The 72,089-nt window shown below is 34.6% G+C and overlaps 3 protein-coding genes across 3 annotated transcripts in view; all 3 read left to right on the forward strand.

The window, feature by feature from the left end:
* The window catches only part of LOC127904376 (uncharacterized), a 1,538-nt gene extending 613 nt beyond the window's left edge, over positions 1–925 (forward strand). Inside the window, exons 2-3 of the mRNA XM_052447641.1 lie at positions 263–452; positions 576–925. Coding sequence (XP_052303601.1) covers positions 263–452; positions 576–925 — 540 coding nt within the window. The remainder of the gene's footprint in view (positions 1–262; positions 453–575) is intronic.
* A 1,440-nt stretch (positions 926–2,365) lies between these two features.
* LOC127904377 (uncharacterized mitochondrial protein AtMg00810-like) lies at positions 2,366–3,388 on the forward strand. The gene is made up of 2 exons (XM_052447657.1): positions 2,366–3,099; positions 3,199–3,388. Exons 1-2 carry the CDS (start codon positions 2,366–2,368, stop codon positions 3,386–3,388), a joined length of 924 nt encoding a protein of 307 aa, XP_052303617.1.
* Positions 3,389–13,438: 10,050 nt separating this feature from the next.
* LOC18095536 (phenolic glucoside malonyltransferase 1) lies at positions 13,439–15,041 on the forward strand. The gene has a single exon (XM_006370143.3). The coding sequence runs from the start codon at positions 13,498–13,500 to the stop codon at positions 14,935–14,937; it is 1,440 nt and encodes a 479-aa protein (XP_006370205.1). The 5' UTR covers positions 13,439–13,497; the 3' UTR covers positions 14,938–15,041.
* The last annotated feature ends 57,048 nt before the right edge of the window (positions 15,042–72,089 follow it).

The following is a 72,089-nucleotide window of genomic DNA, read 5'->3' on the forward strand; positions in this document are numbered from 1 at the left end:
AATCCAATAACTGGCAACAGAACAACAATAACAACTTCACTAGAGGGAAAGAGAAGAAAGAACATTTTCCTGCTTGCAAATTCTGTCAGAAAATAAATCATCTTGAAGCTTGGTGTTGGCTCAAGAATGCACAATGCCGAAACTGCAAGCAATTTGGTCACATTCAAGATTCTACAAAAATAAAGCAGAAATAATAAAACAAGCTCAAGTAGTTGATTGTTCAGAAGTCAAGGAAGATCTTTTATTCATGGCTACAATACAGGAGATGTGTAACACAGCAAAGGCAAACGACTCATCATGGCTCATTGATAGTGGCTGCACTAACCACATGACAGCAGATTTGAGCTTATTCAGAGACTTGGATAAAAGCTATCTATCTAGAGTCAGAATTGGCAATGGAGACTATGTGAAGGTTGAAGGAAAAGGAGCAATTGAAGTAGAAACATTGTCAGGTACAAAAACTCTTAAAAATGTTCTTTATGTACCTAAGATCAATCAGAATCTAGTTAGTGTGGGATAATTAATTGAATCTGGTTACTCAATATTCTTTAATGATGGAGTATGTGATATTAAAGATAAAAATAGAGTGCTACTACTTTCTGCAAAAATGATGAACAGAAGTTTTAATGTTGATTGGAGAGAAGTATGTTTGAGTGCTAACACTTATGAGAACAATGAATCTGTTCTTTGGCACAAACGGTTGGGGCACTTCAATTATGCAACTTTAAAGAGAATGGGTGATCTGCAGATGACTCATGGTTTACCAAATATACAAGAACAAAAGAGTATTTGGCACAAACGATTGGGGCACTTCAATGAATCTGTTCTTTGGCACAAACGGTTGGGGCACTTCAATTATGCAACTTTAAAGAGAATGGGTGACCTGCAGATGACTCACGGTTTACCAGATATACAGGAACAATAGAGTATTTGTGAAGCCTGTCAGTTAGGAAAACAAACCAGAGTTGTTTTTCCTGACAATGCATATAGAGCACTGTCAAAACTCCAGCTTGTACACACAGATGTGTGTGGGCCGATGCATAATGAATAATTGAATGGTTCAAAGTATTTTCTTCTATTTGTTGATGATTATAGTAGGTACTGCTGGGTTTACTTTCTGAAATCAAAAACTGATGTGTTTGCTAAGTTTGTTAAGTTCAAAGCAGTAGTTGAACTAGAAACAGGAAACAGATTGAAGATATTGAGATCTGACAATGAAGGAGAGTATACCTCTCGACAATTTGAGGCATACTTGGCAAAAGAAGGGATCAAACACCAACTAACAGTTCCCTACACTCCACAACAGAATGGAGTCAGTGAGAGGAGAAACCGAACATTGATGGAAATGGCAAGATGTTTGCTATATGAGAACAAAATACCATTAAAATTCTGGGCAGAGGCAGTAAACACAGCATCTTACCTTCTAAATCATATGACCACAAGAGTGTTAGGAGATAAAACTCCTTATGAAATCTGGTATGGCTTTAAACCCAATGTTGATCATTTAAAAGTTTTTGGCAGCCCTTGCTATGTCTTGCAACCTAAAGTTAAGAGAAGAAAACTTGATCAAAAGGCTGATATGGGAATTCTTATAGGCTATAGCACAAAATCTAAGGCTTATAAAATCTATGATCTGAAATCTAATAAAGTTGTGATTGCTAGAGATGTAAAAGTTTCAGAGAATGGTACATGGAACTGGGAAGCTACATCAATTAAAGGGACAAAACAGGAGTATCAAATTGAACTGGATGCTACAGAGGATGATGATATTGTCAATGACAAACCAGTAAGGGGGACAAGGTCCTTAGCTGACATTTACAGCAGGTGCAATGTTGCTGAAGCAGAACCAATAGATTTTGAAGAAGCTATCAACTCACAAGTATGGATAGCTGCAATGAAGGAGGAGCTCACGATGATAGAAAAGAATGAAACATGGATGTTGGTTGACAGGCTCGTTCACAAGAAGGTAATTGGTGTGAAATGGATTTTCAAAACCAAACTGAATGCAGATGGGAGTATCAACAAGCACAAAGCAAGACTTGTAGTGAAGGGTTATTCACAAGAGCCAAGTATTGACTTCACTGAGACATTTGCTCCAGTATCTAGGCTTGATACAATAAAGCTCTTGCTTGCTCTAGCAGCACAAAATGGTTGGCATATTTTCCAGTTAGATGTTAAGTCTGCATTTCTGAATGGTGTTCTAAATGAAGAAATATATGTTGAACAACCTGATGGCTTTGAAAAGGAGATCACATCAAAAAAAGTATATTTGCTAAAGAAGGCTTTGTATGGACTTAAATAGGCTCCTAGAGCCTGGTACAGCAGATTAGATGGTTATCTTTTGAGTTTAAGCTTTGAAAGAAGCATGAATGAAGTAACTTTGTATGTGGAAAATGTTGACAAACATACTCTGATCGTATCAGTGTATGTAGATGATTTATTGATTGCAGGAGACAAGGAGCAGCTGGTAGAGGAGTTTAAAACCAACATGAAGGATAAGTTTGAGATGAATGAACTTGGCTTGCTGTCATACTTCTTAGGCATGGAAGTAACTCAGTCGGAGCAAGGTTGTTTCCTATGTCAAAAGAGGTTTACAATGAAGCTACAAAACAAATTTGTAATGGAAAATTGTAAACCAGTCAGTACACCTACGGTACTAAGACAAAAGCTAATGAAGGAGGATGGAGCTCCTAAAACTGATGGAAAAGCCTACAGAAGTTTAGTTGGTAGCTTGTTGTATTTAACTGCTACACGTCCAGACATTGTTTTTACTGTCAATTACCTCTCTAGGTTCATGCAAAGTCCAAGTCAAATCCATTTTGTTGCAGCCAAGAGAGTTCTGAGATATCTGAAAGGGACCTTAGAGTTTGGCATGCATTTTGTGAAATCAAGTTCTGTTAAACTTGTTGGTTTTTCTGATAGTGATTGGGCTGGAAGTGATGAAGAAATGATGAGCACCTCAGGTTATTGCTTTGCTATTGGAGGAAGCATTTTCTGTTGGAACTCAAAGAAGCAATCAGTGGTTGCACATTCCACTGCAGAGGCAGAATACATAGCAGCATATATGGCAGCAAAGCAATTGATATGGCTAAGGAAAATGTTGAATGATCCAGACTTTGATCAATGAAGTCCCACAGAATTGTTCTATGACAATACATCAACAATAGCTATTTCAAATAATTCTGTTTTTCATGATAGGACCAAGCATATGAAGATCAAGTTCCATGCTATCAGGCAATTCCAGCAAGAAGGGGAACTAGAGATGATATACTGCACTTCAAAAGAGCAATTAGCAGACCTGTTCACCAAGCCTTTAGCTAAAGATAGATTTGAAGATCTAAGGGAGATGATAGGAATGTGTAGCTTTGGAACCAAGGAGGAGTGTTGAAGTTAGGCACCAAAGCTGAAATTAATGTCTCAGCCATATGTTATCTTTCATTAATGTTTATCTATTAGTAACATCATTATCTTAATGTTGTTTAGTCAGTTTTTACTTCTTTAGATATGAAACCTATTTAGGATAAGTTACATAGCTCTATAAATGAAGGAGTTTATGTTAGTTATGTTTCTTAATTGTGTTGTGATTGATTTCATCTATAAATAAAAGCTAAGGGATGGCAGTAACCTACATGAAAAACATTCTGCTCTTTGTTCTTTGTTGCAAGTTCTTTATTCTTTGTTTTTCTGGTTATCATCAACATTCAGTTCTTTATATACCGATTATCAACATAGGTGTGTTGTCAGTTAATGCTTTTCAAATATCTTTTCAAGTATGTCAATAAAATACCAGATAGGTGTAGAATGGATGTTGAAAAAGAGAAAAACGATGAGATTAAGGCCTATCTTAATTGTCATTTTATCTACCCATACGAAGCTGTCTGCCGGCTCTTAGAATTTGCTATTCATTCAAGAAATCCTCCAGTTGAACATCCGCAGGTTTATTACACAGATTTTCCAAACAAATTTGTTTGGGATTCCAAGTAGAAGTAGTGGACCGCAAGAGCAAAAGGGTTTAATCATGGTTGTCCAACATATGTTCATCCTGCAGCAAGTGAGTTATATTTTCTTAGATTGCTTTTGAACCATGTCAAGGGGGCATTAAGTTTTGATGACCTTAAAAATGTTTTTGGAATTATGCATCCTACATTCCAGCTTGCTTGCAAGTCTTTGGGTCTTTTAGGAGACGATAAAGAATGGGCAAATGCTTTATGCGAAGCTATTGCAACAGCAACATCTCCACAAATTAGACAAGTTTTTGTTAGTTTGGTTCTTTTCTACGAAGTTGGTGACCCAAATGGTTTTTTTCTTCAGTTCTGTAGATCCATGCATGATGATATTGTATGTTGTTCAAGATCATCTTTAAACATGCCAAATCTTCTAATGTCTGATGATGAACTTAGAAACTATGTGCTTTATAAGCTTGAATTGCTTTTTAATGCAACATCAACATCTCTTGAGAAGCATAAGCTTCCAATGCCTGATGAAAGATTGCTTATAGAAATAAGAAACAGATTATTAAGGAAGGAACTTAATTATGATGTTATCGATCTTAGATCACAACATTCAACAACTTTCCCATTGCTTAACCAGTGCCAAAGAAATGTCTATGAACATGTTGTTACAACTATCATAGAAAGAAAACAAGCTCTAATATTTGTTCATGGACATGAAATAACAGGAAAAACTTTTTTATAGCATACTATAATAAACAAAATACGGTCTGCAGGTTTAATTGTCTTTGCAGTTGCTTTACCTGGAATAGCATCATTATTATTGCTAGGTGGTCGAACAACGCCCTCACTCTTCAAGATTCCGCTCACTGTTTTTGAAACCTCATCATACGAGATAAAAAAGAATATGGACCTTTCACGTCTTCTTGAAATGACATCTCTTATTATTTGGGATGAAGCTCCAATAAATAACCGATGTTGCTTTGAGGTATTAGATCGTTCATTGCATGATGAACTTGCATGCAACGGTCCACACAATCAAAATCAACCATTTGGTGGCAAATCAATTTTATTAGGTGGGGATTTTAGGCAAATCTTGCCAGTTATTCCAAGAGGGACAAGAGAAGAAATCATCCATGCTTATTTCAGCAGCTCACCACTATGGCATAAATTTAAACTTTTCACACTCAATGAAAACACGTGACTCCCATCGGATGGGCTAAGTGATACCGAGAAAAAAGAGCTACAGTTGTTTGCCAAATGGATTCTTATGATTGGTAATGAAGAAATATCTGACATCCCATTTGAAGATGACTATGATGCATCCTTGATCAAGATATCAGCAGAACTGCTTCTGGATACAAGTTCCAACCCCATTGCATCCATGGTTTCTGCATTTTACCCTCACATCAGCAAACCATCACCTAAATCCTATCCATTTTCAAAAGAGAGCAATAGTCACACCAAAAAATGCTATAATTTCTGTGATTAATGATTTTATTCTTGACATGTCACCAGAAAGTAAGCATGTTTATCTAAGCAATGACAGTGTCTACACATCATCAAGCAATGCTGAGAATGTTGATTTATTATACCCAGTTGAATTTATCAATCAGCTTGAATTTAATATTGTTCCTTCACATAAACTTTCCTTGAAAATAAGAACGACAATCATGTTATTATAAAATTTAAATCCATCAGCAGGTTTGTGCAATGGAACGAGGCTTTTAGTTACACAACTGGCCGAGAAAGTCATTAGAGCGCAAATAATAACAGGTTCCAAAATTGGCAACAATATGTTCATTCCAAGAATTGTATTCCAAGTAAATGATGGGAAATGTGCATACACAATCAAGAGGAGATAGTTTCCTATTCACTTATGCTATGCAATGACGATAAATAAAAGCCAAGGGCAATCATTAAAAATTATTAGAGTTTTTTTTAAAGATCAAGTTTTCACCCATGGCCAATTTTATGTAGCCCTTTTAAGAGTTACTTTGAAAAAAGGACTCAAGATAATCATGACAAAGAAAAGCCTATTGACTATGCAAGGAACATTGTTTACAATGATGTTATTAACGTTGTCACAAGAGAGTGATATAATAACATTGGAAATGCAAATCAAAATATATTTCCTAATGAACTCAGTTTAATCACTCTTTTTCAGGTCTATCCTTTAATCTTAATTTATTTTATTTATTTATTATTTGTATTTTAAATTTTGCTTAGCACATTCCATACATGATTATGCTATTTAGTATACCATTATCAATTTTTCATTCTCGGTTTATTGCTTTTCCTTATCATATACATAGTCTTTACCTAACATTTTTTAATATAGGGTCATGGCTGTACCGATTAAGGATATCAAGAAGTACACCTTTTATCCATTGATGAGAGTACGAGTTTGCCGTGTATTGATTGCAAAATTTCAAAAACAAGTCAGCAGTTTTAATTGCCTTTTCATCGACAATCAAGAAACACGATGCAAACTATATTTTTAAAAAATTTAATTTTTTATCTTCCCATTAATATTTTTTTTTTCAAGTGAAATTAACATTTAAACTAAGAAACTGTTTAGGAACACGATGCAAACTATATTTTTAAAAAATTTAATTTTTTTGTTTTTTCTAAAATTTAATATAGTTTATATGTTTTGAATCGTTTTGATGTGCTGATGTCAAAAATAATTTTTAAAAAATAAAAAAACATCATTCGGCATGTATTTCGACACGAAAAATTATTTAAAAAACAACCGTTACTAAACTGTCAAATACCACCTAAATGTTATGTTACTTTATTGTTTGTTTTATATTGACTCATGCTTCCTTTTTTTCACAACGCAAATGCAGTCATCTATTTCAAATTCAATTTTCATTGCACTTTTATCTCTTTTTGCATTAAATTGCCACTATTTTTTAAACGGTGGAGCTATTCAAGGATCATCAAAAGCAAGAAATGTTGCTCATTTCACTGACGCAATAGTTTAAGGTCTCTACTATATATGAAGTTAAGGGTCTTTACACCTATGAAAACATATCAACAAATATAATCATTGATAACGACGGGGTTGTCGAACTTAAGTCTAGCGTCAAAACCAAAGCTATTGATCCTTTCACTCCTGTCGTGTCAAGATATTATTTCAGGTTCATTGAATTTGCACATGTTCTCTCTCTAGAAAAGGGTTCAAGAGTTCTCACAAGTATAACAATGTTACTTTCATATTACATGTAACCTTTACACAACTTTACTTTATTGTTCGTTATCCATGTATATCCATTTAAAACTAACATCTGCATTTACTTTTTTTATTTAGATGTTCTTGGAAGGCTCAAAGCTGTTCAGTTGTTGGAGCAAGTATTGGTTCATGGCCAAACATTAGAGAACAAGAGGGAATTTATTTATACTTGAAAATATAAGGTTCAATAAAACACTTAATACGTTTTTTTCTCGATGTTCTTTTTTAACATATTTTCCCAATCTTATTGAGATGCACATAACTATATAGGGTGATAGCGTGAAGGATTTTGATGATTCTGCTCTTCAAACACTTAATTCGCCAATTATAATGGCTTTTGCAGCGTGTAATAGAGTACCGAGGTTTCAATACATTATATTACCTTAAAACTCCTACTACTTTTTTGTTTGTCATTATTTTTAGAATATATTTTCTTACTTGCACATCTCATTCCAATTCCAAATCTTTCATCTGTCAGCCAGCCTAATTTAAATGGGATAGCTGCTTCTATATGTTACATTAGAAGTGTTGCCTTACCATCATTAGTAGGTTTCTTCCTCATACTTCATTTAAATTTAACTTCTAATAATTGTTTTTTTTTTTGGCTCATTTACTTGCATGTCAATTTTATCTTGACAGCTTCAACCAGCTACTTATTGAGTGTCAAAGAACCATCTCAACCCAATAGCTTAAGCTGTTAGGTGAAGTTCCAATATATGATTTATATTATTCTCTAACACACCTCCTCAAGTGAAAGCCCTTTGGGCTTGAAACTTGCACAGACCCACTACCTTGTGCTTAATTTTTATCAAATAAATGGGGATGGTGAGATTCGAACTCGAGACCACTTGGTCATCAAGGCTCTGATACCATATCAAAAAATCATCTCAACCTAATAGCTTAAGTTGTTAGGTAAGGTCCCAGGATATGATTTATATTATTCTCTAACATTGAGGTGTACCGACTTCCTTCATCCTGCAATGCTGTTTTGAAATTAGAAGACCAGATTCATGAGAATAGAAAGACAATTAGAGAAATCCTTTGTATGGAACCATATGAGCACAAGTTGAATATCTTTCTTGATATTCTTTCTTCTTTAATTTTTTTTAAACTAAACTTCATGCGTCATTTATCATGTATAGAAATTTATTCAATCTACTTTTTATATGAAACATGCACTAAATACATTTTACCTACACTATAACAGAATATGAGATTCACATGTCGTGCATCCATTACTGATTTTGATATCTTTAATGGATGGTGGTACCCAAGTTGTCCTCATTGCAACAAAAAACTTGGCGACCCTGCTAAGAATCCAGTTTGCATAGATCATGATGCAATAACATCTTTTCCTCTGCCATGGTAAATCTTTCAAAAAAATAATAATTCATGATCCATACACACACGTACGGTGGCATGTTTTCAAATGTATTAACTTTCATATATCCTTTTTACAATTTTCATGTATTTTTAAAGATAATGTTTTTCCTAAAAATGTATGTTTCAGTGAAGTTTAATTAATATACATTATTTTTTGGATTGTTGTTACTTTGTTTGCGTAATAAGATAGGTAAATACAAATAATAGAAAGAGAAGAGAAATAATTTAGGGAGCCAAATTGGAGTCAAGTATGAAAAGGGGTCTAAAATGATTAAGGACTAAAAAATAGTGGAATACTATGCAAAAACAAATATGAAAAATAGATAAGAATTTAAATAAAATTGGAAAATTGTAGGAAAGGTATCATGCATGCACATTAAAAAAAAAATAATTAATTAGAAATCAACAAATCAATAAGGAAACAATATAAAATTCCCTAGCAATATTTTTTTCCAGCTTAGTTTTTCCTATTATAAATAGTTTTAACATTTGGTTGAGCTTTAGATGTAGCTAGATGTGCGAGAATGGCTAGAATGAGCCTAATGGAGACGAATGTAAGAACTGGTCTACGAACCTCATAATGGATTCCCTCCTTTTATGTAAAGCCCTTAGTCACATATACCTTTCAATAGATCTGAACCTATTTGTCATGCTGCAATCTTAGAATATGTTGTTTCTTCACATTCGTTCTTAACCGTTTGGTTAGGGGTTTCTTTTATCTGTTTTTTTTATAAAAAAAACAATGAAAATACTACCATGTCTTTGGCGGGTGGGGGGATATGCATGTGTTGAGGGACTTTTTACGATTCAGATATAAAATTATTAATTATTTTTAAAAAAATATTTTTATTATTAAAAAACTTAAATTTAAACTCATGTTCTCTTGGACTTGGCAATCATCCAAGTCCAAGGTACTAAGACTTTGCAGTTGACCAAGTCCAAGGTATAAATATTATTACGCTACCTTGGACTTCGCTGTTTGTCAAGTCTATGTGTAGTGGGTCCAGCATGCGTGCTAGACCCACGATACCCTGGACTTGGTTGCCTACTAAGTCTAGGAGTTCTTTGGACTTGGCCAATAGCCAAGTCCATGTACCGTGAACTTGGAGTCTAAGTGTAGTGAATTCGGCATTCGCACTGGATCTATGCTACCTTAGACTTGACCACTGCCAAGTTCAAGTGTAGTGATTTCAACATATGTGGTGGATCTACACTATCTTGGACTTGATTCGCTCAAAAAACATTGATTTGATTTTAAGATTAAAATCAATTATTATTCTTATTATTACTACTACTCCCACTAGTACTATTACTACTACTACTATTACTACTACCACTAATCAATTTTTATTATTACTACCACCACAACCACCATCACTACTAATCTATTATTATTATTATTATTATTAGTAAAAAAAATAAAAATAAAAAACTATTATTACTATTGAAGAAAAACCATAAATTGTTTTTTAAAAAGATTAAAAAATATAAGAACTTGGACAGACAAGATAAATATTATTATTAATATTATAAATATTTACTGTTGAGTCTAGTGTTGTAGTCAGACCCAACGCTCTTGGGTCTTAGATTTTTTTGATATTATTTATGAAAATAAAAGGTTGACCCGCAGTGCAGTGGGGGCCACCTAATTAGTACATGTCTAGAAGACGTCCGATACTGAACATAAGAGCTTGACCCGAAGATGTTCACCCCCCTCTCTGTGAAGTTACTAATCAACATGAAAGGGGTGTTTAGGAGTGTAATAACGGTTGTTTTTCAAAGTTTTTTTTTCTCGGAAATACGTTAAAATAATATTTCTTATTTTTTACATAAATACATCAAAATAATTGGAAAACACCAAAATAATTAATTTGAAATAAAGAAAAAAAATAAAAATAATGTAATTTTTTTAAAAAAATATTTTTGAAATATAAAACCAAACGAATTCTCAAATATCTTCCTATCATAATTGGATGCTCAAGACAATTTTAGGCATGTTTATATATATCTAGTGAATAATTCACATGACAAAATCACACCACTAACCATGGCCTTGTCGTTCCTCTATGCGGAGTGGGATGGAGAATCTTTTATGGAAGGAGTGACACGGTTGTCGGTGAAAGCATGATTTGTAGACGACAAACTAATGTGTCAATCAATGTGTAATAAAAGTCTAATACAATCGTTGCCAAACTAATGTGTTAATCAATGTGTACTTTCTACTATTCTTAATAATTACATAGACATGGAAAGTGTCACTGGAGACTTCAGGATGAAGCTACGAGTAAAAGAAAAATAAATCCGTTTATGATAATTAGAAATTTTAATTGTTCTTTAGATATTTTAGGTAAAAAAAATTAATTATGTTAAAGAAAAGATTAAGATTATGCTAAAATACTTTAAATAAAATAATTTTTTTCGTGTTTGTTTTTAATAATAAAATATTTAATTGCATGTACATTCTAAGATTTTTATCTAAATTTATATCTGTATATTATTAAAAATAAAATAAAAAATTATCAAAACCTAATGCAGTAATTTAGGATCCATGCCTAACTACATCATCTAATCTTTAATTTTGGAATACGTGTATTGGATCCAAATAAATGATAATTGTTAATACATTCGTAAATAGGCTTACATCAACAGAAAAATCATATAATAAAAAAATTATTATTTATTTTTTGTGTTTTTTTAAAGTAAAAAGCCGTGTATTAATAATTTATATTATCTATTTGCCAATATTCTTAAATAATAATTAAATGATTCATTTATTCGAGGTAGGCTTTACAGATAACAAAAAAATTATTACACGATAAAATTATGGAAAACAAAAGAAAGAAGTCATAATTGTTTTTTACTTCTAGGTTTTTCATGTATTTTTAAAGATAATGTTTTTCCTGAAAAATGTATGTTTCAGTGAAGTTTAATTAATATACATTATTTTTTGGATTGTTGTTACTTTGTTTGCGTAATAAGATAGGTAAATACAAATAATAAAAAGAAAATAAAAATAATTTAGGGAGCCAAATTGGAGTCAAGTATGAAAAGGGGTCTAAAATGATTAAGGACTAAAAAATAGTGGAAGACTATGCAAAAACAAATATGAAATATAGTTAAGAAATTAAACAAAATTGGAAAAATGTAGGAAAGGTATCATGCACATTAAAAAAAAATTAATTAATTAGAAATCAACAAATCAATAAGGAAACAATATAAAATACCTTAGCAATATTTTTTTCCCAGTTTAGTTTTTTCTATTTTTGGAGGATCTAAACAATATATATAGCGGGAAGTTGTAGATAGATATCAAGGGCCATTTGGTTAAAAGCTAAAATTTAAAAAAAAAAACTAATTTACTTAAAACTAATTTTTTAAGTGTTTTGGGATTGTTTTGATGTATTGATATTAAAAATAAATTTTAAAAAAATAATGATAAAAAATATTATTTTAATACATTTCTGAGTAAAAAGAATTTTGAAATACAACTTCTATCATATTATAGAATGTATATATAGGAAATATTATAGGCACTACTCTAGTATTGTAATCTCTATCTTTGTTATTATATATTGCTCTACACATATAATTAGAAAATGATTGACTAACTAAAGGTCAAGTCTCCTCCTTTATCTCATAATGGAAAAAATATAATTTGTATTCATCTCAGTAACTTTAATTAATATTTAATCTAAGTAAAGCATTAACTATGAATATTTATAAACAATACTTTAATGCAATAAAAATATTATAATTATAATAATTTTATAATTTTTTTTAAAGTATTTTTATCATGAAAAAGTATCGAAAGGTAACATAGTGGATATTTTGATGGAGTATAAAAAATAAATAGTTTTGGTATACATTTACTTTTTTTTTTTTGTCTCTCATTGTTGTATCTGTCAATCAACACGACAACCCAACTTTAAGGTTCCATTTGTTTCACGGAAAGTAGTTTTCTGGAAACTACTTTTCAAACTTTCATGTGTTTGTTTATCATTAAGAAAACTGGTCAACGAAAAACACTTTCCAGTTAAAGAAAAATTTAGCTTGGGTTCCAGGAAAGTGTTTTCATTTTATTTTGGGCGGAAAACACTTTCAAAATGTTGTGAAAAATTTAGAAATATCATATTATTTGCTAATTATATAAAATTTGATCCTCAAACTTTTTATTGCTATATATTTTGTTTTGAATCTTTTTTTTTTAATTTTATCCATTAAAATTTGATTTTTATATTAACTTTGGTCCTTATTTTTATGATTGTTATTTACTTTTTTTATTATTTTTTAATTGAAATTTTTTTTCTATCAATTTTGATCCTAATTCTTTTAATTGTTACTTATTTTATTTGAAATAATTTATGAAATTAGAATTATTATTATTTTAATTTCATCATCTTTTAATTTTTTATCTGTTAGATTTTATCTCCATTATTTTGATTGTTATTTATTTTATTTGAGATAATTTATAAAATTATATTATTTTTTTTAATTTCATTCTCATTCAACTTTTTAATTTGTAAGATTTGTTTCTTGTTATTTTAATAAACTTGAAAAAAAAAATATTAATAAATTATTTTCCAGATTATTTTTTATGACATAACTAAACAATGAAAAATATTTTTCAATTTTCATGAGATTACCAAATATCAAATATCATTTCAAGAATTTATTTTTAACCAAAAAAAAATAGTTACATGGATCACCAGATAGAAGTACCAATTAATCAGTCAAAACGAGAAGAAGAACATCATGATAAGGAGCAGGCTCAGCTATTTTCCTTCTGTTTTTTTCCTGGCACAGAAATGGCTCATTTCGATCAATCTGAAAACTATTGGTTGCCGAGTTCTATTAAAGGAGCAAGAGCTGAAACGAAAAAAACATATCCCACCCTCAATCTCTCTCTCTCTCTCTCTAGCTATCTCTATGGCATCACCGAACTCTGTAAAGATACTTGATATCTGCGAAGTGGCTGCCGCTTATGACTCTACCAAGTCAGCCACCGAAACAATACTCTCTCCTACTTTTTTTGAACTGTCAGGTCTCAGATTTCCTCCATCTGACTGCCTCTGCTTCTTCAAACTTACTGATTCAAACCCTACCTTCTTTCACTCTGTAATTTTCCCCAGTCTCAAACAATCACTTTCCCATGCACTCCTCCACTTCCTCCCTATCGTCGGCAGCCTAACATGGCCCCCTGAATCCTCCAGACCCATCTTTGTTTACCATCCTAAAAACGATTCCGTTTCAGTTACCCTTGCCGAGTGTAATGGTGATTTCGATCGCCTTATAGGCAATGGAATCCATGAAGCTGTTGAATCGCATCCTCATGCTCCCCAATTGGTCGCAACTGACACTAGGTCGCCATTATTGGCTTTACAAGTAACATTATTTCCTAACAAAGGCTTTTGCATTGGTATGGAAACGCACCATGCAATATTTGACGGGAAAAGCGCATCTATGTTCCTCAGAGCCTGGGCTTATACATGCAAATATATTGTCGAAAAAGGTGAAGCCCCACGTTTATTGCCAGAAGAAATCACCCCCAGTTTTGAATGGAAAAGTATCCAAGACTCAAAAGGGTTGGAGGAGAAGTACATTAACTTGTGGGCGACCATAGGGAAACGGTTAGAATCAGGTTCAGACTCGAACCCAAAAAGTGTGAAGCCGTTGACGAAACTTGAAGTGCAACCTAACTTGCTTCGAGCAAACTTTCATTTATCTAGTGAAGCCATTAAGAAGCTTAGAGAAAGTGTGTTGCGTTATCACCCGGAAGCAACAGACCCTACAAAACGACTTCATCTCTCCACTTATGTTCTGGCATGCTCTTATGTATTGATCTGTCTTGTCAAAGCAAGAGGAGGAGATGCCGACAGAGAGGTTTATTTTGCGTGGTCAGTGGATTGTAGAAGTCGTTTAGACCCTCCTCTTCCACCAAATCATTTTGGTGACACTGTTGTGGCTCGTCACATAGTTTCTAAAGCCGGAGATTTTATGCAGGAAAATGGATTAGCTATTATAGCCGAGAAGCTTAGCGCTTCCATAAACGGATTGGACAAGGGACTCCTTGAAGGTTCAAGTGAGAGGTTAGAGATGTTGTTAAGTTTGGGACCAGAAGTGCGACTAATTAGTGTTGCTGGAGCGACCGGATTAAAATTTTACAACACGGATTTTGGATGGGGAAATGTCGAGAAGGTGGAGCTCACATCCATAGATAGAACTGGAGCGTTTTCAGTGTTGGATATTGGAAATGGAAATGACCGAAGGACTGAAATTGGCGTGGCTTTGAAGAGGCCTGAAATGGAATCTTTTGCTTCTTTTTTCTGTAATGGCGTAGAAGTTATGCCATTCAAGCAAATTCAATGAAAAGAAAGAAGAGAAGGTTTTCTGTGTGAGATTGGTTTTTGTATTTTCAGTTCAAGCTCCATATCAATTACCTAGTTTGGTGCTAAATAAAGGAGACTATCCTAGATGTCATGTTATGTTCAAGCATTGCTAAATATGATTTCTGTAGAACTTATATTTTTTTTTTTAAAGTGATAATTTAATTTTTATTGAAACAAAATGATTTTCCAGTAAATGTTTTCATTTTGTTATTAATTTTAAAAAACATAATATTTTTCTATGTCATTTATTTAATAAAAACCAAAAACATTATTATAAAAATTGATGTACCCAAAAAAATCAAAATGATTAAATAAAGATAAAAAATATACATCACTAATTAAAATCTTTTTATCTCGTTAATATACTCAATTGTTTTTTTTTTTAAATCTTCACTAAAAGTTTTATTTTTTAAACAACATTCTATCATCATTTCAAAAGAAAATTTCAATTCTCAAAATATAACACCCTAATGATTTTAATGCAAATATAATAAAAAATACAATAATATTAAATTGTTTATGCATTCTTCTTCAAGAACTCTCATTAAATCCCAACCAATAATATTTGCAAATAGTTGGGTTCCACTGTTATCCATTGTTCCCAGGAAAAAAAAGGTTGAATAAAATAACACTAACAAGAGGTTTTCGGCACCTAATACTCGTGTGAAAAGATTAAGTATAAAAAAATAAAGACCTTGTTTCAGATTTAAGGTTTCTGTGTGAGTGTGTCATGTTTTTAGAGAGAAAGAGATTGGAGAGAGAAATCATGTTTGAAAGAGAGAAACAAGGTTTGTGAGGAAAGTGTGCAAATTTATATTTATTAAATACAAAGACAAAAATATATTTCAACTAATTTGACTTGTCCCATTAACCATGAAGGAAAACCATATTTTTTTCAAATCTTAGAATGAAAATGAAAAACAGACTAAAGTATAGAGGTGTTTTGTAATTATCATAATAAAATTGTCAAAAAAATATCATTTTAATATATTTTTAATTGAAAAGTATTTTTACAAAAATATCATGTACCTTGTCGCACGTCCGAAAATCCGCGCTGCATCGGGCTTGGCGACTTTTTCGTCTTCTCGTTTGCTTTGATTACATCGTTGGGAGTCGCCACCTAGTATTTAATTGAGGGCTACTAGGAAACCCGGGTGTACTGGTCTCGTCAGAGATTCACGGGTAAGGGACTGGTTATGGTTAGGGAAGGTATTAGCACCCCTAACGCACCCTACCTGAGGTAAGCTGCTTCGTGGACTTGATGTGTTAAAGAAGTTTTAAAATTCGGTTCATTCATCGAATTTTAGAAAATACAACTTACACTTACATGTAAGTTCATAATTCTTTATCCGTGAGCAAATCAGAATATTAAATTCTTCTTTATTCTCGCAATTTTATCCTAAAAAAAACATTCATAAACAAAATACACACCACACATTCACTTTCAAGCTTCGTGGACTTGATGTGATTTAAAAAATAAAATTTTAGCCCAATTCTAAGACTTTGATAAATCAGTTATTAGTTCCCAAAATATATGTAGATACATGTTCTACATTTTTATGGAAAATACAACATGATTTTTATCTGTCCTTTAGATATTTGTGCATATAAATTAAAATATTAAATTCATTTTTTTTATTCAATAACATACCTAAAAAAAATACAAACACACACACAACTCTTTTTCTATTATTATTTGTTTTTTCTTCTCTTTTCTTTTCTTTTCTTTTCTTTTTTTTTTTACATCCACATTTACACCAAGTACAAATTATAAAAAAAAAAACTCAAAATTACACAAATATTACATTACACAATTTGAAAATTACAAAATAATCCAAAAAATCAGGAAAAACAACTCTGGGATGCATTCTGGGTCTGCCTGAACAGTAGCGGCGCATCTCCCCACGCGCCTCCGCCATTGGCGGCGCGTGGATTCACGCGCCGCTGCTGACAATGACCGGAAATGGGCAGATCTGCCCTGCTTTCTTCTTCCCTTCCCTTCTCTGCTGGCTGTGAGAACCACAGTTACCTGCAAAGGTAAAAACACACATGCAAAGCTTCCGATTCTTTTTCCCTTTTTTTTTTTAGATCTACGCTCTCTTGTCTTCTCCTTTTGGTTTTCTGTTCTTCCCTTCTGCAGGTGGCGGACGGCTCTGAGGTCAGGGTGTCTCTGTGAGCGGCTGGAGGAAGGTGAGCAGCGGCTGGTTTCTGTGGGCGCCGCCGTATGGGGGCTGTCGCTGGAGGGCAAATCTGCGAACGCTGCTGGAGGGAGAAGACGGACCGCTCCGAGTCTGTGGGCGATGCTGCTGCTGACGGCGAAGACCAGGAAGAAGACAGCGGGGGCTGACGTTGTGTTCGGCTTGAGGAAGAGAGCTTGTCCGTGGGTGAGGGGGGAGTGAGCGGCTGCTTAGGTGAGGGGGGAGTGAGCTTGTCCGTGGGTGAGGGGGGACGGCGGCTGTCTTCAACAGGGAAAGGGAGGCTTCGGCTGAGGGGAGAAGACTGGGGTCCGTCTGGTCAGAAGAGGAAGGTCGGCTGAGGGAGAAGAGAAAAAATCAAAAAAGGGGGGGGGGGCTGGCCAGGCGGCGACTGCCTTCTGGTGAGGGAGAGAAAAAGCTAAGCTTTTAGGGTTTGTGTTTTTTTGTGTTGCCTCTCCCCCAAATCTCAAAATGGCCCCCCTTTGGTTTTGAGTTTTGGACCTATATTTATAGGTAAAATGTTGTCCGGACTCAAAATTGGTCCTTCAATTTTTTTTTTTGTAAATTTTGATTTTTCTTGTTTTTTCTTGTATTTTTAAAAACGAGCAATATCAACGTTGACTCAAAGAGAAAAATCAAGGATTTTAAAAACAACGCGTGAAAATTCGAACGCATTCGAAAACTTCTGAAAATTTAAATTTTTTTTTAGACGACGTTGAAAATGCTAAAAACGATGCAAATATATAAAAACATATTTTTTTGGATTTTCGTTGTTTTTCGCTATTTTTGGATTTTTTCAAAACTTTTATCAAATAGGTGGGTCAAAAATTGAGTAGCAACAGATGCCCCCTCTTTACAATGCTTACGAAGCAAAATTCCTCAATGTTTTGCATAGTAAGCTTTGTAAAGAAAAGAAAAAGAAAATGATCTCATTATCTTGGGCAACTGCCCCTTTTAAAGAAAAAGTGGTCTATTTTCACGGGCGACCTGCCCACACATACTCATTATGGTCTATTTTTAGGGGCGACCTGCCCACACACTCACACGGGTCTATTTTCACGGGCGACCTGCCCACACATACTCAAAGTGGTCTATTTTCACGGGCGACCTGCCCACACACTCACACAATGGTCTATTTTCAAGGGCGACCAGCCCACACATACTCAAAGTGGTCTATTTTCACGGGCGACCTGCCCACACACTCACACTGGTCTATTTTCACAGGCGACCTGCCCACACATACTCAAAGTGGTCTATTTTCAAAGGCGACCTACCATTTTGATTGGGTTTACCTGAGATCCCATCTGGCGATCTAACAAGAACAAAAATTGGTGTGTAGCTCGGTCAACCTGAAATCCCATCTAGCGATTCCCTTTAACCAAAGCTAAATTCTGCATGGTTAGGCTAAACTGAGATCCTTTTGCCGATCCCCTTTAACCAGAACCAAAACTCTTGTGTGCGATTAGGATAGACTGAGATTCCTTTCGCCAATCCCCTCTAACCAGAACCGAAACTCTTGTATGGTTAGGATAGACTGAGATTCCTTTCGCTAATCCCCTCTAACCAGAACCAAAATCTATGTGGTTGGGCTGAACTGAGACCCCTTCGCCGATCCCCTTCAACCAGAACCAAAACTCCTGTGTGCGGTTAGGATAGACTGAGATTCCTTTCGCCAATCCCCTCTAACCAGAACCGAAACTCCTGTATGGTTAGGATAGACTGAGATTCCTTTCGTCAATCCCCTCTAACCAGAACCAAAATCTGTGTGGTTGGGCTGAACTGAGACCCCTTCGCCGATCCCCTTCAACCAGAACCAAAATCTGTGTGCGGTTAGGATAGATTGAGATTCCTTTCGCCAATCCCCTCTAACCAGAATCGAAACTCCTGTATGGTTAGGATAGACTGAGATTCCTTTCGCCAATCCCCTCTAACCAGAACCAAAATCTGTGTGGTTAGGCTGAACTGAGACCCCTTCGCCGATCCCCTTCAACCAGAACCAAAACTCCTGTGTGCGGTTAGGATAGACTGAGATTCCTTTCGCCAATCCCCTCTAACCAAAACCAAAACTCCTGTATGGTTAGGATAGACTGAGATCAGAACCAAAATCTGTGTGTGTAGCTCGGTCTACCTGAAATCCCATCTGGCGATTCCCTTTAACCAAAGCTACGTGAGATCCCATCTGGCGACCTCCTTTAACAAAAACCAAAAAATGTAAAAAGTGGTCTCATTGTAATGGGTGACCTACCCAGATGAAAGAATGTTAAAAACGGTCTCATTATGATGGGTGACCTACCCAAGTGGAAAAAATGATGGTCTCATTGTGATGGGTGACCTACCCAAAGAAAGATGGTCTCATTATGATGGGTGACCTACCCAGAGAAAGATGGTCTCATTATGATGGGTGACCTACCCAGATGGAAAAATGTGACTTACCTGGCAAAAAGACTTGGCTGGAGAAGTCTTGACAGGATAAGGTTGACAAACTGCGCTTCCTGATTACAGGGTTGACTTGAAGACCCCTCTTGATGACAGGGTTGATCTCCTCGTTTCTTTGAGATTCCCCTACTAGCAGGGTTCATCTCATTCTCTTCTCGTTCCAGGATCTAAACCAATTCTTTGTTATCATCAACTCAATGATTCTTTCTTTGTCCACAATCTTGCTGGACTTCATTGAGGATCTTCCTGTAACAATCACAAGTATGTGCAGTGCTTTGAGGTTAGATGGCATGCATGCATCCTTACCTGATTTGAAATATAGGTCCCCCCCTCTTTGATGATCCATTGTTATGAGGTGCCTTTGTTTGCATTCCAAAGCTTTCTTTGTTCTTTCGATGCATTTGCGTGCTAGCCTTCTACTCAAATGCAAGTACAATGCCCATCTTAGGCTGTCCACGGTGATTACTACTCTCGTTGTTTATCAAGCTGGACTCTGCCCCCAAGTGTGGTGTTGCTTGATTCATCATGAAGGATTTTCTCTTTTGGATTCTTCTAAGAATTATCCTCTGATTGGTTGTGTGCATCATGCCAACACCCATCAAAATGGTCAATCAATCATGAACTTACTTCCAGCTAAAACAATACTTTTCAAGTATATGTTATCATCAACCTTCTTGGAACTGTCAGGTCATCCAGACATGGATCTCATACCTTGCAGTAAAAGCCTCATCGTTGTTAGCTCAATGTTTTTCTCCATGGATTCCTCTCAGTTTGTCAAATCAAATCATGAAAGGAAATGCATTGGCATCATCAATGATGTTCATCACCCATATTCATGCAGTGAAGTGCGCATTTGAGCTTCAAAACAAATGGTCCCACAGTCAATCTTAGTGGGTGCATCCTTCCAACATTCATTCAAATGCAACAATGTGATAACATCGCTCAAAAGTCATAGCCATGTTGGAGATGATAAACCAAAATGAAGATATGAAAATATCCTTCAAGTGCAGCGTTGCCCATTAATTGCTGCTGAAGTTCACTAAATCATGGATTGTCTTTGAACAACATTGCCCCCAATATGATCTGAACATGCTCATTCTTCTTTCTATAACCAAATGGCTTTTGTGATCGCTAAGAATGACTTTGATGGACTTCGCCAACTCATCGTTCGATTCTTTCTCTGCCCCCAGCTGATCTGAATACCTTTTGTTTTCCTTCTCAGGGTCCACTGTATTGACCCAGGTGGTCAACTTTTCAAGGAGTGTCAAGAAGTGTTGATGTCATTCTTGTCAAGGATTTTGCAAACTCGATCGATATTCTTCTTATTTGACAATCTTTCTATTCTGGAATCAACTCTCATACTCCAAAGATCATGTCTATCCAAAGTCTAGTTGTTGGAATGAAATCAGAGAGATGTCAATTTTGAAAAGTATTTTTGGAAATCAAGCTTGTTTGGTCAAAGATCCAACACACGTTATTCAATGTAGTCCTTTGATTGTCGTGTATTTTGAAAACAGAAATGACCCGTTGTAAGATTAAAATGACTTTTTTCATGGTTCTTTGTGTCAGTTTTAATCTTTGATCTTTGGGTATACCTTTCGATGGTCTACGATGAGGTGACCTTCTGTGAATTTCAAGAAACAAAAGGCTCAAGTCAAAACTTGAGGATTCATCAAGAAAGATTGTTTTCTTTTTTTTAGCACCAATTTTATCAGCATGCATAATAACCAGTAGCTTAATCCATGAAGTCACGACCCTTATGGAAAAGCTCTTCAAGTTTTGAGAGCGCCATTTATCAATTCAAATTGCTTGCTTGATTAAAAAGGGCTTTTAAAAGCACGTAATGCAGGCTATGGTTCATGGCTATGAAAGAAAGGAATTTCACAGGCTCAAATGGTGTTTAAGGGTTTCAAAGACCCAGGATCAACATCAACTATTCACCAACTTGTTTTCTATTGTTGTCTTTGTAGAGGAAACGACATATAACCTTGTTAATCTCAAAGATCAGACTTCTCTTAACATAAGTCATAATGCAAATCCACCTTTCCTTAATGAATAACCAACCTTAATCATCTGATAACATCATAGGCTTGATAATGGAAACCAAAAGTCACGTTTATAGCTTAGTCTTTTTTCTGGTGTTGACTTTTGTTGTGTCTTTCCTTGATTGAAATTTCTTTTGCCCTTCCTAGACTTGATAGGCGTTCTCCTTCCTTTATCTTTGACTTGCCTTTAAACGAAGGCAATTTCAACTTCTTCTTTTTTTCAATTCTTTTTTTTTTCTTTTTTTTTCTTTTTTGTTTTCTCATAGCCTTCCTCAAAATTTCTTATATGCCCCCAGTCTATGTGTTTTCTTTTAGCCCTCTCTCAATCATTGGACTTTTGTTCTAAGCCTTCCCCTTTATCCATTAATTATATCAATGTCTCCAACATATCTCTCATCTGCCCCCAGTGTGGGGTGTGATCCAAGTCAGGGTTTTTATGAAAAGAATATTCTATCCAGCTCAAAATGGGACTACAAGGGATATAATCTTTAGAAAGTGAAGGGATATCAAAGATGGCCTTTTCTCATTTCAAGCAAGGTCGGTTAGAACCGATCAATTTTGACCCCATCCGGTGTAATGATTGGGACTTGTAAGAATTATGATTCACGAGTCCATAACTACCGAATCCACTACATGTTATTATGCATACTGCTAAAACTTAGCTATATGATGTGTGGTTCAGTTTCAGGAGGTATGAGTTCAAAATTGTTTAGTCACCTCATGTCATTTTCAAGCATCGAGTCATTTCTGTAATCAAAACACTTTTAATCTTCCGGATTGATTAACCTTTATCGCATGTTGGAGTTTGATCAAAATATTTTGTCAGAATGAAATGCTAAACATCTTTGGATTTCAAAACAACAAAGAGACAAAAACAAGACATGTTTCGTTAAAGGATGAGATGTGATCCCAAAACAAAATGCAGAATTCCATAACAATATGATTGACAATTCATCGCCATTCTTGAATCAGCTTTTCTGGCAATATCTGTGTTTTGCCAAGCACTTTCGATCACATGTCATTCTGAAGATGTTCGGGGGATAATATAGCCAATGACACTCTCCTTCACAAACTCTACTTGTCTCTTGCTCACTGACTTCCGGACTCGCTTCTTGAAATTCTTGCAACTGTTCCAGTAAATGGCTGAGTACCCCACCATGACATCACATCTCTTGTTCGGATTATACCACCTAAAAAATGGTAGTTGCATGGGATTTGTCGGAGTCAAGCAAAAATCTGGAATCTGGCAGATGCTGGTAAATAAACTCACATGACAACTGTTCAATTGAAATTCTTGCAGCAATTCCATTGAAATGGCCGAGGACCCCACCATCACATCACATCACATCACATCTCTTGTCTGGATTATACCACATGGCAAATGAATGTCTATCTTTGGCAAAGACATTGGAGTAGTCGATGATACAACGAGACTTGGCTAGACCACATAATTAAGGTTTCCCACCGTCAGAGTCTTCCTTTGATTCATCTCTCATCATTGTTCTGGAATCCTTGGCAGAACCTTCAATCTTTCCCATCTTGATAGCTTGTTCATTTTTTTGGCAATTCATACAACTTCATGTCAATCTTCCAATGTTATTGTTGTTGTTTTAGGATTGTTGGAAACCTCTCAATAGCTAAGGAATCCTGGTAGTGCATAAAAACAAAAACGTGTGGAATCACACATTGTCAAAACTGGAAGAGAGCCCGATGAATCTAAAGCTCCTCTATCTCCTCTTCGATTCCTCACAGACAATGGAACAAACAGACATCTGTAAAGGGAGTTCTGCTCTGTTAAAGTTTCAGTCTTCTTCATGTTGTTTAGTCCAGGTTTGTCTTTTCTCCCTTCTTTTGCGTTGTAATGTCGATACTGGTAGGGGAAAATTGTGGACAATCTGAAACCACTGCATCCCTTCTTGGGTTTCCCACTTGCAGACCCATAAACAGATTTCTGCTGAGAAAGCTCTGCCACGTTGAAGTTTGATGTCTACTCATGTTTTTCAGACTAGATCTGACTCTTCTCCCTGCTACAATGTTTTGCTGGTGCCACTGGTGGGAGAAATTTTCAAAGCATGTGAAACTACTACATCCCCTCTTGCATTCCCCACAAATAAATCTTTACAGAGAGCTCTGCAACGTGGAAGTTCAGTGTCTAATCCTGTTGCTGAACTGGAATTGAGCTCACAATTGTGGTAACTTTAAAGAAGACTAATGCACCATGCATATGAGGCTAGTAGTTATTTGGTTCCATTAAAAGATGTGGAGGCGATGAAAAATTAACAGTGCAACTGAACAAGAGCAAAGGTTGTCATTAGCTGATGACTAAAAGCATTGTTGTTGCTGTTCATGACTGAAAAGGAGAGGTACAGCTTCAATTAGACGTGAATAAGCAGTGTTCCCACAGAAGACTGTGCAGACATTCTCTTTCCATTTGATGCTCAACACTTGTTCGAGCAAATCTGAGTCTAGCTACTTCACCTTTGATGCTCTCAACCTCAATCTGATAATGAGCCTCTATCCATAATCTTTCTTCCCTTCCATCATCTTTCTTCCATCACGTGCAGCACAGCTTGTGCGAGGGACCTACCTTTCAACCCGGTACATGCATGATAAATGTATGAATATGTAATCTATATGACGAACTCGCCCTTCGAGGGGTGACATATGATCGCAACTCTTGCATGATGAAACAAGAATCTTGATTCTTGCACAAACTCTACAATGAAAATTTTCTGAGCGACGATCATTGTGTCACCCATAAGTCTGGAGTTCAAGATGCTTCAAGAAGGGCTTGCTTGGATGCAAAACAATGTCTACGGAGCATACATCCTAAAGACAGTTCTAATCCTTTTTAAGTGGGACAAAAGGTAGGTTTACTACTTGGTCTCTAAAAAGGGTCTCTCGTTGTCCCAGTGATTACCCTCTTGAAGGCAATATAGGGGCTTGTAGGCAATGAGATGGCACGTGTCCAACTATTACCAGTCTAAGCACTCAACGAAGAGTTGGGGTTTACACAAACTTAAACCTTGACTAAAATCATAAGGTAAGCTGCTAGTCCCCCTCCTAACCTGAAGCTTGTGTGTGCTTTAAAAAATTACACTATGTGATGCATGAGACAATTCTACAAAATGCATGGATAAAACAAAAATAAAATAGGACAAAATTGTAAAAACATAAACGCATCAAAAACACAAAGCTTAGTCCAATAATGTTGAAAACAATACCTTCCCCAGTGGAGTCGTCATTCTGTCGCACGTCCGAAAATCCGCGCGGCATCGGGCTTGACGACTTTTTCGTCTTCTCGTTTGCTTTGATTACATCGTTAGGAGTCGCCACCTAGTATTTAATTGAGGGCTACTAGGAAACCCGGGTGTACTGGTCTCGTCAGAGATTCATGGGTAAGGGACTGGTTGTGGTTAGGGAAGGTATTAGCACCCCTAACGCACCCTACCTGAGGTAAGCTGCTTCGTGGACTTGATGTGTTAAAGAAGTTTTAAAATTCGGTTCATTCATCGAATTTTAGAAAATACAACTTACACTTACATGTAAGTTCATAATTCTTTATCCGTGAGCAAATCAGAATATTAAATTCTTCTTTATTCTCGCAATTTTATCCTAAAAAAAACATTCATAAACAAAATACACACCACACATTCACTTTCAAGCTTCGTGGACTTGATGTGATTTAAAAAATAAAATTTTAGCCCAATTCTAAGGCTTTGATAAATCAGTTATTACTTCCCAAAATATATGTAGATACATGTTCTATATTTTTATGGAAAATACAACATGATTTTTATCTGTCCTTTAGATATTTGTGCATATAAATTAAAATATTAAATTCATTTTTTTTTATTCAATAACATACCTAAAAAACAATACAAACACACACACAACTCTTTTTCTATTATTATTTGTTTTTTCTTCTCTTTTCTTTTCTTTTTTTTTTTCTTACATCCACATTTACACCAAGTACAAATTATAAAAAAAAAACTCAAAATTACACAAATATTACATTACACAATTTGAAAATTACAAAATAATCCAAAAAATCAGGAAAAACAACTCTGGGATGCATTCTGGGTCTGCCAGAACAGTAGCGGCGCGTCTCCCCACGCGCCTCCGCCACTAGCGGCGCGTGGATTCACGCGCCGCTGCTGACAATGACCGGAAATGGGCAGATCTGCCCTGCTTTCTTCTTCCCTTCCCTTCTCTGCTGGCTGTGAGAACCACAGTTACCTGCAAAGGTAAAAACACACATGCAAAGCTTCCGATTCTTTTTCCCTTTTTTTTTTTTTAGATCTACGCTCTCTTGTCTTCTCCTTTTGGTTTTCTGTTCTTCCCTTCTGCAGGTGGCGGACGGCTCTGAGGTCAGGGTGTCTCTGTGAGCGGCTGGAGGAAGGTGAGCAGCGGCTGGTTTCTGTGGGCGCCGCCGTATGGGGGCTGTCGCTGGAGGGCAAATCTGCGAACGCTGCTGGAGGGAGAAGACGGACCGCTCCGAGTCTGTGGGCGATGCTGCTGCTGACGGCGAAGACCAGGAAGAAGACAGCGGGGGCTGACGTTGTGTTCGGCTTGAGGAAGAGAGCTTGTCCGTGGGTGAGGGGGGAGTGAGCGGCTGCTTAGGTGAGGGAGAAGAAACCAACGGGGTCCCTAGCCGGGGGAGGGGACGGCGGCTGTCTTCAACAGGGAAAGGGAGGCTTCGGCTGAGGGGAGAAGACTGGGGTCCGTCTGGTCAGAAGAGGAAGGTCGGCTGAGGGAGAAGAGAAAAAATCAAAAAAGGGGGGGGGGCTGGCCAGGCGGCGGCTGCCTTCTGGTGAGGGAGAGAAAAAGCTAAGCTTTTAGGGTTTGTGTTTTTTTGTGTTGCCTCTCCCCCAAATCTCAAAATGGCCCCCCTTTGGTTTTGAGTTTTGGACCTATATTTATAGGTAAAATATTGTCTGGATTCAAAATTGGTCCTTCAACTTTTTTTTTTGTAAATTTTGATTTTTCTTGTATTTTTAAAAACGAGCAATATTAACGTTGACTCAAAGAGAAAAATCAAGGATTTTAAAAACAACGCGTGAAAATTTGAACGCATTCGAAAACTTCTGAAAATTTAAATTCTTTTGTAGACGACGTTGAAAATGCTAAAAACGATGCAAATATATAAAAACATATTTTTTTGGATTTTCGTTGTTTTTCGCTATTTTTGGATTTTTTCAAAACTTTTATCAAATAGGTGGGTCAAAAATTGAGTAGCAACATACCTCATTACTAAACATAAACTCAATGTTTGACTGCGATTTATGAGTTGCAAAGTTTATAATTATTTATTTATTTATTTATTTCCTTTCTTTTCTCTTTTGTTGTTATTTGAAATGTTCAATAACAAGATTAACATTAATGAATTATGAATGCTTGTGTAAACTCTCTGTGTATGGGCTTTGGCCAGTTTAAGAAAAGAAAATCAAGCAAACAAAATAAATGTTAATCCCAAACAATGTGCTTCTAGCAGCAAAATAGAAGACATTATCGTTTTTGAAAGAAAGAAAAAAATGATATAATTTAAGCAGCATATGAATAGATGATCGGAGTGTGTAGAAGTGATATTCAAACTCTAGTAAAATACAATTCAATTATAATTGACAATGGAAATTATTTTCCACAAATATCCCTTTTTATTTCTTTCTAAAAGCTTAACTTACTTCGATTGAAAATTGGGTTAAAATACGGTGGTTATGCACTAATTGATGTTACTGGGTTCAAACTTCGACATGACTGTTAAGAATATAAGCTTTTATTTGTTGAGATTTGATTTGATTATTGTAAGGTATACTTAACTTGTTTATAGTTTTACAAAGATGTAGGAAAAGAAGCCATACATTAGTTTCTATCTCAGATCTTTCATTACCTGGAATCTGAGATGGAAAAAAAGCCAGCATGCAATTGGCTATATTCCATTTATATAAGAGATTGGGCCAAAATATGTGTTGGTTTGAAAATTATAATGTAAATTAAAGTTGCGAGAATTTGTTTGATTGACCACTATTAAGATTACTTAGTTGGCTTCCCACTTGCTGTCACAAAAGTTGAAGTTTATAGGTACTTTTATCTGAAAAAATAATGGTTTACATTGCAAAAATATTTAGTCATAATTATATGATTCCATGTGATGCCTTACAATTAGATATAGGTCCGCACTACACCTTAAGGCCATATTTTTTCATAAATAAACATGTTCAAGTGTCACAAGCACACTTTAAAGAAAGAAAAAAATCCGTGACTTGGGTTATAAACTTTAATGGATCAAATAGTTGTTTTTATTTTAATTCAATGTTAAAGAAATAGGGTATGATATTAAATGGACCAATTGTTTCTTAAAAAATATCTTGATAATTTGGGAAGAAAATTTTTTTTTACAAAAAGGGAAAAATTATACAAATTTGTTATTAGTCAATTAAATATGGAAGGATAAAATTGAATAAAAAAACAAAAAAAACTCAACCCGAGTCAAATAGAGTTAGCATGACAAACTTGTAATCTAAATAATAAAGGGCAAGCCAACTTGGGTCAACCCACCAAGCCACCGGTCCAGATCATAAGATTGAGATAACTTAATGAAAAAGTAAATGAAGGAAATCACAAAGCCTATTTCTATATATATATAAAAAAAACAATTTCAAATGATGAAATCAAAAAAGAAAATAAGTTTTGTTTTTAGAAAAACATATGTCAACCCACTTCACTTTTCAAACTCATAACCCCAGTCATTAGACCGAAAGCACCATATCTAGTAAAACCAAAAGTTCAATCCCCAAATAATCAAATGTTAAAGAATAAAATCAGGAAAAAAAACTCAATTATACAAAAGAAATCAAAATTAAAAATAGCAATTGAAAGAATAACGATCAATTGCAGATCTTTTATTGAAAGGAAAAATTGAAAAGAAGAATCAATTTACCAAAAGCACTAAATGGAGCAATAAAAAAAGTAAGGATCAAATTGAAAAAAATTTAAAAAAAAAATAGGAATGAAGAATGAAATTGAAAACAAATAAAGATTTTACACAAAAGGGCAAAGAACAAAAATAGAAATAAAAACAATAAGGATACAATTGGAAAAAAAATATATTATAAATTTAGATTGGATGATGAATTTGAAGATAAATAAAAAAAACACAAAATGTTCAAGAAAAAAATAGAAATCAAAAGAAAAAGGATCAAATTGAAAGAAAAATAACAAATTGGGATTGAATGATGAAATTAAAAACAATTAAGAACTTTACAAAAATATCAAGAGCAAAAATTACAAATAAAAAGAACAAAGATTAAAGTTAAAATATGAACAGCTAGAAGGACAAATATGAAAATTTGAATGGCTAGTATGATTTTAAAAGGTAAGAAAGAGAAAATAGAGAGAAAAAACACTTACAGCGACAAACCGTGTCAATTCAGCCACCACACGTCGCTCCAAAAAGAAGAGGACAATGTGAAGATTCCAACGACAAGATAAAAAGGGAGTTTTTGGCCGCTGGGAGGTGTCGTACTCACCGCTAAAAGGAAATGGGCGCCTCCCATGCATTGGAATGTACATCCCACGGGCCAATAAAAAACTAAATTGTCCTTAATCAACTTCATAATTGTCGCACCCTCGCGAGCGGAGCGCGGCGTCGCGGCGATCCTCGGTTGGTTTCGGGTCTTTTGTTTTGATTGTGGATAAAGGGAGTCGCCACCTAGTATTATGGTTGTCGCACGTGAGCGACGTCGCGGCGATCGTCCACCCACAAATGTAATGGGGGGATATATATCTGGTCAATGTAGGGAGACAAGGAATTCATTGTCTCTTAGCAGTGAAAAATGGTGTGGGAGTCGCCACCTAGTATTTTGGTCACTAGGAACCCTAACTGGTCTCAGAGATCGGGTACGGGGACTGGTTGCGTAAAGGGAAGGTATTAGCACCCCAAATACGCCCTACCTAAGGTAAGCTGCATCGTTTTATTGTCTGATAAAATTTAAGGTGTTTTTGTTGTGTTTCCTAGTTGTTGGTCCGTCCATGGTTCAAGAAAAGTCCTCCTCAATAAGGAGGTCCTTATCTTATCGGGTAAAAAACCTAACCGTTCTAACGTCTATGTAAAAATCATATTTTTAATTTCAGGAATACGTTTTACGTATAAATTCGTAATCCCATATACTAAAAGAGGACAAAAAGATTTTTTAGAATTTTTGAAATATTGGCCTAGTTCTCATGGCTTGAATAAACTGGTTATTAAAGCCAAAATGCATGCTAATACATATATTGTTTTTTTGAAATTTCCTTTGTTGTGTGAAAATATGATGTTATAATATTTATATATATATGTTGGAGAGACTAGGCCGTATGCACGAAAACAAAACATTTTTAACTTATTTTATTTTTTATGTCTTGACGAAAACCGGGTATTTTAATACCGGATTTGTATCTTTACAGTATAAAAATACAAACCGATATTGACCAAAATACAGTAATAAATTTAGAGAAAATCACATTTTTTTTGAATAATTTTTAAAGAATTTTTTTGTTCGAATGGGCCAGACCCGGCCCGAAAGGAGACTGGGCCGAAATCAGCCCAAAATAAAACGGGTCTACTTTCTACAGGGCTGGACTCAGCCCAGCAGCATGGGCTGGGCTGGGGTTCCAGCCCAAAACAACAGTAAACGGGGTCACTGTACATCGGGGTACTGTACACGCATAGTAACCGGGGTACTGTACACGCATAGCAACCCGTTAATTAATTAGCTGGTTACTGTGCACATGTACAGTAACCGGCTAATTATTTTCTTGCTTGCAGAACGTGCACAGTGCACGTTCCGCATGCAAGAAGATGAACAGTAAAACGAGATAAGGGGCAGAGGGCTGACCTGTGGTGGCTCTGATGGCGGTGCTGCTGGCGGTTGCTGACCGGAGAATGGCTTGGACGGTGGTGAGCTTTTCTTCCCTTTCTTCACTGTGTTTTCCCTTACTCTGTTCTCCTCTGCTTCTCCTTTCTTCTTCTGTTTCTCACGGTGCTCTTCCCTCTCGCGGTGGTTCTGCTGTTGTTTGGCAGCTTTGATGGTGCTGGTGGCAATGGAGAGGATGCCCGAAGACAGCAGTTGTTTTCTTCTTCTTCTTCCCCTTCTGCTCGCGAGGCAGGTGCTCCCTTTTTCTTCAAGCAGCAACGCCAGGTGGGAGGAAGGTGATGAACTGAGGCAGGATGGTGGTGGCGTTTGGCAATGCTGGTGCAGTTGGCGTGTTACTGCAACTGCTCCTGGTGTTGCCGCTGCTGCTCTTCCTCCTGGTGTTGGTGTTGCTGCTGCTGCTCTTCTCCTGGTGTTGCTGCTGCTGGGCTAGAGGAGATGATGAGGGCGTTGGCAGCGTTGGTGCGGCTCCTGGTGTTGCTGCCGCTGCTGGGATGGAGGAGAAAACGAGGTCGGTCTGGGGCTCCGTTGACAGAGAAGGCTGTTTCGGGTGCTCTCTCTCTTTCTCGTTCCAAAAACACGCCTCCCCTTTTAGTTTTCCAGCCCCCCTCCCGTTCAACAAAACTCTCCTCGTTTTAAACTTCTTCCTCTCTCCGTTTCAAAAAGTTTTCCCCCCCCATTTTTTTCTGCTGTGTTGGGTGCTATTTATAGAGCAAGTGGGTGTGGCTTTTGCTGTTGCGCATGGGAGCGGGTCTCGCGGCGGCTGGTCGGCCATTGGGTGCTACTGTCGAGGTTCGGCTCCAACGGCATGGAGCGCGGCGGGTAGAGGAACAGTGTCAAAACGACACTGTTCAAATTCTTTTTATTATTATTATTATTATTATTATTATTATTATATTTTTTTTTATTTGTGGGGACCCAAAAATGGGTTACAACAGATGCCCCCTCTTTATAATGCTTACGGAGCAGCATGGGTTTTGCGTAGTAAGTTTTATAAAGATAAACAAAACTGAACTTCCGAAACTGATATTGTCGAAGCTTGATCTATCTGGAACTGTCTTTACAGCAGCTCGCCTTCAACCCGAAAAAAATGATCAAAACTTAGTCCTCTTGAGATCCCAATCCGGCGATCCCCTGACCTCTAACTTGGATTAGATTAACCTGGCATTCCATCCGAGATCCATTCTGGCGATCTCTTTTAACTAAAAATCCATATTTGTAGTTGGGCCAAACTGAAATCCCATCTGACGATTTCCCTTAGCTAATATCGATGTTACGGTTGGGCTAACCTGAGATCCCTTCCGGCGATTCCTTTACCCATAACCTAAATACAAAAACACGTATGTGGTCTCATTATGACGGGTGACCTGCCCGAATGGGAAAAGGAAAGAGTGGTCTCATTATTATGGGTGACCTACCCAGGGGGAAGAATGGCCTCATTATTATGGGTGACCTACCCAGGTAAAAAAAGATGAAGAATGGTCTCATTGTATGGGTGACCTACCCAGGAAAAATGATGGTCTCATTGTATGGGTGACTAACCCAAGAAAAATGATGGTCTCATTGTACGGGTGACGAACCCAAGAAAAATGATGGTCTCATTGTACGGGTGACTAACCCAAGAAAAATGATGGTCTCATTGTATGGGTGACGAACCCAAGAGAAATGATGGTCTCATTGTATGGGTGACCTACCCAAGAAAAATGATGGTCTCATTGTATGGGTGACCTACCCAAGAAAAATAATGGTCTCATTGTATGGGTGACCTACCCAAGGGGAAGAATTCTTAGTAAACTCCATGCTTTTCTAAGAAATAGTTTCAATACGAGGTCCCTTCTAGCGACCTTCCTTGATGAATGTCGAAGTACGAGATCCTTTCTGGCGATCTCAAATAACTTGGAATCCCATCGGGCAATTCCTTTTACCAAAGCTACAACATGAAGTTCCTTCTGGCGACCTTCATCGAAAAACAAGATCCCTTCTGGCGATCTCCTTTATCCAAACAACTTGGAATCCCATCTGGCGATTCCTTTTAACCAACATGTAATACGAGGTCCCATCTAGCGACCTCCAAATAGCGAAACACGAGATCCCTTCTGGCGATCTCCTTTAATCAACTTGGAATCCCAATCTGGCGATTCCTTTTAACCAACATGAAATATGAGGTCCCATCTGGCGACCTTCATCAACTTGGAATCCCATCTGGCGATTCCTTTTATTCAAACGAAATATGAGGTCCCATCTAGCGACCTCCAAATAGCGAAATACAAGATCCCTTCTGGCGATCTCCTTTATTCAACTTGGAATCCCATCTGGCGATTCCTTTTAACCAACATGAAATATGAGGTCCCATCTGGCGACCTTCATCAACTTGGAATCCCATCTGGCGATTCCTTTTATTCAAAGCTGAAATACGAGGTCCCTTCTGGCGACCTCCTTTGACCAATATCGAAATACGTGATCCCTTCTAGCGATCTCAAACAACTTGGAATCCCATCTGGCGATTCCTTTTATTCAATATGAAATATGAGGTCCCTTCTGGCGACCTCCTTTAACCAATATCGAAATACGAGATCCCTTCTGGAGATCTCAAACAACTTGGAATCCCATCTGGCGATTCCTTTTATTCGAAGCTGAAATAATGAGATCCCTTCTGGCGATCTCCTTTAATCAAAAACCAAAAAATCTATTTTGTAAATCGGTCAACCTGGAATCCCATCTGGCGATTCCCTTTAACCGATTGCTCGATGTCGTTCTTCCTGATGGCATGGTTTGAAAACCATTATCTTCTCTTCTTGTTGTTCTAGAATCAACTCAATGATTCTTTCTTCGTCCATAATCTTGTTGGAATGCGCTAAGATCTCCTCCTGTAATGATCCAAAAAACATATATGCAATGATTTATGATTAGATGCCATGCATGCATTTGTACCTGGTTTTGAAACATAGGCCCCATCATCTTCTTCTATTTCATGAAACTCTCTCTTGATATGAGCTTGCTTTTGAAGTCGTATGCTGGATTCATTTCTCGTGCTGCCTCTTTTTACCTATCATATCTTTGAGAAGAAGTCTTCGACTTTTTACAAGTAGCTTTTTCAAAATGTATGACTTGTCATTGTCTTCTTTGTCATGCTTTTGTCAAATGCTTTAATTTATCTTTTCAAATCTACGGGCTCTCATCTCGTTTTAAAATCACGTAAAACTTTTCATGAAATATAATTTATTGCCACAGTGTGGGGTGTGATCCTAGTCCGGGTTTTTATAAAGAAGAAATTCATTCCGGCTCAAATGGGACCACCAACGATATACTCTTTAGAGAGTGAAGGGATAATGAAGTTTTCTCATTTTAAAATGCACATTGTTAGGATGGATAATCTATGTTTTTATCTTGAAAGGAATTTATAGGTGATTTATCAATTCATTATGCTATCAGAGGTAAGGTCAATTTTAAAAAGAACTCCACGCTTTTTCTAAAAGTGGTCTCAATGTCGGGTGACCTGCCCGTTTTGAATCTCAAAAGAAATCATCTTACCTCAAGGAATGAAGCAGTGCTGGTTCACAACTCACCTTCGCAGTTCTTTTGACCTGAGATTCGGTATCTCAGCGGTTCCCAAAAACTTGGAACTATTTTGGCTTTCGCCACACCTTTCCTGTCAGGTTAATGTTTATGACAATATAATATGCATGTTTTTGTTGCCTATTTTGGAAACATAGGTCCCCTTTTTCGTTGTAGCCTTCTTTGAGCTCCTGTTTCCATTTATTTGTCTGTTCTGTCCTTTTCGAACCAGAATATACTCCACGCGCTATACTTCCTATTCTTTTAGTGAAGAGATCTTTGGTTCCTTATGGGGCCCTTTCTTGCTCCATTGAGTATTTGTCTTTTATTATTATTTTAAAAGGAAAACTCAAAAGGTTTGGTTTTGTTCATGAAAAATAAAAACTTTCAATGCAATTAGCAATTCTCATAACAGATACATCTTTGGGCTTTGGTTAACTATGGACCCCTATGTGCATTTCTTGCCCCCAGTGTGGTGTGCAAAAAATATGTCAAGTTTTTATGAGCAACATATTGGTTTTGTTCAAAGCAGCATTGCTAGCGTCTATTTGATCCTTGTATTTTTCCATTGCTGCTAGCTTATTGTCCAAATACTTCACCTTTTCGCGCTCCTTGTCAAGTTTTATCCTCATAACTTTTATCTCATTCTTAACCGCTAACTTTGCTTCAATAGCCTTAAACCTTTCCTTTTACTCTCTTCCTTTACAATCTCCATCAAATGGTCTTCCTAATCCTATCCATCCGTTCGAATTGAACTTGTGCAGATTTTTCTTGGGTATATTTTATGCTTCTTTGGCAATCTTTAAAGTCAATCTCCATTGCTTCAAGTTCAAAGCAACTTTGCATCCAATCCAAACTCATCCCTCCTAGCTCCTTCTCACTTCTTTCCTAGCAATCTTCTCTTCACCTAGCTTTAACTCAAGCTTTGTTATCCTTGCATCAATAGATTGTATTTGCTCATCCTTTCTGCTTTTGCTCAATTCTATCCGAAATTTTTCCACTAGTCTTCCTTATGGTCATTTTCCTCTTAATAGGCTCCTCTATAGTTTGGGGAGATTTGGCTTCTATTAGCTGAAGCAGCTAAGTCTCTCCATCTTGCATATCTTTCACTTGCACTTGGATCCTTTAAACCTCCTATCTCAACCAAAACCAGATGCTTCCAATCTTGTTTGATGATCTCCACAACTTCTTGTGCAATGGGATCTTCGAACAAACCAAAGAATTGAGCAATTCCTATAGTCCTTGGAACAAATTGCATGCCCCCAAGTTGCCTTACCACAAGGGTAAGAGCATAACTTACATAACTTGTGATCCTTACCAAAAGCACCCAGCGTCTTTGCCCACAACTCACCAAGACATCCACTATAGTGACCCACGGGGCTCTCCACTGAAATCACTATTAGGCAAACCTTCTACTTTGTCAACCCAAACCTGGTTGCCTAGATCTTCCCATTCTTTTCTTCTACCAACTTCAGGGGTCTTTGGGTGAACCACGAAAAATTATTAAAGATAGGCCTTTTTGTTTTGATGTGGCTAACCATCTAGATATACAACAACTGCATGTAGCATCTCATTGCTCCTTTTCCGGTCTTCCTACAATGGTTAAGTGTCACGATAGTTTCAACTAAATTAAAAAACCACTGGATTGATTTGTGTATTCTCATACTCTACATAAGCAACAGCGGCCTCCAACCCCACTACATTCGTCTGGCCTAGGAACAACACAAGGCCAAATATACTCTATTTCTGATCCTGACCTTTTTCTAGTTCAATTTCTAACATCCTCCACTTCAGACCGGTACCATTCTTTTTCCAAAAACTTTTCCAAGTTGGCAATTCTGAGCAGTTTTGACAGTTCGGGGGTGATCTTGTCAAATCTCAAAGGAAAATAAATCCTATACAAATTGTTTGGAAACTCAGTCAACATCCTATATTGGGACATAGGTTTATGCTTCCAAAAGAAAAACACCGGTAGTCTGGATCCCAAAAATGAACTAAGGCTCGCACAGTTCTGCTTAAACTTCTACCCTTGCGATTTCTACCAAACGTCTATATTTCCTAAAAAACACATCCTCATCCACATTCTGAAAGTGAGTCATTAACTTGGTCACCTCATTCATAATGCAATTCAGGTTCTTGATTGGTGACAACTTCTTAGCATCGCTTCTAAGGCAGTCTCCTTCAGTCAATTGTGACATTTCAGAATTTTTTCGTATTCTATGATGGAAAATTTAGCAATGGTGGCCATTTCATTCACAAGTCCTGGGAAAAATACCTTTAGGTTTAGACTTGTTTTGATGCAAAAGAGATTATGGAGCATACAACCTAAAGGTAGGTTCTAGTTCCTTTATGTGAGACATAGGATAGATTTACTACTTGGTCTCTAAAAGGGTCTCATATCTGCCCAGTGACGTTCTTCGTAAAGACAGTATGGGGGCGTTGCAAGGAACAGTTAAGGTAAGTATACCCACCATTACCAAGCAGGCACTCAGATATGAGTTGGGTGTTTCACGCATCTGAACCCTGACCGATAGTCATAGGGCAAATCGCTAATCCCCCACCTACCTTAAAGCTCGTGTGTGCCTCTCAAAATCAAAGTATGTGATGCATGTGACAGTTCTATACAAATGCATGAACAATATGTATATATAAAAAAATATTTAAAGCATATAAGCAAATAACAAAAAGAAAAGACATATTAACAATAAACACTTGAAAACAAAAAAAAACAAATCAGACAAAAACAAAGCTTAGTCCACAAGGTCCCTAGTGGAGTCGTCATTCTGTCGCACGTGAGCGACGTCGCGGCGATCGTCCACCCACAAATGTAATGGGGGGATATATATCTGGTCAATGTAGGGAGACAAGGAATTCATTGTCTCTTAGCAGTGAAAAATGGTGTGGGAGTCGCCACCTAGTATTTTGGTCACTAGGAACCCTAACTGGTCTCAGAGATCGGGTACGGGGACTGGTTGCGTAAAGGGAAGGTATTAGCACCCCAAATACGCCCTACCTAAGGTAAGCTGCATCGTTTTATTGTCTGATAAAATTTAAGGTGTTTTCGTTGTGTTTCCTAGTTGTTGGTCCGTCCATGGTTCAAGAAAAGTCCTCCTCAATAAGGAGGTCCTTATCTTATCGGGTAAAAAACCTAACCGTTCTAACGTCTATGTAAAAATCATATTTTTAATTTCAGGAATACGTTTTACGTATAAATTCGTAATCCCATATACTAAAAGAGGACAAAAAGATTTTTTAGAATTTTTGAAATATTGGCCTAGTTCTCATGGCTTGAATAAACTGGTTATTAAAGCCAAAATGCATGCTAATACATATATTGTTTTTTTGAAATTTCCTTTGTTGTGTGAAAATATGATGTTATAATATTTATATATATATGTTGGAGAGACTAGGCCGTATGCACGAAAACAAAACATTTTTAACTTATTTTATTTTTTATGTCTTGACGAAAACCGGGTATTTTAATACCGGATTTGTATCTTTACAGTATAAAAATACAAACCGATATTGACCAAAATACAGTAATAAATTTAGAGAAAATCACATTTTTTTTGAATAATTTTTAAAGAATTTTTTTGTTCGAATGGGCCAGACCCGGCCCGAAAGGAGACTGGGCCGAAATCAGCCCAAAATAAAACGGGTCTACTTTCTACAGGGCTGGACTCAGCCCAGCAGCATGGGCTGGGCTGGGGTTCCAGCCCAAAACAACAGTAAACGGGGTCACTGTACATCGGGGTACTGTACACGCATAGTAACCGGGGTACTGTACACGCATAGCAACCCGTTAATTAATTAGCTGGTTACTGTGCACATGTACAGTAACCGGCTAATTATTTTCTTGCTTGCAGAACGTGCACAGTGCACGTTCCGCATGCAAGAAGATGAACAGTAAAACGAGATAAGGGGCAGAGGGCTGACCTGTGGTGGCTCTGATGGCGGTGCTGCTGGCGGTTGCTGACCGGAGAATGGCTTGGACGGTGGTGAGCTTTTCTTCCCTTTCTTCACTGTGTTTTCCCTTACTCTGTTCTCCTCTGCTTCTCCTTTCTTCTTCTGTTTCTCACGGTGCTCTTCCCTCTCGCGGTGGTTCTGCTGTTGTTTGGCAGCTTTGATGGTGCTGGTGGCAATGGAGAGGATGCCCGAAGACAGCAGTTGTTTTCTTCTTCTTCTTCCCCTTCTGCTCGCGAGGCAGGTGCTCCCTTTTTCTTCAAGCAGCAACGCCAGGTGGGAGGAAGGTGATGAACTGAGGCAGGATGGTGGTGGCGTTTGGCAATGCTGGTGCAGTTGGCGTGTTACTGCAACTGCTCCTGGTGTTGCCGCTGCTGCTCTTCCTCCTGGTGTTGGTGTTGCTGCTGCTGCTCTTCTCCTGGTGTTGCTGCTGCTGGGCTAGAGGAGATGATGAGGGCGTTGGCAGCGTTGGTGCGGCTCCTGGTGTTGCTGCCGCTGCTGGGATGGAGGAGAAAACGAGGTCGGTCTGGGGCTCCGTTGACAGAGAAGGCTATTTCGGGTGCTCTCTCTCTTTCTCGTTCCAAAAACACGCCTCCCCTTTTAGTTTTCCAGCCCCCCTCCCGTTCAACAAAACTCTCCTCGTTTTAAACTTCTTCCTCTCTCCGTTTCAAAAAGTTTTCCCCCCCCATTTTTTTCTGCTGTGTTGGGTGCTATTTATAGAGCAAGTGGGTGTGGCTTTTGCTGTTGCGCATGGGAGCGGGTCTCGCGGCGGCTGGTCGGCCATTGGGTGCTACTGTCGAGGTTCGGCTCCAACGGCATGGAGCGCGGCGGGTAGAGGAACAGTGTCAAAACGACACTGTTCAAATTCTTTTTATTATTATTATTATTATTATTATTATTATTATATTTTTTTTTATTTGTGGGGACCCAAAAATGGGTTACAACAGATGCCCCCTCTTTATAATGCTTACGGAGCAGCATGGGTTTTGCGTAGTAAGTTTTATAAAGATAAACAAAACTGAACTTCCGAAACTGATATTGTCGAAGCTTGATCTATCTGGAACTGTCTTTACAGCAGCTCGCCTTCAACCCGAAAAAAATGATCAAAACTTAGTCCTCTTGAGATCCCAATCCGGCGATCCCCTGACCTCTAACTTGGATTAGATTAACCTGGCATTCCATCCGAGATCCATTCTGGCGATCTCTTTTAACTAAAAATCCATATTTGTAGTTGGGCCAAACTGAAATCCCATCTGACGATTTCCCTTAGCTAATATCGATGTTACGGTTGGGCTAACCTGAGATCCCTTCCGGCGATTCCTTTACCCATAACCTAAATACAAAAACACGTATGTGGTCTCATTATGACGGGTGACCTGCCCGAATGGGAAAAGGAAAGAGTGGTCTCATTATTATGGGTGACCTACCCAGGGGGAAGAATGGCCTCATTATTATGGGTGACCTACCCAGGTAAAAAAAGATGAAGAATGGTCTCATTGTATGGGTGACCTACCCAGGAAAAATGATGGTCTCATTGTATGGGTGACTAACCCAAGAAAAATGATGGTCTCATTGTACGGGTGACGAACCCAAGAAAAATGATGGTCTCATTGTACGGGTGACTAACCCAAGAAAAATGATGGTCTCATTGTATGGGTGACGAACCCAAGAGAAATGATGGTCTCATTGTATGGGTGACCTACCCAAGAAAAATGATGGTCTCATTGTATGGGTGACCTACCCAAGAAAAATAATGGTCTCATTGTATGGGTGACCTACCCAAGGGGAAGAATTCTTAGTAAACTCCATGCTTTTCTAAGAAATAGTTTCAATACGAGGTCCCTTCTAGCGACCTTCCTTGATGAATGTCGAAGTACGAGATCCTTTCTGGCGATCTCAAATAACTTGGAATCCCATCGGGCAATTCCTTTTACCAAAGCTACAACATGAAGTTCCTTCTGGCGACCTTCATCGAAAAACAAGATCCCTTCTGGCGATCTCCTTTATCCAAACAACTTGGAATCCCATCTGGCGATTCCTTTTAACCAACATGTAATACGAGGTCCCATCTAGCGACCTCCAAATAGCGAAACACGAGATCCCTTCTGGCGATCTCCTTTAATCAACTTGGAATCCCAATCTGGCGATTCCTTTTAACCAACATGAAATATGAGGTCCCATCTGGCGACCTTCATCAACTTGGAATCCCATCTGGCGATTCCTTTTATTCAAACGAAATATGAGGTCCCATCTAGCGACCTCCAAATAGCGAAATACAAGATCCCTTCTGGCGATCTCCTTTATTCAACTTGGAATCCCATCTGGCGATTCCTTTTAACCAACATGAAATATGAGGTCCCATCTGGCGACCTTCATCAACTTGGAATCCCATCTGGCGATTCCTTTTATTCAAAGCTGAAATACGAGGTCCCTTCTGGCGACCTCCTTTGACCAATATCGAAATACGTGATCCCTTCTAGCGATCTCAAACAACTTGGAATCCCATCTGGCGATTCCTTTTATTCAATATGAAATATGAGGTCCCTTCTGGCGACCTCCTTTAACCAATATCGAAATACGAGATCCCTTCTGGAGATCTCAAACAACTTGGAATCCCATCTGGCGATTCCTTTTATTCGAAGCTGAAATAATGAGATCCCTTCTGGCGATCTCCTTTAATCAAAAACCAAAAAATCTATTTTGTAAATCGGTCAACCTGGAATCCCATCTGGCGATTCCCTTTAACCGATTGCTCGATGTCGTTCTTCCTGATGGCATGGTTTGAAAACCATTATCTTCTCTTCTTGTTGTTCTAGAATCAACTCAATGATTCTTTCTTCGTCCATAATCTTGTTGGAATGCGCTAAGATCTCCTCCTGTAATGATCCAAAAAACATATATGCAATGATTTATGATTAGATGCCATGCATGCATTTGTACCTGGTTTTGAAACATAGGCCCCATCATCTTCTTCTATTTCATGAAACTCTCTCTTGATATGAGCTTGCTTTTGAAGTCGTATGCTGGATTCATTTCTCGTGCTGCCTCTTTTTACCTATCATATCTTTGAGAAGAAGTCTTCGACTTTTTACAAGTAGCTTTTTCAAAATGTATGACTTGTCATTGTCTTCTTTGTCATGCTTTTGTCAAATGCTTTAATTTATCTTTTCAAATCTACGGGCTCTCATCTCGTTTTAAAATCACGTAAAACTTTTCATGAAATATAATTTATTGCCACAGTGTGGGGTGTGATCCTAGTCCGGGTTTTTATAAAGAAGAAATTCATTCCGGCTCAAATGGGACCACCAACGATATACTCTTTAGAGAGTGAAGGGATAATGAAGTTTTCTCATTTTAAAATGCACATTGTTAGGATGGATAATCTATGTTTTTATCTTGAAAGGAATTTATAGGTGATTTATCAATTCATTATGCTATCAGAGGTAAGGTCAATTTTAAAAAGAACTCCACGCTTTTTCTAAAAGTGGTCTCAATGTCGGGTGACCTGCCCGTTTTGAATCTCAAAAGAAATCATCTTACCTCAAGGAATGAAGCAGTGCTGGTTCACAACTCACCTTCGCAGTTCTTTTGACCTGAGATTCGGTATCTCAGCGGTTCCCAAAAACTTGGAACTATTTTGGCTTTCGCCACACCTTTCCTGTCAGGTTAATGTTTATGACAATATAATATGCATGTTTTTGTTGCCTATTTTGGAAACATAGGTCCCCTTTTTCGTTGTAGCCTTCTTTGAGCTCCTGTTTCCATTTATTTGTCTGTTCTGTCCTTTTCGAACCAGAATATACTCCACGCGCTATACTTCCTATTCTTTTAGTGAAGAGATCTTTGGTTCCTTATGGGGCCCTTTCTTGCTCCATTGAGTATTTGTCTTTTATTATTATTTTAAAAGGAAAACTCAAAAGGTTTGGTTTTGTTCATGAAAAATAAAAACTTTCAATGCAATTAGCAATTCTCATAACAGATACATCTTTGGGCTTTGGTTAACTATGGACCCCTATGTGCATTTCTTGCCCCCAGTGTGGTGTGCAAAAAATATGTCAAGTTTTTATGAGCAACATATTGGTTTTGTTCAAAGCAGCATTGCTAGCGTCTATTTGATCCTTGTATTTTTCCATTGCTGCTAGCTTATTGTCCAAATACTTCACCTTTTCGCGCTCCTTGTCAAGTTTTATCCTCATAACTTTTATCTCATTCTTAACCGCTAACTTTGCTTCAATAGCCTTAAACCTTTCCTTTTACTCTCTTCCTTTACAATCTCCATCAAATGGTCTTCCTAATCCTATCCATCCGTTCGAATTGAACTTGTGCAGATTTTTCTTGGGTATATTTTATGCTTCTTTGGCAATCTTTAAAGTCAATCTCCATTGCTTCAAGTTCAAAGCAACTTTGCATCCAATCCAAACTCATCCCTCCTAGCTCCTTCTCACTTCTTTCCTAGCAATCTTCTCTTCACCTAGCTTTAACTCAAGCTTTGTTATCCTTGCATCAATAGATTGTATTTGCTCATCCTTTCTGCTTTTGCTCAATTCTATCCGAAATTTTTCCACTAGTCTTCCTTATGGTCATTTTCCTCTTAATAGGCTCCTCTATAGTTTGGGGAGATTTGGCTTCTATTAGCTGAAGCAGCTAAGTCTCTCCATCTTGCATATCTTTCACTTGCACTTGGATCCTTTAAACCTCCTATCTCAACCAAAACCAGATGCTTCCAATCTTGTTTGATGATCTCCACAACTTCTTGTGCAATGGGATCTTCGAACAAACCAAAGAATTGAGCAATTCCTATAGTCCTTGGAACAAATTGCATGCCCCCAAGTTGCCTTACCACAAGGGTAAGAGCATAACTTACATAACTTGTGATCCTTACCAAAAGCACCCAGCGTCTTTGCCCACAACTCACCAAGACATCCACTATAGTGACCCACGGGGCTCTCCACTGAAATCACTATTAGGCAAACCTTCTACTTTGTCAACCCAAACCTGGTTGCCTAGATCTTCCCATTCTTTTCTTCTACCAACTTCAGGGGTCTTTGGGTGAACCACGAAAAATTATTAAAGATAGGCCTTTTTGTTTTGATGTGGCTAACCATCTAGATATACAACAACTGCATGTAGCATCTCATTGCTCCTTTTCCGGTCTTCCTACAATGGTTAAGTGTCACGATAGTTTCAACTAAATTAAAAAACCACTGGATTGATTTGTGTATTCTCATACTCTACATAAGCAACAGCGGCCTCCAACCCCACTACATTCGTCTGGCCTAGGAACAACACAAGGCCAAATATACTCTATTTCTGATCCTGACCTTTTTCTAGTTCAATTTCTAACATCCTCCACTTCAGACCGGTACCATTCTTTTTCCAAAAACTTTTCCAAGTTGGCAATTCTGAGCAGTTTTGACAGTTCGGGGGTGATCTTGTCAAATCTCAAAGGAAAATAAATCCTATACAAATTGTTTGGAAACTCAGTCAACATCCTATATTGGGACATAGGTTTATGCTTCCAAAAGAAAAACACCGGTAGTCTGGATCCCAAAAATGAACTAAGGCTCGCACAGTTCTGCTTAAACTTCTACCCTTGCGATTTCTACCAAACGTCTATATTTCCTAAAAAACACATCCTCATCCACATTCTGAAAGTGAGTCATTAACTTGGTCACCTCATTCATAATGCAATTCAGGTTCTTGATTGGTGACAACTTCTTAGCATCGCTTCTAAGGCAGTCTCCTTCAGTCAATTGTGACATTTCAGAATTTTTTCGTATTCTATGATGGAAAATTTAGCAATGGTGGCCATTTCATTCACAAGTCCTGGGAAAAATACCTTTAGGTTTAGACTTGTTTTGATGCAAAAGAGATTATGGAGCATACAACCTAAAGGTAGGTTCTAGTTCCTTTATGTGAGACATAGGATAGATTTACTACTTGGTCTCTAAAAGGGTCTCATATCTGCCCAGTGACGTTCTTCGTAAAGACAGTATGGGGGCGTTGCAAGGAACAGTTAAGGTAAGTATACCCACCATTACCAAGCAGGCACTCAGATATGAGTTGGGTGTTTCACGCATCTGAACCCTGACCGATAGTCATAGGGCAAATCGCTAATCCCCCACCTACCTTAAAGCTCGTGTGTGCCTCTCAAAATCAAAGTATGTGATGCATGTGACAGTTCTATACAAATGCATGAACAATATGTATATATAAAAAAATATTTAAAGCATATAAGCAAATAACAAAAAGAAAAGACATATTAACAATAAACACTTGAAAACAAAAAAAAACAAATCAGACAAAAACAAAGCTTAGTCCACAAGGTCCCTAGTGGAGTCGTCATTCTGTCGCACGTGAGCGACGTCGCGGCGATCGTCCACCCACAAATGTAATGGGGGGATATATATCTGGTCAATGTAGGGAGACAAGGAATTCATTGTCTCTTAGCAGTGAAAAATGGTGTGGGAGTCGCCACCTAGTATTTTGGTCACTAGGAACCCTAACTGGTCTCAGAGATCGGGTACGGGGACTGGTTGCGTAAAGGGAAGGTATTAGCACCCCAAATACGCCCTACCTAAGGTAAGCTGCATCGTTTTATTGTCTGATAAAATTTAAGGTGTTTTCGTTGTGTTTCCTAGTTGTTGGTCCGTCCATGGTTCAAGAAAAGTCCTCCTCAATAAGGAGGTCCTTATCTTATCGGGTAAAAAACCTAACCGTTCTAACGTCTATGTAAAAATCATATTTTTAATTTCAGGAATACGTTTTACGTATAAATTCGTAATCCCATATACTAAAAGAGGACAAAAAGATTTTTTAGAATTTTTGAAATATTGGCCTAGTTCTCATGGCTTGAATAAACTGGTTATTAAAGCCAAAATGCATGCTAATACATATATTGTTTTTTTGAAATTTCCTTTGTTGTGTGAAAATATGATGTTATAATATTTATATATATATGTTGGAGAGACTAGGCCGTATGCACGAAAACAAAACATTTTTAACTTATTTTATTTTTTATGTCTTGACGAAAACCGGGTATTTTAATACCGGATTTGTATCTTTACAGTATAAAAATACAAACCGATATTGACCAAAATACAGTAATAAATTTAGAGAAAATCACATTTTTTTTGAATAATTTTTAAAGAATTTTTTTGTTCGAATGGGCCAGACCCGGCCCGAAAGGAGACTGGGCCGAAATCAGCCCAAAATAAAACGGGTCTACTTTCTACAGGGCTGGACTCAGCCCAGCAGCATGGGCTGGGCTGGGGTTCCAGCCCAAAACAACAGTAAACGGGGTCACTGTACATCGGGGTACTGTACACGCATAGTAACCGGGGTACTGTACACGCATAGCAACCCGTTAATTAATTAGCTGGTTACTGTGCACATGTACAGTAACCGGCTAATTATTTTCTTGCTTGCAGAACGTGCACAGTGCACGTTCCGCATGCAAGAAGATGAACAGTAAAACGAGATAAGGGGCAGAGGGCTGACCTGTGGTGGCTCTGATGGCGGTGCTGCTGGCGGTTGCTGACCGGAGAATGGCTTGGACGGTGGTGAGCTTTTCTTCCCTTTCTTCACTGTGTTTTCCCTTACTCTGTTCTCCTCTGCTTCTCCTTTCTTCTTCTGTTTCTCACGGTGCTCTTCCCTCTCGCGGTGGTTCTGCTGTTGTTTGGCAGCTTTGATGGTGCTGGTGGCAATGGAGAGGATGCCCGAAGACAGCAGTTGTTTTCTTCTTCTTCTTCCCCTTCTGCTCGCGAGGCAGGTGCTCCCTTTTTCTTCAAGCAGCAACGCCAGGTGGGAGGAAGGTGATGAACTGAGGCAGGATGGTGGTGGCGTTTGGCAATGCTGGTGCAGTTGGCGTGTTACTGCAACTGCTCCTGGTGTTGCCGCTGCTGCTCTTCCTCCTGGTGTTGGTGTTGCTGCTGCTGCTCTTCTCCTGGTGTTGCTGCTGCTGGGCTAGAGGAGATGATGAGGGCGTTGGCAGCGTTGGTGCGGCTCCTGGTGTTGCTGCCGCTGCTGGGATGGAGGAGAAAACGAGGTCGGTCTGGGGCTCCGTTGACAGAGAAGGCTGTTTCGGGTGCTCTCTCTCTTTCTCGTTCCAAAAACACGCCTCCCCTTTTAGTTTTCCAGCCCCCCTCCCGTTCAACAAAACTCTCCTCGTTTTAAACTTCTTCCTCTCTCCGTTTCAAAAAGTTTTCCCCCCCCATTTTTTTCTGCTGTGTTGGGTGCTATTTATAGAGCAAGTGGGTGTGGCTTTTGCTGTTGCGCATGGGAGCGGGTCTCGCGGCGGCTGGTCGGCCATTGGGTGCTACTGTCGAGGTTCGGCTCCAACGGCATGGAGCGCGGCGGGTAGAGGAACAGTGTCAAAACGACACTGTTCAAATTCTTTTTTTTTTTTTATTATTATTATTATTATTATATTTTTTTTTATTTGTGGGGACCCAAAAATGGGTTACAACAATGGTCACTAGGAAACCTAACTGGTCTTTCAGAGATTCTAAGGCAAGGGACTGGTTGCGTAAAGGGAAGGTATTAGCACCCCTAGTACGCCCTACCTAAGGTAAGCTGCTTGGTGTTAATTTGGTTTGTCTTATAATTGCTATGGTGTTGGTGTTTTCTAATCCCATCAATTTTCCTAGGTTTGATTCAAACTAAATTTATTAAGATAGAAATCCAAGGAGATTCCATGTGCTTTAAAAGCTCATTTTTCCCTTAGTATTTCATACTCTTACGGCTCGTAAACCGCGGAGTAAAAAAAAATTGAAATGTCCTCGATTACAATCAAGGCTTCTTTCAAGGATGTGTAATGACTTATTATTCCTAGAAAAATATTTTGGATATTAACCACTTTCGGTTTCTTTATCCAAACATTAACAGCTAATAATAACAAATTATTCCCAATAATATTTTGGATATTCATCCCTTTGGGGTTTCTTTATCCAAACATTAACGGTGAATAATAACAAGTTATCCCCAATAATATTTTGGATATTCATCCCTTTGGGGTTTCTTTATCCAAACATTAACGGTGAATAATAACAAGTTATCCCCAATAATATTTTGGATATTCATCCCTTTGGGGTTTCTTTATCCAAACATTAACGGTGAATAATAGATTAATTCCCCCCAAAATAAGATTTTTATATTTTTTGGAATATTGGCCAATACCTTTTGGAGTTTTACAAACATGTTGTAAAATCCAGAAATGCAAGAAAATAATTTTTTGTTGTGTTTAAGAAATTCATGCGAAAACACATTTTTGAAACTTCCAATATTTTTTTTATATAAAAAGAACGTTCAAAACATGTTAGAGTATTGGCCGTATGCAGCACACAATAAAACATTTTTTTATATTTTTTTATCAAAACGCAAACATCACGAAAAATATTCACCTATTCTAAAATTCGCAAGAAGCTTAAAACAATTAATCTCAAATAAACAACGTTCAGCACACCAATTTAAAACACAAGTCAGTGTGCACAAAACATATAAAAAAACAAAGTCCTGAAGCTAACAAAAATTACAACATGAACCGTGACCCCCTTGCAAACTCAAAAAAAAAAAAAAGATGGCTCTTCGAACCCAACCCGGTTACTGGACCAAACCAGTAACCGGTTCGGCCACTGTTGCATGCATATGCATGCTACAGTGGCTAGATAATTAAATTTGCAAAAGTGACAAGAGTGCAGGGCGCTTACCTGATAGCTGACGGGGCGAAGATGATGCTGCAGTTTCTTGCGCACAACCGGTCATCACTGATTCTGAAGACAATGACGATCGCTGGTAACTGGTGTTGGTCTCTGTCTATCTCTTCTTGCCGACGCTTTCTCTAGAGACGGCGAAGACGATGATGAAGGTGTGATGTGCTGGCGAAATGGATGTTCTTCCCTCTGTGTTTTCTTGCTCCTTCTCTGTTTTCTTGTGAGCTGCTGCTTCGGCTAATACCTATGAAAGAAAACGTTGCACCGCTGGAGGAGAAGAAAACTGGAGACGGAAACGAAGGGATGAAGGCGATGGCGAGGGCGTGCTGGTTGGTCCCTCTGTGTTTTCTTTTGTTTATGTTCTTTCCTTCTGCTCGTCCCTGTTGTGCTCTTCTTCGTCCGTTTGTTTCTATGATTTTCTTTCCCGTGCTTCCCCTGTTTCTCCCTCTGTATTTTCTGTTCATCCTTCCTCTCACTCGCGTCCGTCTTGTCTCTACTGAGAAGAAATGCATGGTTGTTGTTGCTATGGCTGGCATGCTCACGGTAAGAGAGTGAGGGCTGGTGCTTACGGGTGCTCTCGGTGAGAGGGAGATTAGTTCGGGAGGAGATGGTGGTCATGGTTTGGGGAAGATGGTGTGGGTGTACATGGGATGCTGGTTTGAGTAACAACCGGGGCTGCTGAGGGAGGCTGGGATGATTGGAGATGACGGGTCCGGCTAAAAATGGGGAGGTGAGTAGCGGCTTCTGTAAAGATAAATTTAGGTTTAGGGTTTTTGTATTACCCTTAATTTTTTTTTTTGTCTTCAAACTGCTCCCTTGTGAATTTTCTTCCCCCTTTGCATATGGCTGGAGGTTTACTTGTATAGAAAATCTCTACACGTGTTATTTAAGGAAATATTGCAATAATTATTGTAGAGATTGTCTTCTATAACCAGCACCAACAAATCCTATAGATATGGTATTTTATATTGCAATGATTATTTTCCATAACCAGCACGAATCAAATCATATATCTATGGTATTTTATTTTGCAGTAATTATAAATGATTCAATAATTATCTCCTTGACATATTGCTTCCTTGATATTAGCCATGATACTCTATGTTATCGCCACATGTAAACCCTTATTTTTTATTTCTTTTTTTATTTTTTTATTTTTTTATTTTTGAAAAATTATTAAAACATGGGTCAAAAATTGGGTAGCAACAATAATAACAAAAAAAAAACATAATGAAAAGATGAAAAATCCCCTGAACACAAGCTTTAAAAAAATTTATTGTAAGGGTAATGAAGTAATTTTACTATCCAAAACAAATTAAAATGGCTAAAAAACCCTTGATGTCAGTTTTTAAAATTTTGTTTTTAAAGGTAAATGAGTAGTTTCACTATGCTTTTAAAAAGTGAAAAGACAATTCTACCTCTGATCAATTGGGTAATGTTTAATGGACCTTATAAAAAGACCAAAATATCCTTAATATTAAGGCTATTGAATTTTTTTAAGAAATACAAAACAATAATAATGCTATAATCGTAAATAGGAAAACATGTCTATATACATAGCATTTTAGTTTCTTGTTACGCACATCATATGGGAAAAAAATAGTAGTTAACACCTATTTTTATTTCCTTGTTATATTATGCCCACACTGTCCACGCCAACAACTAATAAAAATGTTAAGTTATTTGTTTTTGTATTTTAAATTGCATTTAAGTATAATAAACTTTTGAGTGTGCTTTTTAGCCCATACATACGAGGTAGTGCGTCTACAAGCCCTATTTATTTCTTCTAAGTGCATTTTCTAGACCTTACAACTAGATAGTGTACCTGCAAGCCCTATTTATTTCCTTTCTAAGTACGTTTTCTTGCCCTCACAAACTAGATAACACATTTTTAAGCCTTGTCTTGAGTGCGTTTTGGAGCCCTCATCTTCCACATTGTGTGTATTTAAGTCCCATCTCTTTTGTCTTGAGTGCATCTTTGAGCCCTCATCTCTTAAATAGTATACATTTGAGCCATATTTTTTTTTACTGAGTGCGCTTTAGAGCCCTCATCTCCTAGATAGTACACCTTTGAGTCCTATCTCTTTTGTATTGAGTGCGCCTTTAAGCCATCATCTCCTAAATAGTGCGCCTTTGAGCCCTATCTCTTTTCCTTTTAAGAGCATATCTGATCCCTCATCTCCTAGATAGTGTGCTTTCTAGCTCTATCTCTTTTCTTTCGAGTGCACTTTCTAGCCTTCACATATCGGATAATGCACTTTCAAGCCCTATTCATTTTTCTTTTCAGTACGCTTTCTAGCCTTCGCATACCAAATAGCACACCCGTAAGCCCTATCTTTCCATTTTTTAGTGCACTTTCCAGCCCTCGCATACTAAATAGTGCACTTTCTAGTCCTATCCATTTTTCTTTTGAGTGCATTTTCTAGCTCTCACATATTAGATAGTGCATCGACAAGCCCTATCTATCTCTTTCCAAGTGCACTTTTTATCCCTCACGTACTGGATAATGCACTTTCTAGCCATATTCATTTTCTTCTAAGTGCACTTTCTAGCCCTCACATATAAGATAATGTGTCAGCAACCCCTATCTATTTGTTTTTTTAGTGCACTGTCTAGGCCTTACATATCAAATAATGTGTCAGTAAGCCCTATCTATTTACTTCCGAATGCACTTTTCAGCCCTCTCATACTAGACAACGCGTTTGCAAGGCATATCTATTTCTTTTCGAGTGAGTTAACAAGCCTTTTACTTTTAAAACTCTTGTTAAAGATCTGTCAATTTCTGAGGTATCTTTGAATATCTTAATTTATTTGAAGAATTGACCTTTTCTTGATCTGGTAAATCCATAACCTTTTAAATTTTTTTCTTTACAAGCTTACTATCTAAAATCTATTACGAGATTTTTTGTCATAAGCATTGTAAAGAGGGCAACTGTCATAACCTAATTTTGGACCCTTATTTTTCTAAATATTTTTAAAATACAAAAAATAAAAAAATATGTTGATATATTTGAGTCATTTTCAGCGTCGTCTAAAAAGGATTCAAATTTTAATTTTCTTTTCATCTTGTTCAGCTTTTAACACGTTATTTTTAAAATTATTGATTTTTCTAGTTAAGTTGGTGTTGATACTATCTTTTTTTTTTTTGAAAAATAAAAACATAAAAAAATAAGAAAAATAAAAAATAAAAGAAATATTTGGACAAATGGACCAAAATGAAAAGGAAGAAAATAAAGGATTAAAGAGAATTTAGGTTACTTGTTGGACCAAGCAATTGGGGAAGAAAACAAAATTTTTCATCTATAAATAGGTGGTTTTCTTACACAATGAGGGATGAGAGGCCAAAAAAAAAAATAACAAAATAAAATAAAAACCAAAAAAAATTTCACTCTTTTATTAAAAAAAAACCTAAACTGTTCTTTTAAACCTAGCCGCCAGGAGCTAAAAACATGCATCTACCTCCCTTTCCCTCTCAACCATCACTATCACACCTGCACTAGCTCCTCCACAACTCCAGCAACCTCTGCTCTATGCCATTATCTCCTCATTATGGCAGCTACACCACAACATCACTGACCTGTCTTCCATCATCATTTTTCCAGCCCAACATTTCTTCTTTAAACCAATAACAGCTTCAGCCTCAACTCCTCCATATCATGACCAAACCGGCAGCTACTGATTCCACTGAGAACAACACTTTTTTCAATTGCACCAGCCACAACAAAATCTTTCATCGTGTTCAACACTTCTCCTTCTACGGTAGCTATTTAGCCAAGCACCAAAAACACCACCAACTTCTATCACTTCCCTACTACCCATCAAAGCCTCTACATTGTGCACCAACCATTAACAGCTCATTTGGTTCCAAGTTACAAAGTATGGCAATATTCTTGAATAATGATTAAATGATTCATTTATTCGAGGTTTGCTTTAAAAATAATAAAAACGTTATTACACAATAAAATTGTGGAAAACAAAAGAAAGATGTGATAATTTATTTAATTTTAAAGATAATTTTTTTCCTGAAAAAAAAATGTTGTTACTTTGGATTGTTGTTACTTTGTTTGCGTAATAGGATATAACAAAAAGAGAATTGAAATAATTTAGGGAGCCAAATTGGAGTCAAGATGAAAAAGTAGAGGAAATTAAACAAAACTGGAAAATTATAGAAACTAAAAAAATAGTCTAAAATGATTAGGGACTAAAAAATAGTGGAAGACTATGCAAAAACAAATATATGAAAAATAGATAAGAAATTAAACATAATTGGAAAATTATAGGAAAGATATCATGCACATTAAAAATAAAAAATTTAATTAATTAGAAATCAACAAATCAATAAGAAATAATAAAAAATTTCCTAGTAATATTTTTGTTTTTAAGGGATCTAAACAATATAAATAGAGGGAAGATAGGGATCAAGGGGCGTTTGGCTAAAAGCTAATTTTTAAAAAAACAATTTACTTAAAATTAATATTTTAAGTGTTTTGGGATTTTGATGTGCTGATGTCAAAAATAAAATTTAAAAAATAATAATAAATATTATTTTAATACATATCTGGACAAAAAAAAAACTTTGAAATGTAACTTCTACCCCTATTATAGAATGTATATATAAAAAACATTAGAATGTATATATATAAAATATTATAGGCACTACTTTAGTGTTATAATCTCTATCTTTACTATTATATATTGCCCTACACATATAAATAGAAAATAATTGGTTAACTAAAGGTCAAGCCTCCAACTTTTTCTTATAAAGAAAAAAATATAATTTGTACTAATTTCAACAACTTTAATTAATATTTAATATTAATAAAATATTAACTAAAAATATTATAATTATAATAATTTTATATAGTTTTTTATTAAGTATTTTTATCATGGATGAATTATGGATGACTGGAGGTTTTGAGAAGAATTATGGATGACTGAAGAGAAGTACCAATCAGTCAAAACGAGAAGAAGAACATCATGATAAGGAGCAAGCTCACCTACTATCCTGTTGTTTTTTTCCTGGCACAGAAATGGATTTTCCAGTAAATGTTTTCATTTTGTTATTGAAACAGTCAAATTTAATTTTTATTGAAACAAAATGATTTTCCAGTAAATGTTTTCATTTTGTTATTAATTTTAAAAAATATAATATTTTTTCTATGTCATTTATTTAATAAAAACCAATAACATTATTATAAAAATAGATGTACCCAAAAAAATCAAAATGATTAAATAAAGATAAAAAATATACATTACTAATTAAAATCTTTTTATCTAGTTAATATACTCAATTTTTAAAAAAAAAATCTTCACTCAAAGTTTTATTTTTTAAACAACATTCTATCATCATTTCAAAAGAAAATTTCAATTCTCAAAATATAACACCCTAATGATTTTAATGCAAATGCAATAAAAAAAATACAATAATATTACAATATTGTTTATGCATTCTCGTGAGAACTCTTTAGAACTATCATTAAATCCCAGCCAATAATATTTGCATTTTTTTTCAACGAATTATGAAGTCGAAAGATAGTAAAGTGCACTTCCTCCCCTCTTCCCATGAAATTTAAGTTTTCTAAAATATCTTCTACCAGAAAAAAGTTGAAAATTGGTCATTTGGCCACCATGGCTTTTTCTCCTGTCTCCTGCCATCATCTTTTTTTCCCCATATTAGTTCTCATTTGATACGTGTGAGAGAGTGCTTTCATCTCTCAAATTAGTCACCATCAATACATCCTCTTGCTTTTGCCCTTCTTTTTTCTAATGTGTTTTACTATCTGAGTTTCTTCATCATGAGTAGCGCAGAGAGATGGGTGTTGTGGACAGACATGATACAGCCGTGAATGGGGTTGGAGGATCAGGGTTGAGGAGATTAAGGTGAAAAAAGAAACAGAAAAAGAAACCCATATAGTTTTGGTTAATGTGGGTTGTTGCGATGTCGCGGTCACACAAATTAATTATCCTAACTTCAAACACAACACACAAGATAGTATAGAGCAAGCAAGGGGTCGATCCCACGAAGAAGATTCAAGTCAGATTTTTATGCTAGATAATATGCAATTTGGGGGGGATTTGGACGTTATCTAGGCTAAAACAAAAGAAAACAAAAAACTATCAAACAAAATTTAATAAAATCAGAAAATTATCAAGAGAACAAACCTTGGTTGCAAGCATACATCCACCTACAGAAATCAGAACTGATCATGGAAACGAAACATCAATTTATATTCTGAATATTTATCTCTTCTTAACATTGGTTAATTAACGGATCTGCCGTATAACTAACCATAACCATCAAACAACCACAGTGTCCGTATTTGTAATTTAATTCAATGGAAGCCTTAAGAACTAGATAAGTTGATTAATCAATAAAACATAATTGTCCGCAGTCTATGTTTGATTTGATTGAATGTTCTTCCTAAAATTAATAACGTAGATCCGCCACAATTATTAAACTCAGTTGCTTCACAAGTTCATATACCACAACTCCGGTTTGATATCAAACTTAGCAATAGATTGTCTACAATAATAACTTAGAGTCCGCTCTAGCAATTAAAATAAGCAATCATAGGAAAAATAAGCATAGGAGAACAAACATATTCATCATATAAACTGAAAAGAAAAGGTAAAATAAATCTCACAATTCTTGAAATCCGAAGGATTCCGTGTCCTTGCAACCAAGAAAAAGAATTTAGCCTTACATGTTTGTTGAACAACTAATCAAAAAGAAGGATGAATGCATAATTTCGAGTTTCTTAGAGGACGGGGGCGTTTTTCTCCTCTTGGCTGGCTGCCCCCCTTCTCTTCTCTCATTCTTTTTATATCCTAGGAAACCCTAATCTCTATTTTACAAAACAGTCCTCCCTTAAGTAGACAGTTTACATTTAAGTACTTCAATAACTATTTTCCTAAAAAAGGAGAAATAGTCTTGCATGAAATCTTCAAGCTCTGACTTAGAGTAGCTAAATTGCTGAAATAAAAACTTGGGTATCGGTTTAGATGCTTCGGAACGTAATTTGGACTCGTTTTTTCACGAAACCTGTTTGCTGGCAGAATTCAGTTGTCATCTTTGAAAACTCATATTTCCCTCATATGACATCGTTTTTGGCTGACATTTGGAGCGTTTATATGAATTTGAGTCAGGAATCCAAAACAATTGAGTTTGCATCAATTGGACTTCTGTAGCTCCAGATATTCAAGTCAGAATGGCCAAAGGTCAACATTGACAAATTGCGAGATTTGACTTTGAAGGCTGCGATTTCCATGCTCTTTCTTATTTTATTTTCTTGCCTTATACATACAAAAAGCTATGGATGTTAGATTTTTAATGCCACTGGAATCACTTCATTTCAACCTCTAGAGCTCACTCTCTGCACAAAACATCGACTGAAGGTCAAATCTGCGAATTACCTCCAATTTACTCCTTTTTGCATTTTTCATCCAAAAGTGCCTTCAAAACATAAAACAAAGAATATCAAGGCATTTTATATATAAAACATAGGCTGAACACTTGTTAAATATGGGTGAAACTATCAAATAATATGGTTGCATCATGGGTGGCGCCATGGTTTTGATGGTATATAGCTAAAGCAGATGGGAGATTCATTGTGCATTCTTCCCCGTTTGAACTGTGGATCCAATTGCTTAAGATGAATAGTTGAATTCACGGTCGCGTCTTCCCTCTTCATGGCTTGGAATTTGTTCTCTTTCACTAATAATTGAGAGTTTTCCATGTTTACTATTCAATGGATAATTGTTGTGTTGGTTTTCTATGTTCTCTCTTGGCTTTGGCTCATTTCTACCAATCAATTTGTTTTATGCTTGGATTTAAATATTGTAAGCTTTATCTCCCTTTTCTTACTTGTTATTTCTTTACTGTACTCTGCTTTTTTGTTTATGGTTTGCTTTTGCTCTTGTTGTGGATTCCCATTTCATGGGAGAAGATTCTTTTTCTTCTTTTGAATCATTATTTAATAACCTTTTTCTCTTTAATTTATTGTATGCTCAATGATTGATTCTCGTCTCATCTAAGTTAAAGCAACTTTGTGAAATGAAAGAACCATCTGGGAAACTAATAATAAATGATCTAACTATGGTATTAGGTTCCACATCTCAAGTTATTATATTATTAAACTACTTAATTATTCTCTTATTCATACTTAACAAATGAATTAGTCTTTTGTTAGTGTAATTTTTGGAGGAGTTGGAATTTGGAATCTTCAAAGATTATTTGCATTAAAAAGTGACGAGTAATCTAACACATTAAGTTTAAACGATATAATTCTTCGACAGAAATATTTTTTTTCTTCTATTCATCCAAAATTCAAAAAGTAATTTATTTGTATTTTATAAAGTTTTGTATTTAATTTTAAAACTCTATTTAAAGACATTAAAAAATATTTCTAGATCAAGAAATGTAGCGATACAATAGTCTCAATGTCTAGGATAATCAAAACACATAAACATCTTTGACTGAAAATAATTAATATAGACATAGCAAAATACAAATTACTTTTTAACTCTCCCTCTTAACCTGTAATTTTTAAGAACTTCTTGAATTACTGAAATTTTTTTGAAGATATAGTTTTGATGAGAACATCTTTTGGTTGATCACTTGTATTGATGAAGTCCACATAAAGCTCTTTCTTGTTAACCATTTCATGAATAAAATGATGATGCAATTCAATATTCTTTGATCTTGCATGAAAAATCAAGTTCGTAATTATGGCAATGGCTAACATATTATCATATAAAATGGCACTAAATTCTAAAGTTCTCTGGTGTAAATCAGTAAGAGTCCTTAACTAAATTGCTTTATAAACAGCTTCATTAGCTGTAATATATTCAGCTTTAGCTGGGGACGATGCAACTTAATTTTGCTTTTTTGAACTTTATGGAATCACATTTAAGCCTAAAAAAAAACATATCCTAATGTGTTTTTTTTTTTTTTTACCATCAAGAGTACCAACCCAATCACTATTTGCAAAACTAGTCAATTTTTATCTTCTTATTTCATATATTTGCTCCCAAGATTCTTCGTAACTTGAAGATAATGCAAAATCCTTTTTGCAGCTACAAAATAAAGCTTAGTTGGTTCTTTTATAAGTTTGGAAATTAAACTCATGGAATAAATTATATATAGCCTTTTGTTTGTGAGATAAGTAAAAGAACTAACAAGACTCTTAAAACTTTTTAAATCCACCTTCTCTGCATCATTATCTTGCTAGAATTTTTCATTGATTACAATAGGAACTGCTACTCGTTTGCAACTTGCCATATCATACATTCTTGAATTCCTTAACCATGTTTGCATTAGAATTTGCATAAATCATAATATCAACATAAAGGCAAACCATAAAAAAATTTGGTACTATTTTCTTCACATGAAGTGATGGCTTACATTGACATCTATCAAAAACATTTGATGAAAATATTAATTAATCTTTATGTTTAATGCTATTGGTACTTATTTTAAATCATAAAAAGTGTCACAAAGTCAACAAACATTGTCTTTTTTATCTCATCACATTACTTCACATTATTTGGAGCTTGATCTATATAAACCTCTTCCTCCAATTCTTCTTTGAGGAAAGTTGATTTCATACTAGGTTAGAAGGCCTATAATTACAACTAAGCTGCCAAAGCAAGAATAATTATAATAGTTTCCATTCGACCAACAGGTGCAAAAGTTTATATAAAGTATACTATAGTTTGTTATGAGTAGCATTTTGCAATAAGTTTTGCCTTATCTATCTTCTCTATTTCTATTTATTTGCCTCAAAAAGCGCACTACCTAATCAAACAATCCATGTCGTCCTTTTATTTTGTTTAGGTTTCTGATTTGATTCTCTTGTTTTTTATTTTTTTATTGTCTTATTTTAATCATAATTTTTTAAAAAAAAACTTTAAATTTATTTTCTAGTTCATCCTTCATTGAAATATTATTTTTCTTCTAATTTTATTTTTTTTGTTTTAGTTTTTATCCTTTTCTATTTTGAGTTTTGATTTATTTTGTAAAAAGTTTAATTTCTTTTAATTTCACCTTTAAATTATTCAAAATCATTTTCCCCTTATATTTTTGTTAATATTTGGTAATCATTCTTTTATAATATGTTTTTTTAGTCTTTTATCAAATTGATTTTTTTTCAATTTTTTTCTTCTAACCTTAGGTTGGTTATATAGGAATTGAAGGTTGTGTTTTTTTCCAGTTGGGTTACACCAGACTTATTATTGAGTTCATAGATTTAAAAGGTTAAATTGGATGATAATGGTTTTTTTTCTTTTTTTACACTGATTTTATTTTTTAATTTTATACCTCAACACTTTACATTATATCTTTCTTTTTCTAGTTTATTTAAAAATTATCATGGCCTCATGAACATGTTTCATGTTCGGCAATTAGATTGAAATGTATCTTCAATGTTTTTTTTTTTTTTTTTTTATAATGAGCACTTTTCTTTCTTTCTTCATTAGATGCATATGATATCATTAGATAAGACAAGCTTATTTGACTCAGGTAGGCGTATAACTTGAATCACAACTCTTCTAACTTGTTTTAAACACATTTACGGTCTCTTGACAATTTTTTTTATCACTAAGACTTGTTATGGGTCCTCAGCATAGCAAGCCACTTGACTAGTTTGTACTAGAACTAGAATTATGAGAGGGGAATGGTTGGTTAAGATGAAAGTTTTAAAACCTAACTACTATATTTAGAACAATTTTTCTATATTAGGCTTCCATACTTCTATTTTAGTTATCCAAACTAAACCGTCGATAAGGAGTATATGTACAAGGATAAAGTCTAACGTAGGCAAAAGTGAAGGATAAGGAGTTTAATATAAATCCAAACCCTCAAAAACCAAGAACACCATAAATATAAAAAGACTCTCAAAATACTTAATTTTATTCATTCATGTATTCATTTGCTAAAAGGCTAATACAACCTTTTATATAAAAAAAATTAGAAAACCTCAATAATATTGAATAGGAAAATTAAACTAGAAAAAAATATTTTATTCAAATAGGGAAAAAAAACTAGAAAAACTTTATAATGAAAAATACAAAAATAAAAAAATACAATAAAATTAATTGAGAAAAATATTTTTTTAAAAAAAGCTCATGCATTAGAGTTTTTGCAATGATTAGCATTTTATCCTATTTCTAACATGAAAATAATTATTATTTATGTGTTAAGCATAATAAAATTAAAGTTAAGATCATGAAATATTTATAACTATATGTTAAATATTTTATGTATGGGTATTATATTTACAATTTCAAATTCATATTATGAATGATTTGTTAATCGCCAGAGTGTTCAAATTCTTAAGACAAATAAGTTTTGAATTGTTTAATGTTTTCCATTTTTCAATTACCCATTATTTTCAATGCTTATATAAATATCATGATGATTATTTATTTATGGGTAAATTGAAGTTCATAGCTATAAGTTTTGAAGTTTATATTATGAATGTTTTGTGATTAATGAGCATAATTGTTGGTAATTAAATTGTGCTTTTAGTTATTTTCATATCCAAAGATGGTAAATGCATCTAATTAGTGCATATGTAATTTCCAAATTAAATCAAATTTTCCTATTATTATTGTTATTGTTATATTGTTGCATTGCCCAAAGGAGATCATCGATGTACATTCAATGTTTATTTTAATTATTTTTATGAATTTGTATTGTGTATTTAAGTTTTGACTCAAAATAGAAAGTGTCAATTGAATATATTAGCACAATTCTTATAATTGTCGATTCATTAATAAAAGAATAGTCACTCATAACATTTGTTGATTATGTTTAAAGAATGGGTATCATGGGACATCATTATTGATATTATATCATGACTTTATGATTATCATGTATTTGACAATTTAAGTTCATTTATGAATATTTTTATGATATTTCTTGTTTTATATTTGATATACATGATTAAATTAGAATGATGATAACATGAACTGTCTTTGACAAAGACATTATTGATGGACTAATTTTGTGCTGCTCATTTACAACTCATGTTAAGTAAAAACTAAAATTATTGTACATATAAGGGACTACTTCAAATCGATGATATACAATCGCCATGAATCATATTAGTTCTCTTGCTTAGTTATCATATATGGTGTGATCGATGTGGTTTTAACGTTACTTTATATGTAGTATGTTAATATATTTAATAAATCATGAAGAAAGATAATGTCATGTGAGTCAAATGAGAGAATGTAAGATATGACCCATGCAATGAGCTGATGGGTTCTTAAATGGTTTAATAATTATTAATGTTAAAATTGTATTGGTCAATTTTAAAAGTTGTTTTGTATATAATAATTGCTTACTTGGTAGATGTGTGATCTAAGAAGTCTATTAAAAAAAACTCAAACTAGTCCTCTCTCTATCATATACTATAGTTTTATTTCATCAAAACCTTACGTAGAAGAGTTTGCTATGAATCAAGGTACAAATTCTTTAAATATTTATTTGAATGTAAAAATCATGAAGTTTTAAGATCATGGACATTATGGTTTTTATTTGATTGTTGATTCATTAATAAAAGAATAGTCACTTATAACATTTGTCGATTATGTTGAAAGAATGGGTATCATGGGACATCATTATTGATATTATATCATGACTTTATGATGATTATGTATTTGACAAGTTAAGTTCATTTATGAATATGTTTATGATATTTCTTGTTTTATATTTGATATACACGATTAAATTAGAATGATGATAACATGAATTGTTTTTGACAAAGACATTATTGACGGACCAATTTTGTACTTCTCATTTACAACTCATGTTAAGTAAAACTAAAATTGTAGTACATAGAAGGGACTATGTCAAATCGATAATATACAACTGTCATGACTCGTATTAATTGTCTTACTTAGTTATGATAAATGATGTGATCATTTTATGTAAAGTTTTAGCATTACGTTATGCGTGTTATGTTAATATATTTAATAAATCATGAAGATAATGTCATGTAAGTCTAGTGAGAGAATGTAAGATGTGACCCATACAATAAGATGATGGGTTCTTAAATGGTTTAATAAATATTAATGTTAAAACTGTATTGGTCAATTTTAAAAGTTGTTTTTTTTTTGAAAGATGTGTATATTATTTAAACGCCAAAGCCTGGCGGGAGTAGTACAGAAACTACACAATATCTTACTATGGCAGAAAGCCATAAATAGGATAAAGCGCAGTATAAGAAAAACAACAGCAAAGAAAACCTTAGAATAGCCATCCGAATGAGCTCAAAGCTAAACAATCCTCTACAAAACAAAAACGAAAATTACTCAAAGTCATAGTGGGAGAAGACAGAAGAGCAAGGCCATAGAAAAAAAAGGTGTAGTCAAAGCCAGGCAACAAAATCACTTGATCTCTACACTCCTTGTTTAGCCATGCAGTCTGCCATGCAATTACTTTCACGGAAGATATGGGAGAAGGTGATTGAACCAAAATATGCTTTCAGCCTATTAACAGAGGAGAACAAATTATGATGCTTGTTTTGTATAAAATAATTGCTTGCTTGGTAGATGTGTGATATAAAGAGTCTATTAAAAAAAAAGTCAAACTAGTCCTCTCTCTATCATATACTATACTTTTATTTCATCAAAAACTTACGTAGAAGAGTTTGCTATGAATCAAGGTACAAATTCTTTAAATATTTATTTGAATGTGAAAATCATGAAGTTTTAAGATCATGGACATTATGGTTTTTATTTGATTGTTCATGTTGCAATTAAAGAATTGCTTGTAGCGAAAACAATTATTCTCTTCTCTCTTCACGAGGTAAGCTCACATGCTAATGTGTTATAAATCTCTCAGATCACTAGGTAAACATTCAAGCATTGGAAGTTCATTTAAAAACTTCCCACCAAATTTTAACATTCACACACTGCCTATATTTTTCATTCTCCTCCTCTTTTTTGTACATTACTTCTTCTATATTTATTGACTTAAACATCATATGGTCTCTTATTTTGATAAGGGATTGATTTTGCAATGAAAACCAAGCTTAAGGACAAAACCTACATTTAAACCAACACACTTTAGTCCAAAATACATTAATGGAAAGCCCAATCTAGTATGAAGTTTTCACGACTTAATCTCTAGTTTTCATTTATTATTTATGACAGTAATGAGTTATGTTAGAAGTATGTTTAGTAAGAAAAAACTTAAAGTTCTTATTTTTAAAGTAAGTAAGAAACCTAAGTTATAATTCATATATCAAAGTTATTTTTTATTTATGATTAAATCAAAATTTTGACTTAATTTATTATGTCAAATTTTATTTTCTAATTAAATATATTGATGATTTTTAAAATAAAAAGTTAAAAATTAACTTTCAAAATCTAAAAATCATATCGAACATAACTTAATGACGGGCTTATTGTTAAGCATTGAGAAGAATTAACCTCTGTTTAATACCATAGTTCAACTTATTTTCCAAAATGTTTTTCAAATTTTTTTCATCTAAAAAACAACATTAAATTGATGCTTTTTAGGTCTTTGATATATTTTTTATATGTCGGTGTTAAAAATAAATAAAAAAGAGATAATTACAAAACCTATACTTTAAGGGATACAATTTTCTTTCTAAGGTTTGAGGAATACAATTTTTCTCTTAAATATTAGTAACTTCATTACACTTTACATTTCATATTTTGACTCTAAAATAAAAGTCAATTATTATTTATACGTTTGCCATTATAGTAATATTAATGACTAAAGTGCCTTTAGTGACAAAAAAAAAAATAAGAATTAAAGATTGTGTTGCCTTTGGCCTTTTATTGAAAAACTTGTTGTTGCACATTACGTTACTATTTATAAAAATGCCCCTAAAATCATGCATAATATAATAGATCCAACAACAATTCTTGATCAAGTAAAAAACAGCTAAAAACATAAAAGTTCATATAAAATATTTATTCATCAGTTTCAACCAAATACAATAAATCTCCAGTGTTGTTCACTGTTTCAACCCAACAAAAAACACCACTGAAACTAATATTACTTACACCAATATGTAAAAAAAATTCCAAAACTTTGCAACAATAATTCTTCACTACAAATCATGCAAACACACATTATCTAAAATTACCAACTAACACATAAATCCAACACACACACTAAACCAAGACACACAATGCCAAAAACAACCATAAAACTACCAACACACAATGTAAAACACAACCCAAAATTAACGGCTTATACAATTAAAAGTCATCAAATGCTAATAGCATACAAACTTGCAACAACTTGGATAGACTAAAGCACATAATTTTTAAGGTTATTATTTACAGTAACCCTAATTGATCAAATTATATATTTTCTTCATAAGACATGCATTGCAAGTATAAAATTTAATTAAAACATTACTACAACACTTAGTATTATAACCATTACCCATTGGTTTAACATACAATGAACACACACACACATAAGTCATTCAATCGGGATTCACTTAAAAAACTTACCTCTCCATTGTTTTCAAGAAAAAAGGTTGAATAAAATAACATTAACAAGAGGTTTTTGGCTCTTGATACTCATGTGAAGAGATTAAGTATAAAAAATAAAGACCTTGCTTCAGATTTAATGTTTCTGTATGAGTGTGTTGGGTTATTAGAGAGAGAGAAATAATGTTTGGGAGAGAGAAACGAGGTTTGTGAGGAAAGTGTGCAAATTTATATTTATTATATACGAGGAAAAAAAATATCTTTTTGACTAATTTGACTTGTTGCATTAACCACGGAGAAAAACCAAAAATTTTCAAATCTTAGAATGAAAATGAAAAACAGACCAAAGTATAGAGGTTATTTGTAATTATCCTAATAAAATATCCAAAAAAATATCATTTTAATATATTTTTAATTAAAAAGTACTTTTATAAAAGTATCATATACCGCATTACCAAACACACACTCAATGTCTTATTGTGATTTATAAGTTACAATGTGTATAATTAATTATGGGTAAAGCTAAGGATTTCTCTTCCATGAGTGAATGAATGAGATGTTTTTATCTCCATCTTTCCTTCTCTTTTTTTGTTGTTATTTGAAATATTCAATAATAAGATTAACATTAATGAATTATAAATGCTCGTGTAAACTCTCTGTGCTTGGGCTTTGGCCCATTTAAGAAAACAAAATTCGAGCAAACTAAATAAATGTTGATCCCAGACATTATGCTTTTAACAACAAAACAGAAGACATTGTCATCTTTGAAAGAAAGAAGGAAAAAAATGCTATAGTTTAAGCAGCAAGTGAATAGATGATCGGAGAGTGTAGCAGTGATATTCAAACTCTGGTAAAATAAAATTCAATTACAACTGAAAATGAAAATTATTTTCCACAAATACCCTTTTTTATTTCTTTCTAAAAACCCTAACTTACTTCGATAGAAAATTGGGTCAAAAAGTGGTGGTTGTGTATCGACTGATGTTACTGAGTTCAAACTTCAACATGACTGTTAAGACTGAGTTTTGGTTTGATTATTGTAAGGTATTCTTAACTTGTTTATGGTTTTACAAAGATATTTGTACCTGGAATCTGAGATGGCAAAAAAGCCAACATGTAAGCGGCTATATTCCCATTTAAATAAAAGATTGGGCCAATTTTTTATATGACTAAATAAAAGATTAGTCATAGTAATAGGATTTCATGTGATGTCTCACGAGTAGATATGGGTCCGCATTACACCGTAAAACCAATTTTTTTCATAAAAAATATGTTCAAGTGCCAAAAACACACTTTAAAGAAAGAAGAAGATTTGCGCATGGAGTTATAGACCTAAATGGATTAAATAAGTTGTTTTTATTTTAATTAAATGATAAAAAAATAGGGTATAGTATTAAATGAATTGATTTTTTCTTAAAAAAATAACATGATAATTTGGGAAGAAAAACTTTTTTCCAAAAAAGAAAAAACGATACAAATTAATTATTAGTCAATTAAATGTGGAAGGACAAAATTGAGAAAAATAACAACAAAAAAAAAAAACTAACATGAGTCAAATAGAGTTAGCATGACAAACCTATAACCTAGATAATAAAGGACAAACCAACTCGGGTTAACCTTAAGCTAGCGGTCCAGGTCATGAAATTGAGATAATCCGATGGAAAAGAAAATGAAAGAAATCAAAAAGCCTATTTTTTTTTAAGTTAGAAAAGAAAATAAGTTTTTTTAAAAAAAAATATATACGTCAACCCGCTTCACTTTTTTAACATACTTGTTAGAAAATGAACTTCAAACCTATTCCTAGACAATGTCTTGTCTAGAAGCTTCTTATTGGAAAGAGGCACTCAATAATAAAATTGAGTCCATTATAAATAATCATACATGGGAACTAGTGGATCTTCCTCTTGGAAATAAGTCATTAAGCTATAAGTGGATCTTGAAAAGAAATATGAAAGCTGATGGTAGTATTGATAGATATATAGCTACACTTGTTAAAGGTTTTAAAAAACAAGAAGGTATGGATGATTTTGACATATATTCACTTGTGTCAAAAATAAATTCCATACAAATGTTAATATCTATTACAACTATTAATAAACTAGAAATATATCAAATGGATGTAAAAACAACTTTCTTAAAATAATAACCTTTATGAAGAAATTTACATGGAACAATCTGAGGGGTTTGTTGTCAATGGACAAGAAAAGAAAGTCTGTAAATTTATCAAATCATTATATGGTTTGAAATAAACACCTAAACAATAACATGAAAAATTTAACAAGGTTATGTTCTCAAATTTAAAATCAACAAAGTTGATATATGTGTTTATGTGAAAAACACAGATAAAGGTTATGTCATTGTATATTTCTATGTGAAAGATATGCTTATTTTAGACAGTAATGATCACATCATCAAGTCTACTAAGAAAATGTTAACTAAATAAGTTTGACATGAAAGACTTGGGTGTTGCAGATGTCATACTAGAAATAAATATTTTTAGGACATCTAATGAATAGGTATTTTTTTCAATCTGATTATATTGAGAAAATTCTCAACAAACTTTTTAAAGGTGACAATGGCACATGACATGGCACCAAGCATATGATGCGGTTGATGGAGTGATGGTACATCCTTCTGACGGCGAAGCGTGGAAACTCTTTAACAGTGTGCATACTCACTTTTCAGCTGAATCAAGGAATGTGCGTCTTGGGTTATGTAAAGATAGATTCAACCCATTTGCATCATTTGTTGCTCCTTATTCTTGTTGGCCGGTCATACTCACAGTTTATAACTTGCCACCAGGAATGTGTATGAGGCCGGAGTTCATGTTTTTATCTACTGTCATACCCGGTCCAAGCAGCTCGGGGCGGAATATAGATGTTTGTCTTCGACCGTTGATTGATGAGTTGGTGCAGTTGTGGTCCTCCAGAGCTCTGACTTATGATATATCGAGGAAACAAAATTTCCTTATGAGGGCAGCTTTGATGTGGACTATCAATGATTTTCCAGCTTATGGAATGCTTTCTGGTTGGAGCACGCATGGGAAACTCGCATGTCCATACTGCATGGAAAACAACAAGGCATTCACGCTAGCAAACTGAATATTAATTAATCAAAACCATTTGTCAAAACCATTTGATGAAAATATTAATTAATCTTGATGTTTCATGCTCATAGTGCTTATTTTAAACCGTAAAGAGCCTTACGAGGTCAACAAACCTTGTCTTTTTTTTTCTTTCATCACATTACTTGGAGCTTGATCTACATAAACCTCTTTCTCCTATTCTTCATTAAGAAAATTTGATTTCATATTAGGTTGAAAAGCCTATAATTGCAACTAAACTGCCAAAGCAAGAATATTTCTAATAGTTTATATCCAAGCAACAGGTGCAAAAATTTCTATAAGTCTCGCCTTGTACTTTTGTATGCTGCCATTTTCATTAGCCTTTGTCTTCTCTCTTTCTCTTTCTTTTCCTTGAAAAGCGCATTGCCTAATCAAAAAATTCATGTTGTCCTCTTATTTTGTTTAGGTTTATGATTTCGTTTTTTTGTTTTTTATTGTCTTATTTTCGTCGTGATTCCTTTTTATAAACTTTAAATTTATTTTCTATTTCATCCTTCATTGAAATATTATTTTTCTTCTTATTTTTATTTTTATTTTTGTTTTAGATTTGATCCTTTTTTTTATTTTGAGTTTTTATTTATTTTGTAAAATGTTTGATTTCTTTTGATTTCACCTTTAAATCAATGAGTGTTATTTTCCTCAAATGTTTTTGTTTAACATTTGATCATCATTCTTTTATATTCCTATTTTTTTAAGTCTTTTGTCAACTTGATTTTTTTTTTCAATTTTGTCCTCTAACTTTAGGTTGGTTGGGAATTGAGGGTTGTTGTTTTTTCCAGTTGGGTTACACTAGGCTTATAACCGAGACCACATATTTGAAAGGTTAAATTGGATGATATTGGCTTTCTTTTTTTTTACACTGAATTTATTTTTCAATTTTATACGTCGACACTTTACATTCTATCTTTTTTTCTAGTTTCTTTAAAAATTATTGTGGCCTCATGAACAGGTTTCATGTTTGGCAAGTGCACTCGGGTTTACTTGTGTTATTTTTTTTCCTTTTTTTCTTCGTGCAGCCCTCAATTAGATTGAAATGTATCTTCAATGTTTTTTTTTATCATAAGCACTCTTTTTTTTCTTTCTTCATTAGATGCATATGATATCGTTAGATAAGACAAGCTTATTTGACTCAGCTAGGTCTATAACTTGAATCATGACTTTTTCTAACTTTTTTGAAACACACTTACGGTTCTTCATATTTTTTTTATCACTAAGATTTGTTTTGGTCCTTAGTGTAACGCGAGCCACAAGACTAATTTTTACTAGAACTAGAATTATAGGAGGGGAATGGTTGGTCGGGATGAAAGTTTAAAAACCTAACCACTATATCTAGAACAATTTTTCTATATTAGGCTTCCATATTTTTATTTTATTTATCCAAACTAAATTGTTGGTTTAAAGATTTATCTTAAGTCCTCTATAGTAATGAGCATTTGTACAAGGATAGAGTCTAACGTAGACAAGAGCGAGGGATAATGGGTTTATTATAAGTCAAAACCTTGAAAAAACCAAGAACACTATAAATATAGAAAGACTCTCAAAATACTTAATGTTGTCCATTCATGTATCCACTTGCTAAAAGGCTAATATAACCTTTTATATAGAAAAAACTAGAAAACATTAATAATATTGAATAGGAAAATTAAACTAGAAAAAACAATTTACTCAAATAGGAAAAAAAAACTAGAAAAGCTTTATAATGAAGAATAAGAAAATATAAAATAGAAAGAAATAAAATTAATTGAGAAAAAAATATATCTTTCTAAAAAGCTCATGCATTAGAGTCTTTGCAATGATTAGCATTTTATCCTATTTCTAACATGAAAATAATTGTTATTTATGTGTTAAGCATAATAAAATTAAAGTTAAGAACATGAACTATTTATACCTATATGTTAAAAATTTTATGTATGGGTATTATATTTATAATTTGAAATTTATATTATGAATGATTTGTTAATCACCAAAGTGATCAAATCCTTAAGACAAATAAGTTCTGAATTGTGTAATGTTTTTTTCAATTACCCTTTATTTTCAATGCTTATATAAATATCATGATGATTATTTATTTATGGGTAAATTGAAGTTCATAGCTATAAGATATTTTAAGATCACTCAAATATTGATTAGTTGTTATGTGATTAATGAGCATAATTGTTAGTAATTAAAATGTGCTTTTAGTTGTTTTCATATCCAAAGATAGTAAATACATCTAATTCGTGCATATATAATTTCCAATTTAAATCAAATTTTCCTATTATTATTATTATTATTATTATTATATTGTTGCTTTGCCCAAAGGAGATCGTACATTCAATGTTTATGTGAATTATTTTTATGAATTTGTATTATATATTTAAGTTTTGAATAAAAAAAGAGAGTGTCAGTTGAATATATTGGCATAATTCTTATAATTGTTGATTCATTAACGAAAGAATAGTCATTCAAAACATTTGTCAATTATGCCGTGTATTGTCCGTTTTGGGCCTTACCGCCCTCATGGTTTTGCTCTTAGTGACGCGAGCCCACTTCTGAGCCTGATGCTCCAAAACGCATATAACATGTTAGCAACCGGCTATCAGGCTGCGTCATTACTTATCCTACATTTATTGACTTAAACATCATATGGTCTCTTATTTTGATAAGGGATTTATTTTGCAATGAAAATCAAGCTTAAAGACAAAACCTACATTTAAACCAACACACTCCAGTCTAAAATACATTTATGGAAAGCCCAATCTAGTATGAAGTTTTCACGACTTCATCACTAATTTTCATTTATTATTTATGATAGTAATGAGTTATGTTAGAAGTATGTTTAGTAAGAAAAAACTTAAAGTTCTTATTTTTAAAGTAAGAAAGAAACCTAAGTTATAATTCATCAATCAAAGTTATTTTTTTATGATTTAATCAAAATTCTGACTTAATTTATTATGTCAAAATTTATTTTCTAATTAAATATATTGATGAATTTTTTAAATAAATAGTTAAAAATCAACTTTCAAAATCTAAAAATCATATCAAACATAACTTAATGAGGAGCCTATTGTTAAGTATTGAGAAGAATTAACCTTCGTTGAATACCATAGTTCAACCTGCTTTTCAAAGTGTTTTTCAAATTGATTTTTGTCTAAAAAACAACATTAAGTTGATGCTTTTTAGGTCTTTGATATATTTTTTATATATCAGTGTCAAAAATAAATAAGAAAGAGATAATTACAAAACCCATACTTTGTGGAATATAATTTTCCTCTTAAATATTAGTAACTGCATTACACTTTACATCTGATATTTTGACTCGAAAATAAAAATCAATTATTATTTATATGTTTGCCATTATAGTAATATTAATGACTAAAGTGCCTTTGGTGACTAAAAATAAGAGAAAAAGATTGTGTTGCCTTTGGTTTTTTATTGAAAAACTTGTTGTTGCACATTGCCTTACTATTTATAAAAATGCCACTAAAATCATGCATAATATGATATATCCAACAACAATTCTTGATCAAGTCAAAAACAACTAAAAACATAAAAGTTCATATAAAAGATTTATGCATCAGTTTCAACCAAATGCAATAATTCTCCAGTGTTGTTCACCATTTCAACCCAACAAAAAAAATCACTTAAACTAACATTACTTACACCAATTTATAAAAACATTCCAAAACTTTGCAACAATAATTCTTCACTACAAATCATGCAAACACACATTGTCTAAAATTACCAACCTAACACATAAATCCAACACACACACCAATCCAATACACACACTGCCAAAAACAACCATAAAAACTATCAACACACAATATAAAACACAATCCAAAATTAGCAGTTTATACATTTAAAATAATATTATTAAAATCATCAAATCCTAATAGCTTACAAACTTGCAACAACTTAGATAGACTAAAGCACACAATTTTAAACATTAAGGTTATTATTTACAGTAACCCTACTTGATCAAATTAGAAGTTTTTATATTTTCTTCATAAGACATGCATTACAAGTATAAAATTTAATTTAAATATTACTACAACACTTAATATTATAACCATTACCCATTGATTTAACATACAATAAACACACACAAACACAAGTCATTCAATTTGGATTCACTTAAAAAAACTTACCTCTCTCTACTGTTATCTATTGTTCCCAGGATAAAAAAAAAAAGTTGAATAAAATAACACTCACAAAGAGCTTTTTAGCTCCTGATACTCAAGTGAAGAGATTAAGTATAAAAAATAAAGACATTACTTCAGATTTAATGTTTTTGTATGAGTGTGTCGTGTTATTAGAGAGAGAAAGAGAGAGAGAAATCATGTTTGGGAGAGAGAAACAAGGTTTGTGAGGAAAGTGTGCAAATTTATATTTATTATATACGAGGATAAAAATATATTTTCGACTAATTTGACTTGTCTTGTTAATCACGGAGAAAAACTAAAAATTTTCAAATCTTAGAATGAAAATGAAAAATAGACCAAAGTATAAAGGTTTTTTGTAATTATCCCAATAAAATATTCAAAAAGATATTATTTTAATATATTTTTAATTGAAAAGTACTTTTACAAAAATATCATATAACACATTACCAAAAACACACTCAATATATGATTGCGACTTATGAGTTACTATGTTTATAATTATTTATTTATTTATTTATTTATTTATTATTGGTAAAGCTAGCCCTTTCATGAGTGAATGAATGAGACGTTTTTATCTCCATATGTTCTTTTCTTTTTTGTTGTTCTTTGAAATGTTCAATAACAAGATTAACATTAATTAATTATGAATGCATGTGTAAACTTAATTTCTGTGCTTTGGCCAGTTTAAGAAAGCAAAATTCAAGCAAACTATATTCCCATTTAAATAAAATATTGGGCCAAAATATGTGTTGTTTAAAAATCATAATGTAAATTAAAGTTGACCATTATTAAGATTGCTTGTTTTGCTTCCCTCTTGCTGAAATCTATAGGTATTTTTATCTGAAAAAAATAATGGTTTATATTGCAAAACAATTTAGTCATACCGATAGGATTCCATGTGATGGGCTCACGATTAGATACCGGTCGGCGCTACACTGTAAAAGCTTTTTTTTTATAAAAAAAAATGTTCAAGTGCCACAGGCACACTATAAAAAAAGAAGAAAATTTATGTCTCGGGTTAAAAATTTAAAAAAAAAATAAACAATGTTGAATGATAAAATCAGAAAAGAAAATAAATCTTTTTATTAAAAAAAAAACATGTCAACCCGCTTTACTTTTCAAACTCATAACTCCAGTCATTAGATCGGAAACACCATACCTGGTAAAACCACAAAGTTCAATCTTCTACTAATCAAATGTTGAAAGATAAAATAAAAAAAAACTCAATTATATAAAAAAATCCAAAATAAAAAATAACAATTAAAAAAATGATGATCAAAACTGGAAAAAAAAATAACTTAGAGGACAACGACAAATCTTTCATTGAAGGGAGAAATTGAAATGAAGAATTAATTTATCAAAAGAACTAAAAAGAGCAATAAAAAAGTAAGGATTAAATTGAAAAAATAATAATAAATCAAAAATTAGAATCGAATAATGAAATTGAAATTGAAAACAAATAAAGATTTTACAAAAGGACAAAAAAATAGAAATTAAAAGAATAAGGATCAAATTGAAAAAAATAATATATCATAAATTTGGATTGAATAATGAATTTAAAGACAAA

This window comes from Populus trichocarpa, chromosome 1 (genome assembly GCF_000002775.5).
Source record: "Populus trichocarpa isolate Nisqually-1 chromosome 1, P.trichocarpa_v4.1, whole genome shotgun sequence".
NCBI lineage: Eukaryota > Viridiplantae > Streptophyta > Magnoliopsida > Malpighiales > Salicaceae > Populus > Populus trichocarpa.

What these genes read in the sequence shown, in the direction of transcription:
- LOC127904377 (XM_052447657.1), top strand. Translation starts at nt 2,366, where the DNA reads ATGAATGAAGTAACTTTGTATGTGGAAAATGTTGACAAACATACTCTG. An exon ending in TTGATATGGCTAAGGAAAAT is followed by an intron (nt 3,100 to 3,198) that starts GTTGAATGATCC and finishes TTTTCATGATAG; the next exon opens with GACCAAGCATATGAAGATCA.
- LOC18095536 (XM_006370143.3), top strand. Translation starts at nt 13,498, where the DNA reads ATGGCATCACCGAACTCTGTAAAGATACTTGATATCTGCGAAGTGGCT.